This window comes from Elgaria multicarinata, chromosome 2 (genome assembly GCF_023053635.1).
Source record: "Elgaria multicarinata webbii isolate HBS135686 ecotype San Diego chromosome 2, rElgMul1.1.pri, whole genome shotgun sequence".
Taxonomy (NCBI): Eukaryota; Metazoa; Chordata; class Lepidosauria; order Squamata; family Anguidae; genus Elgaria; species Elgaria multicarinata.
The window spans coordinates 169696680-169768495 of NC_086172.1; the positions used below are offsets into that span (position 1 = coordinate 169696680).

Below are 71816 nucleotides of genomic sequence, written 5' to 3' on the forward strand. Positions count from 1 at the left end.
TGTTCCTGGCTGAATCAGGCCCCAGATTTAAGACAGGTTGGACAGCCCAGCCCTTCAAATAAAATATGCCTTCAAAATAGAGGACAATCTTCTGAAAAGGTGGGCACAGGGCCACCCCAAAGTGCAATGGTAGTGCCAGGCAGCTGCATCTAGCTACTCCTTTAATTTCCCACAATGCTTCAGGACAACACTGGGATGGAGGCATTGTGGGAAATTTAAAGATTGGCTGGATTTTATTTACCCTGTAGCATAATTAAGGGGTTCTCCTGCTTCTCCTCCTGTTCTCTACACACAAGGCACAATTTATTATTAGAAAGTAGTATTCTTAAAATGGTTCAAGGGCAATGATAAAATTCTAATTAGCTCAAATTTGGTATTTGCTGTGAAGAATTCTAGGGTCTCCCCTTCTTTCAGCCTAGCCTACCTCACAGGATTGTTGTGAAGATAAAATGGGGACAGGACCCAACAATGTCTGCTACCTTGAGCTCTTTGAAGGAGAGGTGGTACATAAACGCAATAAATACAATAATCTACGCTGAGTTTAAGTCCTATTGAATTCAGTGAGGCTTACTTCCCTGATAAATTTGCAAACTTCCTTGGTAAATTAGCCTAAGTACACTTCCCTGAGAGTAAGCCCCATATATCACAGTGGGCTTAGCCAGAGCTGGCCCAAGATATTTTGCTGCCTAAAACGCATAATACTCAAGGCCAGCGAAATTATCTTGGCACCTGAGGCAGAAAGTCCCACAAAAGCTGCTCCGCCTCTTTGATAGTATAACAATAATAAACAAAACAACAATCTGCTATCTTTTCATAGCACCTAAAATCAGTTGCCTGAGGCAGTCATGTTACTCTGCATAAGATTGTGCTATTAGACAGTAATTCTAGTCCTTGGCACCTCCAGGCTAATCCTGCCTTTCTGGTACCCATAAAACTAAAGATATTACAGGGCCATTCTGCAGAGCACCCTTTAAAGTTGTACTTAGGGTAGCTAGAGGCAAAAGATTCTAAGACACACTCCCCCCCCCATATAAACATTGTTAAAAACGGGGTGCGTCTTAGAATGGCGGGTGCGTTTATTATTTCTTAGAATCAAAGCTTTTTTTCTGTTGGTGGTACTGAAATTACTGTGTGTTTTACAATCGATGGCGTCTTCGAATCGAAGAAATACAGTAGTTGTGTAGAAGAGGGAATTTTAGCAGGTGTCGCTTACCATGCCACCCTAGTTGTACTTCCCAGAGGGATGTCTTATTTTTCTAAGCACCTGGATGGTACAGGTATCTAGGATACCAAGGGACCTATTGTAATTAATTTTGAGATTGAATCCCACAAGAGAAAATGGCAAAATCAGGTTTGCCCAGGAATCCTTGAATTCTCCCAGCAGCCTTGAGCTTAACAGTCCCCCTGTTTTATTTTTAACAGTACCTTGAATGAAATTAAGAAATTAAGCAGGAAAAGCCTTTCCTGAAATGGAAATAAAGGGGTAGAAAGAGCGTTGCCAGTTTAATAGCTGCATGGTAAGCTGTTGTTTAAAGAAACTGCAACCTGTAACCACATATTCTATTTATTTATTTATTACATTTCTATACCACCCAATAGTCGGAGCTCTCTGGGAGGTTCACAAAAATTAAAAACATTCAAAGTATAAAACAACAGTATAAAACCATAGTACAAAATACAATATAAAAGCTCAACCAGATAAAAACAGCAGCAATGCAAAATTACAAATTTTAAACACCAAGTCTTCACCTGGCGTCTAAAAGCATATAATGTAGGTGCCAAGCGAACCTCCTCAGGGAGCTCATTCCACAGCCGGGGTGCCACAGCAGAGAAGGCCCTCCTCCTGGTAGCCACCTGCCTCACTTCCTTTGGCAGGGGCTCGCGGAGAAGGACCCCGGAAGATGACCTTAGGGTCCGGGCAGGTACATATGGGAGGAGGTGTTCCTTCAGATAACCTGGCCTCAAACCGTTCTATTCACTGGCAAGGTTATTAGGCCCTTGGCTGGGCTTGTGTGCCATTAGCAGAAAAATATTCAAATGAAGCATTTATCCTCCTCCATGTTAGGTAAAGCTCCATCATCTACCTGTCAAAATAATAATGGCAGCTTTATTCTCAAATATGTCAAGAGTCAGGCAAAAGAAACAAGGTGTTTATTAAGCATTATTTATTATTATTTATTAAGCAGTAACATTCTTATGTTTCACAGCTCAACCTAAGCATTGCTTCAAGGAAGCGTTGCCATGGAGCTAAACAAACGGTCAGGAAAACCCCGCCCACAGGAATATTTTATTTAGGGAACTATTTTGCAGTTCCTCATAGAGACAGCAATAATAAAGCCTGTTGCCCGGAGTCGTAAATTCCTGGTTACTTTAGACCGGAAGTGAGAGTTGCCCATGGGGGGGGGGGAATGGGAAAATTCAGATTTTTAGCGAACCAGAGATTGGATAGTAGGATAGTCACTAAGAAACAGAGATTAGCAGAAAGGCAAGAGATCATGTCCATTTTAACTCAGGACCTATTTCGAGTGGTGGTGGTGGAAATGTGATATCTATCGCTACATGTCTGCATGCAAGTCAAGAGAGTGCAAAACTTCAGCATCCAATTGAGCTGGCATTTTAAATAGATTGATCTTTGCAGCCACTCAAGAGATATATCGTACATGGCAGTTTTGGTTGTGAATCCAAGCCAGTCTCAGCCCTAACTTGAACCAGCAACTTCACTGCAACCTGAGCCAGCAATGCAGTTGGGCTACCTTGCAGGGCTGTTATAAGCCCTCCCTCCCACAGAGCAATAGGTATGGTCAGGAAAGCCTTCCTTAGAGAGGCTTGGTGAAAACCATTGGGGGAAGCTCAACCCATAACCACTTCAGCTTTCCGGGTTTATTATTATAATATTTCATCGAAGTCTACCGAAAGAATTACAGCAGCTTTACCCTACGTGTCACTCTACTTTTTTTTATCTCTATAGGCAAGACAATCAGGGCGGACCGCCGATAGGGAAACCCCGCCCACAGAAGCGAGTCACGCCCGCTTATTTTATCCCTTATTGGCACCCACCTTAGGCCACGCCCCTCGACCGCTGTCTGTCCCCTTCCCACTCCTCCTCCTCCTCCTCCTCCTCCATCACGCTCAAGGAGCGCCTGGTACTTGTTTAAGCTCCTCCCCCGTCTTGGGAATCCACCCAATCGGGTTTTCTCCTGCTGCACAGGCCGGCACCTGCTGTTCGCCCCGCCCCTCCTCCTCCTCTGTAGCCTCGGTCAGAGGGGTTGACGGTTGGCGAGGAAGGTGCGCGAGGCGGAGCGGGTAGGGCGCCTTCATCCTCCCCCTCCGTGTGTTGTCGTTGGCTTCGCCTCAGCCTTGTGCGGCCCAAGTGTCTCTGAGGCCGGGGACCTCGGGCGCTTTTCCTCGGGGAAGGCAGGCAGGAAGGAAGGCATGGATGGGATGGACAGATAGATAGATGAGGAGGCGGAGTGAGAGGAAAGGAGGTGGACAGGTATCAGGTAGGCTGAACTGATAGCTGACAAGGCAGCATTTAAAGGCATTGTTGCAATGTATTGTTTATTGATGATGATGATGATGATTAAAAACCCGCCCTACATTTTTATCCTGCCCTTCCTTCAAATACCTCCGAATGATGTGCTTTATTTATCTCCCCTTCCCCCATTTTATCATTTACAACAGCCCTGTGAGGTAGGCTTGGCTGTGGGAGAATGGTTGACTCGCCTAGTGGTCTTTGTGGGGAGTGGGGATTTAAATGCTGAATACCTTACATGCAGTATCTCTTCTTTCTTTCCTCCCCTCCTTAATTTTTGAGTCACGTTTTGAATACTTTGGTTTGATGAGCCCTGCGATAGCCCTGTGAGGAAGGGCTGTGTGTGTGTCAGTGTTAAGCTCTCTCTGGATGGGAGCTTGATCCTAACGGGAATAGTATTTTTGTGCCTGGTCCTGTGCATGCTTTTGTGTAAGGCCAATGCTTGCCTCATTGAAGTGAGTCTTTCTTCATTTATGTTCATTTATGCCCAAGCAAGCATATGAGTTGTGTTGTGGGGAGCATTTTAACTGCCCTAGTCTAGATCAGAGTGGATTTGATTTAAATCACTACTCAGAAAGACTCGATTTAATCATGTGACTCCCCCCCCAAAGTGCACTCTTCCTCGCTATATTTTACACAACAGAGTTATATTATTATTATTATTATTATTATTATTATTATTATTATTATTTCCTGCCTTTTGCCCAATGCTGGGCCTCAAGGCGGCCTTACAAAGTTTAAAATATACATGGGGGGGGGAACAAAACCATAAACATCTAAAGTACACAACAAAATTATAAGACATTAACATAGATGGAGGGCCAGATTATTCTCCAAAGGCCTGCTGGAACAAAAAAGTTTTAGCCTGCTTCTGAAAGCCCATCAAGGAGGGAGCCAGCCTAGCTTCCCCAGGGAGCAGCCACCAAGAAGGCCCTCTCCCATGTTCCCATCAAGCATGCCTGTGAAGAAGGTGGGACTGAAAAGAAGGGCTTCTCCAGAAGATCTCAAAGCAGATGAAGGTTTCATTTTTAGAATAACAACTTTTCAGATTAGTTTTAATCTTAGCTTCTTGTGCAGATCTATTCCACTCCCAACAATCTAGTCATTGAATTTTTTGAAACTTAGTGCTTAAGAGGTAAGGGGTTGATTCTGTGTACATGGATTTGCAAAGGAACAATGGGATTGTGATCTCTGCAGACACAAATTCACAGTTTTGAGAACTGTAAAACGAAGCATCTGTGATAATATCTTCTAGATAGAAAAATTGCCCAATAATCTTACAAAAACCTCTGGAAGAGCATGACATTGTGAATGGATTAATGGTATTCATTTACCAAAAAAATTAAACATTGCATGAATATACAGCCTTATGCTACATAATTAAAAACTAATCGTTATTTCATGATGAATAACCTTTGGACTATAATGTATCTTAAACAGAAAACTATCTTTAGATAGATGTTTCCTCAAAAAGCATTTTATTATAAATAATCCGATTTAAATAAAAAAATCCATTTTTTTTAAAAAAGTTGATTTTTATCCACCCTCATCTAGATACTGTTCTATACGTTAAAATGGATTGCTAATAAGGCTTGATCAATTTAACAAGTACATGAGAGGTCACTTGTCTTAAGAACTGATATCAAATGGTGTTAGGATTGTTTTATTTATGATCATTTTAAAGGGCTTATATAAACTTCCAGCAAATGTTAATACCAAAAAAGAACAGGTTGCAGCCTTAGTGAGTACATCATACTGGCGATGTTTTGCTGCGCATTCTTGCAACTGCTGTATTTCTGGGCTGCCAATTCTGTTCTCCCAACAATTAAAACTCCATCACTGACAATAAAAACATTTCGACATTCTCTTCAAATGTTTAATGTCATTTGTTTTTCTCAAAAATGCTTAGGAAGTAACTTAATTCCTCCCATCTCTGCCTTTCCCCTTTCAATAATTCAAGGATTGGTTTTATTGAAACTTCTTTAACACATCCTCATAATATGGGGAAGTTAACAGCTTGCAGATAATTCAATATGTGTCTTTTCACCTGCTTTATCTCTTTGTGTAAAACTGAGATAGTAGTGACAGTGTGTGAAGTCAAATTAGAATGGGAGTGAAAGATGTGTTTTGTTTTTTAAAAAAGTTGTTTAAAAGAAAATGTTGCTTTAGAGACTCAAAGGATCAGACTTTGCATAATACCACCTTCCTAATCCTTAAATTGATATATACCAGGTGACATCAAGAAGACTGTATTCAGACCTTTTGACTGGTGGTGAAAGTTGGTATGCTCACACTAACTATTATTTTGGTACAGGACTGTGCACATCCACTCAGCATGCCCTACATTAATTCAGTATTATTAGTTCCTCCTCTGTAAATGTTAGAATAAGTGTTGCATCAAAATAGAATGTGTTGCTTCCAGCAGTTAAAGACAGTACAGGCTGGAAATCTTTCAAATTCCTAGGAGTCAGCACCAGTTTTTAAGAACTTTCCTGTGATTTTCCAGATCTGCACACTAAGCTTCCATTGAGCACATGAATCTGCCTTTTGTACCAAGTCAAATGAGCCTACTACTTGTCTGCTTGTACCGGCAAAGGCTGTCCAAGGTTTTTGGAGAGAGGTGGTCTCCGGACTTACTACTTCAAATTAGAGCTGAGAGAAAATGGCTCCCTGAGATCTGAAAATGACTCCCGTTTGTTGATAGTAAAACTGGAGTGTGGCGGAACCATTTTGTTGAATATTCTTGAGGAAGAGGAGAGATTTTCCATCAGTGTCCTGGAGCTCACCATTACCTGTGGCACAGTTTCTCTTTTTTCTAAAGGTTATTTTTGCTGGCACAGTCAGCAACTGGGTGGGAAACCTGGCTACCATTTTACATCCTCCATAATGCCCTGAATATTATGAGAGGTGTGCTGGAGAGAGAAGTGGTGGTTGCCACAAAAAAAGTAGGGAATTTAGCCAAATGTTCCCCTTTTCCCATGGGGTGGGAAATTTTGAGAAATGTTGGCTCGGTTCTACTTTAAATCCTTTTAACTAGAGATGCCAGAGATTGAAGCTAGCCCTGTTTGCATGCAACGTATGTGTTCTACCACTGAGTCCCTCCCCATAATTTGTCTGAAGAATTTTGAGGTGACTCAGAAGCTTGAACTGTGTAAGCAATTTAAGCTGATTCAGTAGGCTAGCACTGTGCTATCTACAATAGGCCATAAACACCCATTTGCGTAGGCTCATTGTCGTATCAAATTATTCCACAGATTCCATTCCAAATTATTTAGGGTGTGGTTGGAACAAGGCGACATCATCTGCTGATAACAATGTCCCATCTTTTGATTAATGCATGCAAGCTGAACTTGTAAAATAGTGGTTTGCAGTGGAATGTTGTTGTACTCATAATTGGCAAACCCCAAGAAAGGTTGGGGGAAGCAAGTGGAGTTCCTCAGGGAGAGGCCTTTTTTTCTCCCACTCAAAAGTATGCACTCTCCCTTTTTGTACCTAAGGTTTTCCAGCATATTTTCTCTTTGATGATGATGATGTGTGTGTGTGTGTGTGTATTGTCTTTCCTCACCTTTTCTTTCAGTTAGCAAAATTGCTGGGTTTGGGTAGCTATGGGCTCAGATTACTGGAAATGTTTTGTCATGTAAAAAAACAAATGGGAACTGAAAACCCAATTGTGCAAACATTAAAAAACGCATATGCCAAGGACCATACTGCTAAAGCCTCTAGTTCTGCAGATTGTGAACACCTTTTATCACTTACTAGTCCAGAGTAACCCCTTAAACAGTAGTTTAGGGGGTAGCTGACTGGCTCCAGAGGAATCTAGACTGTCAGCAAGGTACTTCCAAAACGGCCCCTTTGTCTGGGGGTGGCCAGCTTTGTAACAGTGTAAAACTATCATAAAGAGTCTTCCTGATGGGATTTATTTATTTATTACCTTTTTATACCGCCCAATAGCCGAAGCTCTCTGGGCGGTTCACAAAAATTAAAACCACAGTAAAACACCCAACAGGTTAAAACACAATTACGAAATACAGTAAAAAAATTGATTGATTTGGTGTGTATGGAAATACTCCTTTGGGCAGGAAAATGGCTTATATTTGACTGGGAGTAAGTTCCATTGAGCATTGTGAGACTTATTCATTAAACGTTTCCAGGAAGTTTACTGAATAATGCCTTTTTTGATTCTCTGCCTTATATAATATTGCCAGGATCTGATCATTTTTGTCTGACTCTTCTGCCAAGACTCTTGTTCATGCTTTGGTTATTTCTCCGCTGGACTATTGTAAACTTCTTTTGACTGGCCTTCCTTCTTCTCTCAACAGTTCGTTGGTTTCTATTCACCACTCTGCTGCTAAAATCATCTTCTTGGCTCATTGCTCTGATCATGTTACTCCACTTCTGAAATCTCTTCATTGGCTTACAATTTACCTCAGAATCCAATATAAGCTTCTCCTGTTGACTTTCAAAGCTTGTCACAGTCTAGCTCCTTCCTTTCCTTCTTCTCTCATTTCACATTATTGCTCCGCTTGTGCTCTTCGCTCATCAAATGCCATGTTTCTTACCCGCCCAAGGGTCTCTACTTCTCTTGCTCGGCTTTGTCCATTTTCTCTCACTGCCCCTTATGGCTGGAATGTAAGCCTATGTGGCAGCGTGTTGCTTTTTTATTCTTTTACTATGTACAGCACCATGTACATTGATGGTGCTATATAAATAAATATTATTTCTAAACTTCAGTTTGGAGGTTTGTATTCCAAAGATAAATAGAATAATCCTATGTATGTCTTCTCTGAAGTAAATCCTATTGAATTTAAGTGGACTCTCTTCCAGGTAAGTGTTTCTGGAATTGCAACCTCATGCTTCAATCCTAAATGTATTTACTATAGAATAGGCTGCATTGAAAGAGGGGTTTACTTAGAGTAGACATGTTTATCATTTTGGGGCATAACTCAAAAACTTTCAGTCTTTTTCTTAGGCTACTTTGATTTTGTTAGACATCTTACCTAATGGGAGGTTTATTTATTTTGTGTAGTACATATCTCTGGTGGATTCCTGCATTGAGCAGGGGCTGTTGGACTTGATGGCCTTATAGGCCCCTTCCAACTCTATGATTCTATGGCCCTCTTAAAGTGGATAAATTATTATTGTGCACAAATTCTGTAATAACTCCTAAAATATGTGGACTGAAATATATGTTTGATTTTTGTTGTTGAAAATTACCATTTCAAGTGGAGCACCCCCTCACCCACCCAAAGTGAGTTCAAAGAGTGTTAGGCAAGAGGCCAAGGGTTTTACTATCCAATAAAGCAGTACAAAAAAAAAATTCAATAGAAACAAGCTGGCTTTTTGGCTACATACATTATAGCTTGTTCTTAAATGTGATATTTATCACTGTCAAGTGTTAAAACTTGCTGTAATGCAAAGATTATTTGAATATATTGAACAGATCCAGAGTTTCTTCCAGATTTGCTTTTCTAAAATCCTATATAATGATGAATGGATATGTTAATAATAGAAGACATCAATGTTTTTTTTCCAGAAAGATTGCCATTAAAACTAAAATCATAGTAAATCTTAAGTACTGTGCCTTCCTTTTCCAACTTCAGCTTTGATCTCCCATGTGCAATTTCTTTGAGGTGTTTAAAAGATCCACAGATGCATGACCTTTTTTTACCTGAATAGTGAAAATTTTGGGAGAGGTCATTCACAGGACATATCTATACTGGCAAGCTTATATCAGTTTTAAATCATGTTTATCGATCATTTCCTGCCAAAGAATTCTGGGAATTATATTATTATTTATTGCATTTATGTCCCGCCTTTTTTCCTCCAAGGAACCCAAGGTGGTGTACATAATTCTCCTCCTCTCCATTTTATCTTCACAACAGCAACCCTGTGAGGTAGGTTGGTCTGAGAGTCTGTGACTGGCCCAAAATCATCCAGTGGGTTTCCATGGCCAAATAGGGACTAGAACCCAGATCTCCCAACTCCCAGTCCAACACTTTAGCCACTACACTACACTGGCTGAGATACTCAAAATTATGTTGATTAATCTTTCATGCCATGGAAAGATGATTAAGCAACTTCAGATCTGTAGTGCAAATATCTTCATAGTTCAATGGTTTGGATTGCACAGAATTAGCACCCACTCCTCTTGCGCATTCCAGTTAATTGGTTATGCCCTGGTTTGCAGTAAAGAATATCCTGGCCAGCAAATTAGAGATTGCATTTGCCCTTCAAACTAGGATCAAACACAAATCATAGTTTACCAGTTCAAATGTAATGGGAAGCAATGGTTTGCAGTGCACCAGGAAGTAATTATACAATGGTGGGGTGGAGCATTTTCACACCTTTAGCCCAGGATCCAAAGGAACTGCTTTAAACTAGTGTATACTCAGTCAGCACCTAGCCTCCCCCCATCTATAACCAATGGTTTTTGCAATGGACTTTGTTTCAAAACTGGTTTGCAATGTCATACAAGGGATTCTGTTTGAGATACTAAAGTACAAAAAACCCTTAGGCATGTGAAACTCATCGCACAGCTCCTGGTGGCCCTGGCCACAGTATGGAAAAATGTAGATGGTTGACCCTTTTAGGTTTCTGTTTCTTTAACTTGCGAGTTTTCACTGCATCACATTGGAATGTATTTGTCCAAGCATGAACATTTTTCTTGCCTAATAGCTTATCTTTTGTAAGCCTTACGCACAGTATTATCAGAGGTCTTTATTTATAACCCTTCTTTTGCAGACTGAAATCTGGATTGGAAGCAAGTTAAAACTGAAAACAAACAAACATTGCATTGATGATTTAGGGAGACGTTGAAGGACATGCTGCTTTGCTTAGCAACGTTATTGCAAGCTATTCAAGACACAATGAAGCACCCAATTATGTTTTTGAAACGTTAAGGTTTTTGTCTTTTACTCTCAGCCATGTTTTCTGTTGCTTTTTTGTTGGTCAATGTTCATGAATGAGTCCTCATTGTTGCAATAACAGAAAAATGCAGGGGCAGAATTTAGTGGAAATGCACAGTGCAGTGGAAGTTTCAAACCAGTCATTTTTGAAAGCTCTGTCAGCAGAGATGGGTGCCATCTCTTTCAGTGAAAATAGCGATGGAGCTGATGTGCATCACTTAAACGAGAATAGAAATCTTGATGAAAGCTTGGAAGTGGAAATGGTTCAGAAAAGCCTTCCTAGCAAGAGTGGTGATGAAAGAGTTTATGAAGCATTGCTGGAGGGCCCTCCTGACACAAGTGTAGTGGAATCCAACAGTACCTGGGGTGACTTTGAAGGTTTCAGTGAGGTCAAGCTGGAGGACTTAAGAAACAGCCCAACGTCTTTGGAGAAGTTACATGAAAAACAAAGGGATACAAATGTTGCAGAGTTTGACGACAGTCAGCCTACTACCTCATCCAGACAGTTCTTTTCCGAAACAAGTGAACACAATCGAAGAGAAACCTTTGGTAATGTTCCAATGAAGGTATGTTTTGATACTTTAAGAATAATCCACCCCCACCCTGTTTCTATTTCCTCCTGTTTAAAAATGCTGTCATACATGTTGCTGTTTCCATGGTGTCACAATTAAGTAATCTGTAACACGGAACTAATTATGCAATAAAGAATGGTAACTAGTTCTTTTTACTTTATTCTACAGCAAACATGGTGCGACTGAACACGACAGAGGGCAAAATCATTGTTCATGAAATTAGAACCGTTTTGTATTTCTTGGTATTAACTCTTGACTTGTTCAGGACTCAGTGACTTGGTTCGCACATTCATTTATTTATTATATTTATATACTGCCCCATAGCCGAAGCTCTCTGGGCAGTTTACAAAGATAAGTCAGGGTTCCTCCGAAACCCTGGCTTAATGTGTACAAGCAGTGTGCTTGTGCATGCTTGCCCTATCAATCCCGCTGCAAGTAGGAGTGGCTAAATAAACCACAGTCCTTCTGTTCATGGCTTGTTTAGTGTGGGGTGCAAACCTAGACTTCTGGTTTGTGTCTCTCCTGACAAGCCAGAGAAATAAACATTGGGTTGCTGGGTAATTTGTCTGGTGAGAGACAAACCAGAGGTCTGGGTTCATACATCACTCTAAGCAAATCAGACCAAAAGACCTGTTGTTTCTTTTGCTGCTTGCAGTTCCGATGGGAGCAAGCAGAGAACATTTGGGAGCATGCTGCTCATGAACGATAAGCCAGAGTAAAAGCCCTATCACATCTAGGTCGAAATGTGTGGCTCCCATCCCTTCTCTGTCGTAGGTCCCTGAAAACAGGAAGTAATTAGGCCCAGTAGGAGAGAGCAGCAGCTGGACTTTTTCTGGGGGTTTTGCAGCTCAACGAAGGCCAGGCAGATGACGTCATGTGAGCAATCTGTGAGTGCCCGGTAACGAGCACGCAGTAAAATGCTCGTCGGATGGAGCTTTTAGTGGTGGGTGAATCCTCTTGGTGTCTTGAGTTGCCAACTTACAGCAGCAAAGTAAACAATTTCTATTTTTTTTTAAAAAAAAAGGTGCATTTATTAACTATGGTAGAGACATTTTTAGAAGGGGCTACAGTTTGCATGGGAGGACCAGTCACTTGTGATATTGTGTTCTTGCCTAATCCACATGAGTAATCCTTGAGTAGATAAAGCAATGCTTTAATTTCAGTGGAGTTACTTAACACACATTAACTGTCATGCATGTGAGTAGATTCCTCTAGCTGTAACATCTGTCCTTGTGCCTTTACAACTCTTACAAATAGTCTCTGATTTCTATATTTCCTTTGGAAGTAGCATGTTCACACAGCCAAACAGATTACACTCTTTCCCAAACTACTCAACTCACCACTGGCTACTCTTTGTTCCCCTGGTAGCAGCAGTTGCTTCTCTAAACTCCTTTCTTTCTTTGCCCTCACAGGCCTCTACTTTGCTTGCCCATCCTGCTGTTTAATCCTATTGATTGTGGAGGCCCATATAATTTTGTTTTAAGCATCATGGCATCCATTGTCATGTCATCAATGAAGTCATGTGGGTTGCCACAGCCAATGGGATTAAATGGCATGAGGTCAAACACTGTGAGGTCGAGAAGGAATGTAGCGCCTAAATCCCAGCATTAAAAATATGCAAATATGTTTTAAAATGCTAAAAATGGGCATTTGGGGCATTTTAAAAATGCCTAAAAGCAAACACAAAAGTAGGTAAGTAGTTCTGATCCAGCCTTGGAGCAGTGTTGGTTGAGTACAAAGTACAATGTTCTAATTATTTTTCTTGTAGAACAACCAGAAGACGTTGGTATAAAAGGTAGAGACCTCCAAGATAGTGCAGGGAGTTGAGCAGGATGTTGAGAACAGAGGGTACAATTCGATTAGAATGTAACTATCTGATTTTCTTACAGCATGATAAATCTAGCTGAAAATATGTGGACCAGTAGTGTTACATAAAGATGGAGGGTGGGAGCTGCAAAATGATCTTGGATGGGTGGGTTCAGTGCACTAGAGTCTCATGGTACGAATTGGGGATCCACAGGACTGCTGAATCTCTGAAATGGAGAGGGTTGCTCAAAAAAGTGCAAAGGGCCCTGTTATAGCAAGTGTAAGCAGGAATAATTGCCTGTATCCCAATCAAGCTGTATGTTTTACCTCTGTATAAAGCACCTTAGCAGTTGCATCAATGAACTAGCATTTCTTTGCCTTCTCTAGGCTGTCTTCAGCACTGAAGGTATTATTAAACTCAGCTTTCCAGAAGTTCCTGCACCACAGTTCTTGGAGAAAATAAGCAGCTTGGAGCAATTGCTTGATACAAAAATGGAAGACGCAAACATTCCTGAATGTACAAAGAAACAACTTTGGTAATTGTTTAATTATTGTTTGAGTATGCATGGGTTTGAGTTGTGCTGGTTTCTGGCTTCTGAAGTTCTTGGAAAATGGAGCAGAAAATATACTCATCATTTTAGAGTTCTGGTAGCATGGAGTGATGGGAGGCCATATGATAAAGAAGGATCCCTCCTGCCTGCCTGCTTGCTTCCTATCTCTCTTCCTTCCTATTGTCTTATTTTTGTTGCAGTGGTAACTTTTCCCTGCTGACTGTGTTGATTTCCCAGCAGTTGCTTCTACTAGTCAAGGTCTTCTCCCTAATCCCTCATGAGAGCAACTTCTCTGGGAGGCTCCCCATTTATCTTAGTGTCAGCTGACCTGTCTTACCTGCTGTATGTGTATAATTATTGAAGCAATACCATTTCAAAGTATTTCCAAAATATACAATAATACAATCCAACTTTTACCTAATTACACCTAAATATCTATATGTCTCTCTTATTCAATATACAAACCATTTTTTTCTGAAGATAGGGTCGAAGTCCAGCTAGATGAAAGCTTGAGTAGTTATCGTAGTGCTTGCATTCTTTCCCCAAGTCCACCACTTTCACCCTCCCTCCCTTGAGAGGAAGAAAGTGTCGCATAATCTTAAAGTCTCCCATACCTTAGATAACTGTAGGCTGGTCGTGGAGCCAGGGCCCATCATCCAGATCCTGACAGTCTGGATTTTTGCCACAGCTAATTGGTAGAATGGTAAATTCAGCCAGCTGTATTAGTAGCATCCTCATGCATTTTATCTACAAGGTAGAATTCCATCACTATTCCCATGCTGCAGCAGCTGCTCAGGTTGCTGTAGCTGGAGTTACGCTTCATAGTCACTGGCTTAAATGGATTGCTGGATGAGCAAAGTTCACCATTGGGGACTTGCAACTGTGATGTGGCCTGATAATGGTTTGGCATTGTTTTAGAATAGCTCAGATATGGTATCTATTTGTGGGGGGGGATTAGGGCTTCAGTTTTGTATTTTCAATAGTCTTATCTGTGTTTGTACACTACATTGAGTATTGCATCTTGTAGAGAGGCAGGATATAAATGCTTTTAAACAAATAAACCAAACTTCAGATCCAGCTCAGTGGTGGAACTGACTTCAGAGGTTCACAGTCGCTTGGCTTCACTTCCCAGTCTGTAAAACAGGAACAATACTGAGGTTTCTTTGTTGGCCTGCGGGATGATGGAAGAGACACATGTTGAGACGTGGGGCATCAGCCTGTGCATTACTTGAGTTCACCTCTCTTCATGGGGTGTGACCCTTGATGGCTCTGGGCTGAATGTGTGAACTAACACCATTGAAAGCATTTTAAGTTGAACTGTAATTGCTCATTCACACATGCGAGTTACCAGCTGATGCTGCAGTCGTCAGGTGACTAACATGCATGTGTGAAGCAGCCCAAAGAAATATAACTCCTCAAATAGCTTTGAGGAGGCTATGCATCTTTATGTGGCATGTTGATTTAAGCTAATTAAAGATGGTATATGCCCTCATGTGGACAAATGCTACCACTCCCTGTATAAGAGAATGGGAAAGAGGCATCTGTTTCTGGAGCTTGCTGTGGTAATGTGAAGTTTTGTATATAGTCATACATGCACCAGTTTATTCCAGTCTTATGATAGGAACAGAAAGCTTTAGGTTCCTATTTTCAGTTATTGTTGAAAGAAACTTCTCTGGCAGGAAGGATTGTCTTATTAAAGACTTGGATAAACAGACTGCACCATGTTCTGCAAATTGACACCATAATTTTGATACCTAATAATTTTCTTCCACAGTAGGTACACTTGCTTGGCTACTGTGGGACAGCCTGTTGTATCTATCTTAGCAACAGTATTGATATGAATGGAAAGCGATCCTTGAAATATCTACTGGCTTAAAGGTAGCAAGGCCTTCTAGAAGCAGACAAATGTTAACTGCCTTTGCAGGAAAATACCTGTCTTGCCCTCCACCAGGAGTGTGGGGAGTTAGGGATATTTTCTAATGCACAATACACAAATATGTCCTCAGGCTGGAGATGTGTGCACACGATTTCTCAAGCCCACTTCTAGTGTATTGTTACTTGCTTAAAGAACAAGCATGAAAGAGTGCAAGGGCCTATATATGCTGCTAATTTATATTGGATTTATGCCACTTTGTTGTTGCTTTTCCCAGAGGCTGGTGGGATTATTTTGTGAGGATATATTTAAACCTTCACAAATTTCAGTTGTATTAGAGCTTGTTTATTCTTCACTTTACTAAGTCCCCACATACAACTTAAATTCACCTGCATATTGGCTGTGTGAACTATCTTACTGTTTTCTGTGAGGCTGCATTTGAAATGCAAGCAGGAAGAGTGGTTTACTGTGGAATATGTCTTTGGTGATCTTCATTTAATCTGAATTACATTTCCTTTTAAAGCACAGACTCTGCAAACTTATGGAAAACCCTTACTCACTCCAGTAACCCATCTGGTTTAAGATGTCTTTGGGATAAATCTCATTATCAGGAAAACCTTTTAGCTGTGCTTGGAATAGACACTCATCAAAAGGTACTCTTCAGAAACATTATCTAAAATATTATGGTATTTGTTTTTAATCTTTACAGTATTCTTTTAAGACAGTTGCATCCATGTTGCCAGAAGAAAAGCTGGCTTTTCCGTTAACTTAGGAATCCACAAATCCAGACTTGGCTTACTAGCCACACTGATCCCCCTTGTTTTGCATATACTACTGGACTGGGGCAGGGGCATTATTTCAATCACCCATTCATGCTCACATGTGTTATACTATAGGCCTCGAAATATAAAAATGATTGGTATGTATTAGTCTAGAAATGGTATGAACTTCATACCTTTACGAAAAAGTTTAGTGTTTGTCACTGTTTTTTACCATGTGCAGTTGGCTGCACATATGTGATATCACCTGCATCCATATATGAAAGTGATCGCCTTGTATTAGTCTCCAGCTAGTGTAAACATGGTGCTTTTTTTTAAAAAAAAGAAAAGTGCAAGATCAGTTGGCTGTGTTATGCACTATAAAGGATGGTGTTGGAATATTCACTTTCCTGTCCTTCAGATCGTTCTGTGTGTTCAAGCTAGAGAGATAACTTTTAAAATACAAAGCAAGAAGAGAAACTCCTACCAATCAAACCACGCTTGAATCCTATATAGGAAAACTTGGGCTAGCTTTTAATTTACCTTATTTTTTCCTTTTCTGAGATGCCAGCAAAACATATTTGGGCCTGCTCTCAGTTAAGCTGACACAAGGCCTCTATTTTTGGGGCCTCTGAACTACAGGTAATTAATGACCCCTCATCGTTTCACCTGTCTCTTTTGCTGGCTCACTCCCTTCATTCCCACTCTCTGCTTCTGCACGCTGCCCATGTAGTGGCCCACTCCTCCTTTTCTGGATTCCCAGTCCCATCTTCCATACTTGTCCATTCCACAGTCCTGCCCTTTCACCTGCTTGACCTGCCATAGTTGAGGGTCATCAGAAGGGCTCTGCTGAGTTTGTTGCTTATCCCTGCATGTTAGGAGCAATGGAGACCATTGCTTTTGCTGTTTCCAGTTCTCGCTTCCTAACAAGAGCTCTAAGTGTGCTTTATGTAATTCACCCAGAAAAATATAATAAAGTCTGTGTGCAGTGGGGGTTGGGGGACAGTATGGAATCTTTCCTTTTAAAATCACAAATCTGTATTATTAGCAGTGATTCTATATCACTGGTGGTTTCTGTGATGCGCTCAGGAAGTATGGGTTGGCTAGGCAGCTGCTCCTGTTGAGCCACCTTGGCTCTTTGTTAAATGAAGCCAGGATCCAAAAGCCACCCAGTTTACATGTTACGACTAATTATGGGTTAGTCATGGCTGCGCCTAAGCGAGTATGTTGCCTCCCATGTACAAGTCACTTCCGCTTTACATCTGGCTTTGCTAAACAATCCAAGAATGGCCCATGAGCATGTCATGACATGTGAACCCAGTAGGCTGGGTTATTTAGGGATAAACAACCCAGAATTTTAACCCATGGTTTGTTGTTGGGTTAAAATTCTGGGATTTTTAACCCTAAACAAGCAAGTGAGCTGTGGTTGTATGTCATGACAACAACCCAAGAATGGGGCACTCCTGAGCTGTTTACCAAAGCAGGAGTGGGCAGGAGCCAGCATGCTTGCTTGCACATGCTCACAAACAAACCATGGTTTGTTAACTCTGGCTTGTTTGATTGTTTGACTCTATGTGCTCAAGGCATTTCTGGATTTCTCTTCCTGCTGTACTCTAAAAAGCCACACCTGAAGGTCCGGGTTTCCAAAGTAGTGCACAAGGTGGCATAGGGGATGCAGCTATGGATGGGGGAGGAAGTCTATGACCCTCTAGACTACATAGTCCTCTGGACTGATCCAGCCAGACTCCTGTTATGTTCTTATGCACCCGGGGCTGTTATGGATTTGGCCCAAAAGACTTTGAAATATTACTGAACAAACAAAAAGTGTTAGGCAACCTTGTTGCTAAAATAAGGAGGAGTAAGTAAGTGTTCAGAACAAGTTTTCACACAACCGTTTTTAGAGTGCAGGCTGTATTTCTTAGGTTGAATTCTGGGTGCTATTTTTAAAAAAAACATGTTTTCTTTAGTGCAACATTTGCACTGGCTCAGATTTGAACAGCAGATGTAGGATGATCTTATTCCCCAAGCAATAAATGGAGGGGTGGTGAATGCAAAGTAAACTGTGTTCTATGTGCTCTTTTAAAAAGTCAAGGAGATTCATTCATCCATTCTTAACTTTTTATCCTGCTCTTTAAGGGGTGCTCTGGGTGGCATACAAGCTACCCCTCCCATTTTTACCCTTGGAGGAGAGAGAAATGAGAGACGAAGAATTAAGACATTTTATTTAAAGAAAAGGTTTATTGAAATGACAGTGGGACATTGCTGCAGCAGGAGAGGGTAACCTTTCTGCTGTTGGCTTGTGTTTCAGTAGTACCAGTGGGAAGAGTTTGGCTTTTAAAGAGAGTTAAGCATCTTCAAATTAGTGTGGTCAGTGGGGTGAATTGTTTCTCTTCAATAGTAGTGTCATGCACACTAACCAATACGTTCCCATATCATGCAACACTCATAACAACAGATGACATGCTAGTGACAACCCCACCCCACCCCAAAACCATTGTCTGTCTGAGTGCTTATATTGCATAGCAATACTCATCCCTCTGAAAATACACACCTAGATCCCACATAGTATATGAGTAACAACTGTGCATTTATTGTGCTATAACAAGCTGAGTATCTGGAAAGGGCAATGATTAAATCAGTTTATCTGGAAGAGGGAGCTGGCCAAAGTGGACATTACACTAAAAGTGGCTTTCACTGAAGCAGCGCTGTGTCTTGCTTCTCCTTTTTAACGTCTGGCAGAGCTTTCCCCGTGTCTCAACGTCGTGAGCTTCTGCATTTTCTCTGTTCCTGTTTCATAATATTAGCTGCCACTGGCAGGGGGTGGGGATATGCAGAATGTGCTGATGTCACAACATGGGCAAGTTCTTCTAGACATTTCGAAGTGGGAAGGAGAAGTTAAGACACACAGTTGCTGTCTTTGGCAGCTGCCATTGCTTCAGGATAACTTGTACTTCAGTCCCATTTCAGCATGCAGTATAGGAAAAGTGTTTGTAGAACCTGACTTACTTGGAAGTGCTTTATATGATTTCTGTTCACTAGGCCCTTCCAGAAGGCAAGGATGATATTTTGGAGAAACTCAATGCTACAGAAAATGTAGACTCCAGTGTTGACAAATTCAACATTGGCACGTGTAAAGGACTAATTCAAACCAAGGTAAGAATTGGAATGAAATCAGCTTATTAGTTTTTTTTTAACGTTCACATAATAATTTATTGTGTGCTGCAAATAAGTATTTGCAATCTGAAATGTAGACCACTTGCAATTAGCAGAAGTTGTATGTAGTCACTCACCTGTTGGCTTTTGCCTTTCCTATGCTGTGTATCATGAGATTTCCTTAGCTGAAGACTACACCAAACCTCCCATTAGTTATCTCATTTATATCACACCCTTCTTGTAAGGAGGTCCATATCCTTTCAACACCCATTGACTTTTCCAAAGCTCTCCAGGGAGCTACTGGTGGAGGTTCCAGCAAAAACTCAATGTAAAGATGTAATCTATATCCTAACAGTGAATTCATTCTCTAAGGCCCTGTTCAGACGACACGCTAAGCTACAGTGGTTAAGCATTTTGAGCTAAACATTATGACTTAGCATGTTGTTATATAACCACGGTTTAAACACGCTCACCATTTGCTGCAGAAGGGGTTGCGGCCTAACCATGGCTTAGCATGTTGTCTGAACAGGCTTTGAGTGTGGATCCTTATCTAGCCAAATGGCACCATCTAAACGGGAAAGGGAGGTATCAGCAGACTTGGAGAAACTCCAAGGTTTGCAATATTATAAAACACACACACACACACCTTCAAGAAAAAACTCTGGGGAGTCGAGGGAAAGCCCAAGAACAGCAAGCTCATTGGCCATAAAATGCTGGTTGACTGTTGGGAGAGAAAAATGGAAAACCTGGGGGCAGGGCAGGTGGAGGGAATAGAATGGAGTATCCTGAAAGAAGTATGGCTGGCTGGAATCCTAAACAGGAACACAACCCTCTGCAACATTTTGTTGCAGGTCCCACTTGTTTTAGTTCAGATGCAATGTCACATTGTTTTAAGGGTGAGATGGTGTGAACTTCCGATCATTCTGTTTAAAGGACGTAGGTAGCAGAATGGACAAGATAGTTATGCAAAAATGAGAGGCTGGACTAGCGCAATATATAGGTTAAGGTGCAGTCAGGTGCAATCTGCCATGATCTAGTCACGAGTGGGCAGAAAGTAGATATCCATATGTTTTGAACTTCAATTCCCAGCATTCCTGAACCATTGGTCTTGCTGGCAGGGGCTTCTGGGAGTTGAAGTCCAAAACAGCTAGAGTTCATCCCTGATCCTAGTGAACTGGGCCAGACAATCTTAGATACCTTTTTATCAGAACTAGGATGCTGTGCCTTGCTGAGCTCATTGACAGCCCTTTGAGAACAAAGAAGGGGCAGTTGCCTGTAATGCAGGATTACTACCTTGGAAGAAGGAAAAACAGTCAACAATACTGACAATATATAAAGAAATAACATGAAGGGAGTTTGAGCCAGAAAAAGTGCAGATTAAGTAATTGTGCCAAACTAGTCTTTCAAGACTCAATGAGTGAGTCAGAGATTTGGGTTGTACGTTACTGGAAAAGACAGAGGAGGATGACCTCAGGGCTCCTTGTCATTGCAGATTGAAGGCACATTTCTTGAAATGAAGGAAGGCAAATACAGTGTAAAGACACTTTGGGAATCTCCCAGCAAAGGAGCTTCACTTGTGTCTTTTTTGAATGGCAAACCTTGTGTCCTATTTTCAGTCTGAGCCTGGTGTGTACCTGCCTTTTTGAGGTAGTTGCACAGGACTGGCACCCATGTTCATCAATAGATAGCCAAAGTATTCCCTGTTCCAGTGTTTACTCTATGCTAAAGAATATTAACATTCTGCACCCAGAAAATCCAGAATCCTGTATAAGTAAGCTTCATAATGTTTGTGTTTTTTCGTTGTTTGGCTAGGCATGGGAGGCTCTGCAAGGCACTGAGAAATCAAGATTTCTCTAGCACTGGCAAATCTTGTTTCATTGCCCTTCTGAGTCTTCAGACTTAATTACACATTGCCCATGTATGTACAAGCATGTCTTCATGCTCATAAGAGCTAGAAGCTTTTGTTTTTTTCTTTTCAAAAACAAAAGTTGAGCTCAGGAGGTGAATTCTGCCTGCCCCCAAAATCCCATCTTGTGATTTTTCTGGCATTTCTGCACACACGCAGCCGTGCCCAAAGCCATAACTAGGCTTTGGCAGTTCCACTCACTATGGGTGAGTGTGGTGCTGCCCTCTGGCAAGCATCATGAGCTGCCAACCTTCCTCCCAGCTTGAAACTGGAAAGCTGGACAGTAGTTGAGCAACAATCCTCACTACCTACCCAGCTCTGAAATTGAGAGGGAGGCTGCAGAAGGCCAAGCCAACAAAAAACCAACCCTGCCAGCCTTTCCTCCTCTGACATTGGAAGGGTGGGGATGCCACTGCTTGAAGGCCCTCAAGGTGTCCTCAAGCAGCAACAGCAGCCAACCAGCCACAGTCCCTGCTGGCCATTTCTTGGACAAGGTCAGGGGAAGGATCGGTGCAGGTGCTTGCTCTGCAACAGCTCTTTACTCAGGAAAGGCCAGGGCAATGTTGTGGCTTGCCTTCAGACAGAGGCACCCAAGCTGGTGTGTTCTCTTGCCATGGTGATGGTGGAGCCTTACCAGGAGAGCTGGTAGTGGGCTATAGGCAACTTTTTTGACTTGGCCGGCAAGAGCAGTCAAAAGTTACCCCCCCCCTCCTGCCCATCATGATCACAATTCAGAATGGTGCTAAGATGGGAAAGCATCTTTAATTCGAGAGCAGGGTGTAATTTGGGCTGTTAAGAGCAGTATGACAATGGAACCAATTCCCTAGGGAGGTTGTGGCCTCTCCCACACTAGAGGCCTTCAAGAGGTAGCTGGACAAGCATCTGTCAGGTATGCTTTAAGGTAGATTCCTGCTAATGAGCAGGGGGTTGGACTCGATGGCCTTGTAGGACCCTTCCAACTCTACTGTTCTATGATTCTGTGAAATGTTTCAGATTCCAAACCTGCATCTTCTTTCCTACAACAGATTTGAACTGCTTCTGTTGGATGTGTGTGCTGATAATACTTTCCCTCTAGCTTGTCTATGATGCTCTTATGGAGCTGGGTTGCTTGCTTGAGCATAGCTCTAGTTTGTCAGGAATTCTTCACCACCCCAGTTGCTAGCTAGCCGCCACCTGCATTCTTGAAGGAAAACTGCCATTCTAGAACTTGTGGAAGGCAGAGAGGCTGCTTGCATGACATGACAGCCCGCCATGAGTTACTTAATGCATGGTGGGTCTGCAGCACGTGCAGCTGCCATTTTGAATATGCAACCCCCACTTGGAGGTGGTTGTGCAAATCTGGTGAGTGTGGGTTATGTGAGGATTAAACAACCCTTGCATAAGCCATGGTTTATTTCAGGGTTATGTGAGGGTTGTTTAACTCTCAACAACCCTTGCATAACCCACGTTCACTAGGTTTGTACAATAGGACAACCCCCAAGCAAAGGTTGGATATGCACCCTTGCACCCACAGGTGCCATGGCTTGTCAAGGGTTAAATGACCCATGATGACCCATGCCATGCCATCTGAACCTGGTCAAAGCCATGAAATGCACCAGTCAAATATCCTTGTTCGTACACAGATCCTGAGTCAGGGAGACAAATGGCTGAATTCACTCCAATCATAAATATGTTTTGTATGTTTGTGAGGTGGGTTGGAATCAGTCCTATACATTTAATAGATTTTGGTGATAAGGAAATGGATGAATTTACATCTTTTTCTGTATTGTAAGCGATAGCGGAACAGAATTGTGTAACTGAAAGGCACCTGAAGGGTTTGTCGCAGCCTGCACTCAGGGCTGTAACATTTAAATCAATCGGTGAAGGCATGCCTGGGTTGGGCTGCAGACCCATTACCAAGATGGAGAGAAAAAACCCTGAAGTATAGCTCAAAGTTGAGGATGCTCATGCAGACTTAATTTCTCTCTGTCTATATGGCATTTTTAGATATGGTAAAATCATATGAGTTTTACTAGAGCCAATCAGCAGCAGTATTAAAACAGAACAAGCAACGTTTTGAAGTGTGGGCTGCTGGCCCAGAGAGAAAGCAGGGGCAATATCTAACTATGCTTAAGCAATTGACGTGCCACTAGTGTAAGCAAACTCTAGTGCAACGCTAATAGTGTAAGCTGGTGCGACAGGTTTTCCAGAGAAACCCGTGGAGACAGCTTATGCAATTTGCATTGTGCTAGAGGTTATACAGAGTGTGTGCTTACACAGGCAACCCCAGGATTTGGCGTGAGGTGGCGAGGGGTCCATCACTGGGGACCTTGGAAGGGCTGGCAGGCATTACACACCCTATGAGTTCTGTGAGTAAATGAGAGAGGCCTCTGGCCCCCAAAGTGCATAGAAGAACTGACCCTGTCTAAAGGGCATTTGTCCCTCATATATAATGACTACACATGTCCTACGGCTATGTTTGGCTAATAAATACTAGTTGGGCAGCCAGAAACTTAAGTATCTTTAAACAAAGGGACCTAAGGAATGCTAATCTAGTTCTTCAGAACTGGCAAGAGAATGACTGGGGGGTGGGGTTAGGGAGGGTCCTGTGTTAAAAGTTTGTAGCAGACCCAGAAAAATTAAGCTGTAGAAACACATGTCTCTTAATGGTGCACTTGTCATCAAGCCAGGAAGTCTCTGTCAAACATGCATTTGTGGCCTGCTCCGTTTTCATAGAATCATAGAATAGCAGAGTTGGAAGGGGCCTACAAGGCCATCGAGTCCAACCCCCTGCTCAATGCAGGAATCCACCCTAATTTTGTTGCCGTGTGATGTGTAACTGGCGCTCACGTGGCTTTTTCCTTTGTCTTTTTTTGACACAGCTTTCTGTATCTCCTGATCTGAGACAGAACCACCTCTTTACTTATAACCTGTTCTTGAAGAAGACCCCATCCAGTGGGAATATGCAATATATCACGGTTCCACAAAAGAAGAGGATTTTTACTACGCAAAACCTAAGGATGAAAATGTTTAGCAGCAATATTTGCTAATGCAAATATTTATTTTGTTTTATCACTTTCTAAATAATAATAATACTGCATTACTAATTTTTAAGATGAGCAGTGCTTTTGGGGGAAGAAAACAAAAACTTCCATTTATTTCACTTCATTCTACAGCCTGGGAGATAGTTTGGTCATGACTCCACCAAGGGTTGGTGATAAACCATGAAGTTCTGTCTCATGGTAGACTAGCTAGGATGATGCTTTTACCGATGGAGGATGTGGTATGCCCTGCTAATTCGCTCCCACCATTACGAAACATCCTTGCAAGCATTTTTCAAACCCTTCTACCTGTACCCCAAATTAAAACACGTGTGTTGTGTTTGTGTGCCTTGTCACCTCTTTTTTTTTTCCCCTGGCTGCTTCTACGCAGGCATTGATATCTGGATATGTTAACCCTGCCTGTGCTACTGTTGATCTCGGCTCCCACTTTTGGGTCTTCACTAATTTTACTGGCTTATGAATTGGCTTTTTTGCTATCTTGAACATCTGCTACAGTTTTTGCTATCTTGGTTTGCATCTGACCTGCCCTTCAGTGCAACTCACATCTTGACTTGTCTCCTTATGGGGTTGGAGACAAATTCTAAGACAGGTTACTATTGGGCAGCATACCCTAAAGCAGTGGCTTGCAGACCTTTTCACTTCAGGAAACCCTTTTTGTATCACATGGCCTGCTGTTGAACCTTGGCATGCGGAGAACTCTGGGGAATACTGTTGCCACTGTTGAACTTTGTGGGCCTGGATACCCTTAAACACACGGAACCCTCTCCTGTAGCTCTACATTGCAGAGGAAGAGTGATTGTCATGTCATTCGGGAAAACTTGCTGGTATGAATTGCCTTGTCAAGGAATTTCCCCCATGGTTTGTTCTAGAGCAAAGGATTCCATCTAAATTAGGACGTTTTGCTCAAATGTAATGAACTAGCACCTTGCCATCTTTTAAACTTTAGGCATTCATGCCCCTACCCTGCTAGTACTCCTATATCGCTTTAACATCCCCCTTGCTTCTGTATATTCTCTCACTCCATGCCACATAAGATACATCCTAGCACCTTAAGTCTTGCAGTAGTTAACTCCTTTCTTTTAGCACTGCAGCTTTGGGGAGAAGCGATGAGCTTAAATTCTATCTCCATCTAACACCTTGGGATGTGGGGTGGATTGCTTACTTCTCCCACTTCCATTCTTTAACATTCTATCATTTAGAGAAGGCAAGTGGATAATCTTGCTCATGTTTTATATTTATATTAACTGTAATTTAAATTCTGAAGCTGCTTTAAGGCTGTGAAATCCTCTAAGGCCTTCTAGTCCACACCTACTGGTTTATTACTTGCATATGCTTGGGCTGGCCTGGATTTTGTCTTGCTGGCCAGTACAAGTGACGGGAGAAGCAAGGGTCTGTCTCAGCGGTGCAGTAAATAAATGCCAGAGTGAATGCAGCTGAATTTTCACTGAAGTGTGGTTAAGATCTGTGTGGATTGTGTTCTCAGTTTGGGAGTAAAATTTGTTTGGCACTATAGTCCATATAGGAGAAACTTTTATGTAATTACTTGTTTTAATAGCAAATGTTCAGTTCAACTTCCAGCTGCCTATGTATAGTAGCTGTTTAGCAATGGGTGGGCCAAAGTGTGTGATGAAAAAAGTTACAAGGCCTCCCATGTATCCACATGTGTGGAAGTGCCTGTAATCTTGACAAACCTGAAGTTTGAAAAATCCAGACCTTTTAGAGGACAGATAATAAAGAACTAACAAGTCTGCACTGATTTTTTTGTAACACTGCCTTTAATAAAATAGTAACAATATAGAGGTTTTGCTTTTAATTGCTTTCAAGTGAATCTATGGCAGCTGCTATAAAAACTACAATTTCAGACATCCTGCTGGTTTCAGTGGAATTTCTAGATACAAAGGAAGATGCTTTATATACCAGCTCAGACTTACTTGTTCATGTCCTGCCCACACCACACATATGTTCTTGACAAGCGACTTTCTGGGGTCTTCCCCATCATCTGCTATGTGATCCTTTTAACTGGAGATAGGAGGGATTGAACCTGGGCCTTCTCCATGCAAAGCATGTGCTCTACCACTGAGCTATGCCCCCATACCAAAACGGCTGGGAGATCATCTGGAGGCATGGGGTGGGGTGTTATCAGTATGCTGATGACACCCAAGTATATTTCTCTGTGCCTTTGATAACTGCGTCAGCTAAGGATAGTGTGCCTCCTCTGAATTAATATTTGGAGGCGGTAATGGGCTGGATGAGGAAAAACAAACTGAAGCTGAATACAGACAAGACGGAGATGCTTACAAGGGGCCCTGACCTGGGTTTGGAGGTATGTCAACCAGTTCTGGATGGGGCTACACTCCCCCTGAAAGACTGTTTGCAGCTTGGGGGTGCTCTTGCATCTAGCGTTCCAAATGACAGCCCAGATAGATGCGATGGCCAGGAGTGCCTACTATCAGCTTCGGCTGTTGTGCCAGCTGCACCCTTTCCTAGAGTTGGAAGACCTAAAGACGGTAGTGCATACACTGGTAACCTTGAGGCTTAACTTCTGCAATGCGCTGTACATAAGCCTACCATTGTACCTAGTTTGGAAACTTCAATTAATTCAAAATATGGCAGCCAGATTGGTCACCCCTAGAACATCTAGGGGTGAGCATATTACCCCAACATTAAAATTATTCCACTGGCTGCCAATTAGTTTCCAGGTGAAGTATAAAGTGCTGGTCATTGCCTTTGAAGCCCTACATGATTTAGGTTCAGGTTACCTGCAGGATTGCCTTCTCCCATACAATCCGCTCCACACACTCAGGTTCTCTGGGGAGAACTTACTTCAGTCAGCCAAAACTAGGCTGACAACTGCTACCCAGAGGACCTTCTGTCTCCCCCAGACTCTGGAATGGCCCGACAGAGGAGATTCCTCAACTTAACACTGAGTTTATGACAGCTATAAAAACTAGCCTCTTCTGGCAGGCCTACCAGATGAATTTTAAACCAAGGATTTTAAGATGTCCTGATATTTTAATATTGTATTGTTTTATATGCTCTTTTCATTAATTTTATGTATTTGATTTAGATTGCATTGTTGTACTAATGTTGTTCTCTGCCTCGATCCAAAGGGAGAGGCAGGTAAGATTTTTTTTTATCTCATCTCAGTTTTAGTGCACTACACCGCCTTTAGGAACTCTTGGGGGAGAATAAAGGAGACCGAAGATTTGCTATTGCCAGATCAGGATCCCTATATGTTGAAAGTCTGTCTACTTAAGTTCTTGACAGTATTTAAGGAGAAGAAATTTGTTATAGTTTTATCCCAAAGACATGTAGTGGCTACTATACGTTTGGGCTGGGGACTGACAAGTTTTTACTTACCATATGCCTTCCCTCTCTGTTCATCACCGACTTGGTATCCTTCTTTCAGCCTCCTTGTTTTTGGGCTCACTGCCCCTTCGTTTCCCCACCTCTGAAGGCCTCTTCCTAGTCCCCAGACACACAAAAGTACCTGTGTAAGGTTTTAATCCAGGCAAATTGCAACTCTCCCTTGTCTCAAAAGCTGGACTGCAAATATCCTGGCAGTGTGGCCGCCTGGGAAGAAGGAATGTTCATGAATATTTGATGCCATCACAGCAACTCAGCCATTTGGTGCTAGAAGATTTGCAGAGAAGCAGCAGAGATAGTGCTTAATCTTTTTCCAGTTAGCCAAGTCCAAGTCTTCCCATTAGTTGTAGCTGCATACTTTGATGTTCTGAATTTGTTTAGTGCACCTCTAGAACTCGGTGGGAAAGACCAGCTCAGAGCAATTTGGTACAGAAAAAAAGATAAGTAGGGAGCGGGATAAGTAACCCTCTCTCCAAAACCACTTTCCTTTACAAAAAGCAATTGGCAGAGCTTCTATAACGGCATTGTCTGTAACATGTCCTTAGGCTTTCAAGGCTTGGTGGACATTCTGCCAGTTGCTAGACATTTCCTGCTCAGAAGGAGAACCACCTTAACTGCTCACAGAAAGATACTAAAATATGCTAAGTAGTGGAAAGGTTCAAACGTTGGAAGAAAAGATGATCTTGTGAGTAAATAACTTGCCAGTAAGGTTAAATCTTTAACGCATTTGATGTGCACAGAAGGAAACCTCTTTATATGGTAAGTGGAACACTTCCCCCATTAGTTGAAAGCCAATACACATACTGATCTCACCACTATGTGGCTGAAGATTTTTCATTTTTCCTGTTATAACATTAGCAAGCTCTAGGAAATATCCCTTTCTTTGCTCAGTTTTCCTAGCAGCAATTGACAGAATTGACCACTACTTGACAGCTACCCTTGTTGCAGTAAGAGCTAGGAACATGGAGAGGCAAGAGTAATAGATACGGTAGCTCTTGGCATTTCTAAGCATGTGGAAACATCAGATGCGATTATGACAAATTATCAAAGTTGATCAGAAAGCAATATACAAGAGTCACAGCTTTCAGATAAGATGGAGGAAATGAGAGGTCACACTGAAGGCCTCTGCATCATCACAAGGTAAGATGCAGAATATGACTCCTTTATCACCTACTTTTTACTTTTCAGAACTTCCCAGATATCTTAAGGCAGGGCGGGAGGGAGATGACTTTTGCCAAATGCTAGGGGTAGGAAGATGGTAATGACAAGATCAGGGAGGAATCTACCCCAGAGCAGCTTGACCCCTTCAAGCCAATATGTTAGCCACACTTGCATTATATGATTAGAACACTGAATGCAATTTGAATATTTGGAGCATGCAAATACATTTAATTTAAGAACTACGTCTGTAGATAAGAACAGGTTAGATTGAAATATTTATTATCACAGGAATTTAAAAAATATTCTTTTAACCACAAATCTGCTTCATCACAGTGCAGAAGGCCCTTACCATTTTCAAGATTCATGTTTTACATACAAAGAAGCATTTATGCACAATCTGTGTACATTCTTTCTACTTAATCCCTTTTTGCCAAAGTGTCTGCTGTATTTTAGATCCCATTGCGAACTTTATGCATAAAAAAAAAATACATTTCAATTGCCAAACTGGACTGGACCAATAAAAGGGGATTGCTTTTAAAATAGTTGTAGGATCTGACTCAGTCATGAGTAGAGTTGGGAAGATGGCAGAAAACCAGTATTAAATAAATGAAAACAGTCCCAGGTTTATAACCAAAGATTGAATGCATTTTGCCCCTTTTCAATATTAAACATATAAGGTTGTTTCTTTTTTTTAATTCCACTGAAACTTGGTGGATGCCCCTTGAACAGTCAAATGAAAGCATTAAAGGAAATGGGTAGCAAGCAAGATTGATGTATGACAGCATGCAATAGCATCTGCCACATCTGAACAATTTTCTCTACGTATGTGTGGAATCACTTCTCTTGTCTATGCTAGAGGCATACTGTGAGGTTGGTTGCTTCGGTGGTAGCAACCAAATTCATCCTCTAGGTTGTCATCTTTCATCCCAAAATGCATTGCTGTTGAGTCAGCCTGGCCCCAGAATAAATACTCTAGTACAGCAGATGCATAGCCACTGTCACAGCACTGCTATGGTGGAAGAGGACAGGAGAAGTAATTAATCCAGCAAGTGTGGTTAGATTGGTAGAAGCAAAGAGCGACTGATGTACAGTACACACTGCTGCTTTGCGTAGCAGCATGGGGAAAAGAGCTAAATCTGAGAACAGGGAACATTCCTGCAGTAATAAGCTCTTTGAGTCAGGCTCAGGCTCAAATGGGTCCTCAGCATGGTGCCAACTTTTGCTCCTACCACCACCAATCCCCCATGTTCTCTAGGCAGGCACTAACAGCCCTCCCACATTAGTGCTAGTGTCACCACATAGTGCCTTGTCCCTGCCACTGCTCAGACTTGCCCTTCCTGCAGCTCTCTAGCGCAGTTATTGGAGGCAGATGGCTGCTTGGCTTCAAGTGGCGCCATACCACTGGCACCTTTTACTGCCCGAAATGCCATGCCATAGAACATCCAATGTAGCACGGCTACATCAGGTGCCCCACGATGCATTATAGTACAAGGGGTGGCTAAACATCACCAACTGGGTCCAATAGGAAACACACCAGCACTACAAGATGAAACAGAGGGGAGAAACAAGTGCTAATGCTGCTGCCACTTAGTACCACAGTAGCCACTCAATCGACAGCAGCATCTACTGCAGAGGGCAGGTAGAGCCTGCCTGGGTCCTGCCAGAGCAGGTCAAGACTGTCTGGAGGAGCTTTCAATCCCAACCTCCAGATGCTCTAAGTTGGGTATACCCACCTCTGAATCTGCTTGAACTACAGTAGCACACTCAGAAAATTAGCCAATGTCCATGCTATATTTCTTTTGAGAAAAAAGACCTCATACACCTCCACAGGCTTACTTTATCAATATGATCAGTGTTTTCAGAGAGGGGGAGATCTTCTAATATTTTCTTCTACTTTGTGAGACTTTTATTTTTGAACCCATGACAAGAGGATGAAATATTTTGCTTTCAATATTAAAAAAAAATCCCAGTCCTCATTGAGGCACTACCTATTCTTAGGAGGTATGATGAACAGAGGGGTTTGGCAAAATTGAGGTGGATGCAGACCTCTCTGCTAACTTATGGAAAAACAAACTTTTGCAGCAAATGAGTATCTCCTACCCCCTTCATACATGTGCTGCTACACATATTGCCCATTTGTCAGATGACTGCTTTGTTCAGCCTCTTTCACTCAAGCAGATATACTGGACCCCTCTGCCATGCTAGGAGGCTGGCGCATTACATTCTGGGAAAATAAAAGATAGCAACCACACAGCTCCAATAGGAAGCCTGATAGGTGGAGATGCTGCCACCTGGCAGCAGCAATGCAGGTAGGGCTTACTCAGTGGCACCCAACATAGGGTAGGGAAAATACTTGAACATGCAGGGCACTGTCACCAAGACTGTCTGAGGTTGTGAGAAACGCAGTTTCTGCAAATTGCAGTGGGATCGCTGCCAGGTGGATTCCTAAATCTCAGGTGGGGGTGGGTGGGGGTGATTCTAAGTTTTGCTCAGTTCCAACTGAGTATTAGCACTTCATGTGAGGAAAGAGTAAAAATAGCCAAGAGATACAATCCATGGTGAGCATCTTCAATGAAGTAGGATTGCCCCCTGCAACGACAGGGAATTGTGCAAGATCAGAGCTGTGCTCTTAGACAAGTTCCATTCAACTTGCACAGGGCTTAAGCACAGTTGCAAGCAGACTGAGTGTAGAGTACACTTCAGATACTCTGCTGTCTCGATTTTTTGCCTGCCATTTGGATTCAATGCATTCCTTATAGAACAGGGTGTGCAAAAATGTTCTGTTTAAGTGATATATTGCACATAAAATTTAAAAGTGTGTTGCAAATATACAATGTTCTCCAAAGAACTAAAATAGTTCTACCTGTACAGTAAATACTAAATTTAAAAAACCCATATTACCCCAAAATCGATGCACATAATACTGACAAAGTTTTTAAATTGGACAATATACATATAAATTACATTTGTAAATATGAACAATTAAATACCATAAAATTTTACCAGCTAAATTGCTGACAAGTTTCTTGCTTATACCACCACAAATACCATCCAAGAAAACAAAGATCTACAGTGTTAGACAAAGCACTGGAAAGAGTTAAAGCATTTCTGCTTATAGAGGTAGTGCCAGCCACATCCAACCAGAAATTCATCTCCAAACTAGGATAGAACAATTTAGTAAAATGTAAAAAGACTATAAAATTTACAAAAATAAATAGTTTCAAATGCTTTACAAAATGCAAGGGATTTTGCTGCAAAGCATCTTGATGAGCCTTCAACAAATGGGAAGAGATCGCTAGTTCTTTAAATATCTTTAAAATATATCTGCACTGACTGAGGCTGCAGAATCCAAGTATGCAACTCCAGTGAATGGTAACACAGAATGTAGTTCAATATTAAAAATAGAATTTTTAGACTTCAGAAGCTGTTTTCCCCTCTTATGAAAATTGCTGCCATGTCAATTCTTCAGGCAGATTAAAAATTGCACACTAAAAAAGTGAGTTTTCTGGGAATAAGAAGGTTGTGCAAGAGACACATTCCTCACATACACCCTAGAAGGACTAAAAAAATTGCACAATTGATTTAATAAATATTCCATTTTATATTTGACAGCCTGCCACTGTTTTTTGAGGGGTGGGTGGGTTATATATGACTTCCAGAGAAGTTTTGAGAACCACTCACAGATATTCTGATATAACACTTTGCAGCTTGCTCCCTCCTCTCTCTGTAGCTTTATCTTCAAACCAGCATTGTGTGGCAGCCTGGGGGAAAAAATCTTTGGGTTTTTTAAAAAAAGTGTCAAGACCCTACAAGGATCTCCATGATATGGTCCAAATCACTGAGATCACTTCTACAGATCGGGATGTTGCTTGTTGAGGAAGAATTGCAGGAAGGGAAAGTTTTCAAGATCTCTTCTGTGGTTGTCACAGGCGATGCTCTTGAAGGTGTTAGTGAGGGGCAGTCAAAGTCTGAATCATACATTGAAGTGTCAATATCTTCAAAGATGTCATCAATAGCCAAGTCTTTCAAGTAACTCGTTGAGTTTGAGATTTCAAAGGAACCAAACGCGCATTCCACTCCCTTCAAGTCCTGTCTGTCATCTTCTAACCGAAGACCTGGAGTTTCAGAAGACTTGAACTGATCATCTCCAGATGCAGCTAGGCAAGTAGGGGGACTCACATCCTCCATGAAGTCCAAATCTTTCAGAATAGAGGAAATGGCTGAGGACATGTCATTATCTGAAACCATCAGTAAACTGTTTTCCATTGGGCCTTCCACAGGTCGTGGTTCATAACTATTTAATTCCTGCTGATTAATGCCTGGAAAAAGGTGTGAAGGCATTCCAAACAAATCCAGCCCCAGGTAACTAGAAGAACTGGTGCTGAAACCACCACACATATTGAGCTGCTGGCTAGTTTCTTGCCTCATCTCCTCCTGGATTTGCCTGACTGTGTTGGCAATAAGGACAGAGCGGTGCAAGTTTGGTTCCACCAGCATCTTGTATGTCTGTAGTTTGGCAAGGCAGACATTGAGCACCAGCTGCCTCTTGAGCTGATATGGCACGTTGCGACTGGAATCAAAGGCACTTGACACACCAGCCATGTTCTCTTCATAATCATTCAGCTTGCGTTTCAGACCTCTCCCCAACATGAACCTGAAATAGAAAATAAACCAATAAGATTGCTAAACTGCAATAACATGGTCAACTAACTACTTAAAACGAAGAACTCAGAAATGCACAGCTTCAATAAGGGTGCTGTGTAATGTACCTTCAGATTAGATTTTAACTGCCCACTGTATTTGGGAACAGGAAGGAATCTGACCCAGACTGGCCAGCAACTCTGGAGGGAAAGGAGTGAAGGCATTCCAAATGATTAAAACATGGGGAAAGGTTGTGAAGGTATTCCAGATGAATCCATAGCTATGTGGTTGAAAGAGTGGTCAGGGCTTACCATATGTCACAATTCCAGAAGACTGCAGAAAAACTTTTGAATCGGACTTCCCAAGAATCCAGGTTATAATTTTAAACTATCCCTGATAAGAACATAAGAGCCATGCTGGATCAGACCAAGGGTTCACCTTGTCCAACATTCTGTTCACACAGGAAACTTACAAGCACGACATGAGTGCAGCAGCACCAACCCATTCCACCCATGTTCCCCAGCAACTGGTATACTGCCCATGACACTTGAGGTAGCATTTAGCTATCAGGACTAGTACCCATTGATAGCCTTTTCCTCCAGGAATTTGTCTAGCAGCCCTTTACAGCCATCCAAATTGGTGGCCATCACATCTTGTAGTAGTGAATTCCATAGTTTATGCACTTTGTGAAAAGGTCTTTCCTTTTGTCTGACCTGAATTTCCCACCAATCAGCTCCATTGGATTACTCCGGTTTCTAATATTATGAGTGTGGAGGGGGAAGTCTCCCTGTCTACATTCTCCACACAATGCATAATTTTGTACACCTCTATCATCTCTCCCCTTACTCGCCTTTCCCCCCCAGCTGCTGTAAACTTCCCTCATAGGGGAGTTGCTCCAGCTGCTTGAGTGTTTTAATTGCCCTTTTCTGAACTTTTTCCAGCTGTACAATATCTTTTTAAAGGCGCGGTGACCAGGACTGTAGACAGTATTTGCAGTGTGGTCACTATTTTCCCAATGGAGGTATGTATATACCATTTATTCTCTGATATTTTCAAAGACATGCTTGCATGTGAGCAATGTCGAATAAAATCCCAGTAGCCGTGTTACTGAATAGGATCCTCACTGGTTAGACATAGAGATCCTTACTTCTTCCCATTATTAGCAGAGCAAAAATTGCATATATGAAGTATGCATATTTGCTTAATTTCCTTAATTTATACAAGCTGCAGATTTTTTTTTTAAAAAAGTAACTAGCAGAACTTTGTGATTTCAATGGCAATGTTCAGTGACTATTCTTTCCCCCTCCTGTCACCCGTCTCCCGAAATAGTGTATAAAACTTTGATTGAAATTTCAATATTCACTTCCTGCCATTTGAACTAAAAACTGGTTTGAGTGTTGAAGGGGAAGCTGGGCCCTTCAAAGAAGTCTTTTGATGTTGACCCTCCTCCCTCCCCACCTAACTTCGAAGGTGAACTTTGATTCGTGACGCATGCAGAATGTAGCTCTTGGATAAGCTATTGAAGACTTGCTACAACACTCTTATACAGGAAAGGAACTGCAGTGCTTACAGCAGTGGCTGATCAAAGTCCACCGTCTAACAAGGTGTGTGCACACTACCCACTGCCGCAGCTAAATTTCTCAGAGCAGTTTCCCCTTCAACAGCTGCTCCCACAGGACCTTCATAATGCCAAGTTTCAGAAGACATTTGGGGATCTGGTACAACAGTTTTTAAAAAGAAAATGGTAGAAAATAGCAGATGCAGGACTTTCCCTTTAAACAGTTCTCATGCCTGATCCTCAAACACTTTAGTTGTGGGAAAATGTGGGGGTTCTAGACAGATAGCTGGTGATGAAAAAGCATCCCCAAAGCTAGCACCAACATGCAGATCACTGAGTGTTATGATCACATATAGACACACTTGGTTATGGCTGTTGGGTACACAAAGCTAACATCAGGTTCCAAATTTAACTTGGATCAACTGTGCTGATAGAAGTGGACTTCCCCACTCCCTCCTTCCCATGGCAGCCCCTCCAGCCCCCTAAGAAGTCCACACATTTAAGTTATTCTCATTTGCCAATTGCTCATTTATAAACGTAGAATGAGCTTTCATACAGGTGACATAGTCTATTCATGGAACTCAACAGGCCCTGCTGAATGGGGTAAGCTGTGGGGTTGTGGGATCCCCCCATATTGGGCAGAGGGATTTTCCACAAGCAATGACTTTTCTCTTGAGGAAAGCAGATCCTAGACACAGCCCAAAGTTTCTTGTGGAATCTTAAATGCAGTGGCCTTCATTATGAAAAAGTGATAGGACAGGACAGGCTCTTTATAAGTATTGTGAATAGGCTATATCATCACCTGTTATAAAAGCTCATTCCACATATGTAAATGAGTAATTGGCAAATGAGAATAGTTTAAGACATAATGGGCATGTCCCTTTAAAAATTCCAGATCTATCAACTCATTTCCCAAAGACAGAGCCACCAGGCTGGCAGCATCCCTCAAATTACAAAAGTTCTGCTTAACAAGGAGTGAAGAGCAACATCTCTTCAGTATAGCACCTTTTAATTCCATTTCCCTGGGATGAAAAAATGTTAATAGTCCAGCCTCCAATCAGAGGTAAAAATTCCTTCCATCAGTCAATCTTATCACTGTCCCCCACACAACACATTAGAGAGATAAATGGGGGGGGGGCTGTTTTGACTATAAAATAGTCTTCTACTGGACAACTGTGACAACCCTTGCAGTTTGCATATAAGTTTTGATCTGAGCATTACAATTGCTCAATGCAGTCTACGTAGAGATTACTTCTGGTTATTTTCTTTTATAATTAATGCATTTCTTTCTGATCTCGTCTCTTAATTTTAATAAATGCTTCTTAATTGATAACTGGGGTTCAGCTGAATACCTTGATCACCCAAGGAATAGTTTCCCACATGCTTGTTTTACCCTATACTAATCTAAGGTAAGATAAGGAGAAATGGGCTGGTTCACCCAACTGGCAGTGTCTCCTCTCCCAAATTAACCACTCAACACGAAAGGAGGAGTATGGGAACCAGCCCACCTTGAAGGATTGTTGTATGACCTTCACAACAACCTTATCCATGCATCATGCTTTTATACAGTGCTAAGAAACTTTTGTACAGTGCTTCGTAAATAATAATGCCTAAGTGGTGCTCAAAACCTCCAAAAGTTGATGCATGGGCTCAAGAAAAAGGCTCATGACTTTCCCATGTTGATACAGGGAAACCAATGTGACCAAACCAAAACTAAGAGGCTTAAGAATTAAATAGAAATCTGCATTATTACAGAGACGGGTGAAATCTGGGTCTCACAGATCTACTTTTGGCAAGCAACAGTTCAAAGTTCCTCCAACCACTTCAACACAACATTTTTGTAGTGTTAGGAATACATAAATTTGAGCCCACGAGACAGATTCAGTGCAGATCTTAAATATGCAGACCCCGCACATTAGAGAGGGCCTCCCAACTTCCCTTTCGTCTCAGCACCGGGCACAGCCAGCAGCTGCTCAGCTGACTGCGGCAGTTGCCAGCTCCACACTACAGTTCGGTGCAGGCAGAGCGAAGCAGAAGACTTTTATACTGTTAGTTTTACTCTACCCTGTGCCTGTTTGGTGCATTCTCTTCCCCTTCTTATTGTTTTATTATGATTTTATTAGAATGTAAGCCTATGAGGCAGGGTTTTGCTATGTTATTGTTTTACTTTGTACAGCACCATGTACATTGATGGTGCTATATAAATAATAATAATAATAATAATAATAATAATAATAAGAAGAAGAAGAAGAAGAAGAAGAAGAACGTATGAAGATTTGTCTATGGCTGAGTGGTGCAACAGCCATTGCTACCCCTTCTCCAAACACGCATCCACCCAGACATTTTAGCACTGCTGCTAACTGCTGTGGATAGATCTCCTTGCCCCTCCAGATATATGCAAAAAATAAGCAAACGCAGAAACACTTGACAGAATTTCTTTAGAGTTTGGATTGTTTTGCCCAGCTAAGAAGGCAAGAGGAAAGCGCCCCACCCCAGACAGAAGCCCAGCCCTACTAGCTCCACCAATGTCTAAGGGAGCCCAGATGTGGCACTGATGTATTACCCTGACTTTCCATGAAGGCAGAAGCATTGCATAAAGAATCACAAAAACATACTGAAACAGTGAATCCTGACCATCCTGATTGCATAATGGCCCATTTGCAGCAGGCATGAAGACTAGTATGTGTTAACTAGTCACATACTGGTACAGACACACTGGGAGAGTTAGTGAGCATGTCTCGTAACATGTTAGCCACAAGTGTTGCACGACAAATTAATTGTGTGAAATGGTTATTACAGATCATTCCAAGTGAACACAGAATACATTAATAGATGGAACTCATCAAGCGATTGGCTCTTCACTTCACAGCTAAAACTGTGAACAGACGCAGTTAATGTTCTCAGCACTGCAGTGACAGGAAATATTCCAAACTGCTAGAAGTGTTAATATTAACCCTCCAACCCACCCTGAAGCAGCAGGAATGCAATTCCTGAGCCACCATCCTGAAAGGAGTCACATCAGCCAAGCGGTAGTGGAGAAGCAGCTGCCTCTGCAAGACGCAAGGACCAGGATGACTGTTCATGCAGAAGAAAGCAGTTAGGCAAAAGCTTCCCATTGCTTTTGGGCAGGACTCATTCTCTCCTGCGTTTTCGTAAAGTCTTTCAATGACAACCAAGACTGTTAAGCTGCTTCGCTACTCTATTTTCCAAGCAAAGTTAGGACTGATTAAAGATGTGCACATGGGTCATTCGGCCCGCAGCTAATCAGTTAACTTCGGTAACCAATTAAATTTAAAATCAGCATCTTGCAAGACTTCCGTGAAGTTGCCTTTTTGAGAATACTGAGAAGGGAAATGGGAGCATTATCTTCAATTGCCCATGGCTCTGTTTAAAGCCAATTCTCAGCCTGAAAAGTAAATTACTATTTCTGAACTTTTAATACAAACTGGAACTAAAAGCCTAACTTGTTTGGCATGCTGGGTCATGGGGGCAGACCCCTTGTTTCTTGGTACTACAAGGTGTAAAAGGCTTCTTGTAATTGTTTGTATTCAATCAGTTCCAACAGCACCCAGAATAGGCCAAGTTTTTGACAAGTATTCCTTGTGAGTATGAATAGCCATTTCAGATTATTTTCCAATGTTACTTTTCCAAAGTATTTGTAAAGAATTTTTTGTATCAGTGCCTAAAGTCTTCTTCCAGATTCCGTAGTGCTCACTGCTTCTATTAACAGAAGGGTGAATGATATTATCCCCACAATAAAGTCCAAACAACCAACGACACAAAGAAAATCCCCACAGATCAAGAAGAATGAGCACAGGATGGGTGCAAACACAGGTTCTCGATGACTGCTCAATTGAAACATGCAGAGTCTGGCGTGAGAGAGCGTGCGACTAACTAACAAGAGCCCAAAGAATGACTTGAGAGCCCACGATGGAGGTTTAAATGTTGAAGCAGACTGCTCCCAAGCAGAACCTGGATAAAATAAGCAACTCAATTGGGTACAACAGTGGTGGGTAACATGTGACCTTCCAGATGTTTTGGCCTACAACTCCCATAATTCCTCACAATTGAATTCGGTGCTGGATGCTGGAAAAGAAATTCTGCTTCCTGTTCTTGCACCTTATACAACCCCTCAAGTCTCTTTGATGTTGGTGGCATCGTAGATGGAGTTTTCCAGGAATTTTTTATCACTGTCAGCAAAGCTGGTAACATTGGAATTGCAACAGGTCTATATTCAATCTTACTCATAATCCTCCTCCTTCACGTCCTGCTTCTCGCTCTTGTCGCGACTTGCAATCTATCAATTATGAGGCTTTTTCTCAGTCTCTAGCCTCCTCTCTTCCTGCTGTCTTTTCGGCTGTCTCCTTGGACTCTGCTGTCTCCTTCTTTAATTCCTCCTTAACTTCAACTCTTGATAATCTTGCTCCATCTACAACTTGGACAGTTCGCCCTTCTCAACCCCAACCGTGGCTCACCTCTTTCCTCCGCTACCTTCGCTCTTGTTCCCGGGCAGCTGAGCGCCTTTGGCGTAAGACCAGGGACTGGGCGGACTTTGTCCATTACAAATTTGTACTCTCCTCTTTCTCCTCTGCCATTTCACTGGCCAAACAGCAGTATTACTCAATGTTGATCCAGTCAAATGCTATGCATCCTCAGCGGCTCTTTGCGTCCTTCAATTCTCTTCTGAAGCCTAATCCACCATCTCTTCTCGCCTCTCTGTCTGCTAATAACTTTGCCTCTTTTTTCAATGCTAAAATCCAAACTATTCGCTCTGATCTGGACAGCTCTGCTCCTCTTCCAGTTCCTGTTCCTCATCTGTCAGTTCCTCCTGCAAATTTCTCTACGTTTCCTTCGGTCTCAGCTGATGAACTGTCTACAATACTGCGCTCCTCGAAGCCTTCCACTTGTTCTCGTGATCCGATTCCTTCCCACGTCTTTATTAATCTTACTCCCGCTATCCTCTCTTCCTTGCTTCATATTATTAATCTTTCTCTGTCCTCTGGTTCATTTTCTTCTGCTTTTAAACATGCTACAGTCTCTCCTATTCTCAAGAAACCTACTCTTGATAGGCTAGCTCTGTCTAACTACCGACCTGTCTCTTTGTTGCCTTTTGTTTCAAAGATCCTGGAGCGTGTGGTCTACTCTCGTTGTCTTGACTTTCTTTCTAGTAACTCTGCTCTGGATCCTTTTCAATCTGGATTCCGTCCTTTGCATTCCACTGAAACAGCCCTTACTAAGATCACCAATGATCTTCTTACTGCCAAGTCTAAAGGCCTTTATTCCGTTCTTATTCTTCTTGATCTAACTGCAGCCTTTGACACGGTTGATCATGATCTTCTCTTAGATTTCCTTCATGACCTTGGACTTTGCGGCTCTGTCTATAACTGGTTTGCCTCCTATCTAGCGGGTCGCTCTTTCAGCGTGTTGGCTAATGGCAGCTCGTCTTCCTCTTTTCCCCTTTCAGTAGGGGTTCCGCCCTGTGCCTGTTTACCCTACCCTGTGCCTGTTTGCATTCTCTTCCCCTCCTTATTGTTTTACCATGATTTAATGTAAGCCTAAGTGGCAGGGTCTTGCTATTTACTGTTTTACTGTTTTACTCTGTACAGCACCATGTACATTGATGGTGCTATAAAAATTAATAATAATAATAATAATAATAATAGTAATAGTAATAATAATAATAATAATAATACGCTTCCGATGTTACAGCATCAAACACTGGGTCTTGAACTGGGGCAGCCGTTTGTTGCGTGGTCAATCCCAATGATTGTGCCATCCTCAAGATTTGATCGGCAAACTGGCTCAAATCCTCGGATGGAGAAATTGTTTCCTGCATTTCCACGTGTGCATCTGGTGACGGCATGGCAAGATGACCCGATGATGTCGATGTTGAGTCAGACAAATATCCCTCTGACACAGGGGACTTATCTGGAATCATTTGTCTATCCTGATGTTCCGTTTGTACTGTAGGTTGAATCAACTCCCGCAAAACTGTTTCAGACTGAGGAACCCTGTTAGTTTCCTGCCGAATAGGCACTTCAGACTCTCTCGGTATCAAGGAGTTCCTTGGTACACTGGCTGCAGTATCGATAACCAACTGTGTTGGCGGTACCGAAACACTCCGCGGAAGAGGTGGTGGTACTAAAAAATGAGCCTCCTCCTGTGGGGGTCTGGAAATCGTTGCCGATGGCACTCTTTGTCAGTCGTCATATCGAGGCCGACTGTAATGATAATACTCTCTTGGAGCATCATATCTTCCCCACTCCGATCGGTACGGAGAATAGGGATGTCGCCATTCATACTGTCTATCTCCATAATGAGGTGATCTTGAATGTTCCCTGTGCGGGTAATATGACATAGAATGAGACCTCCTTGAGGACACCGAAAAAATTGAATCTGGCGATCCTCTATGTCTTTCTCTACTGTCCCGCTCACATAACAACTGCTGTGACCTGTAGTCATGTGAGGAGATATCTCTGAAATCTCCTTCACTTGTAGAGGTTCCCTGACTTCGCCCAATTTGATCAACTTGAGGCAACATAGTTGGAACTGGTGACCTCAACAACGGTATTCTAGGCATCGATACCGAGGGCGTATACTGCCTATCATAATGCATAACCTTGGCATCGACCGCCTGTAAGGCAGGTCCTTCGGTATCGACCACTCCTGTCGATATGGAAATCGGCCGTAAAATTGCTCGATCATCACAAGTGACCACCAATCCTTGACTTTCATCTGTTTCTATTTCCTTCGGGTTTTTGGACACACACTTTTTCTTTTTCTTAGGCTCCTTGCCAGATCCTCCAGATCTTTTAGACGTCTTAGCCTTTTTTGTAATCTTTTTCGCCGCTGACACAGTCAGAGAATGGCCTGGCGTAAGCGGATTGCCTTCCATTATGCTCATTTGCTCTGGGGAGTTCCCCCTCATTAAATCAGATCTGTGCGTGACTGGATCTTCCTGAGGCGCGGATTCACTAGCCATTTGCTTAGTGCTATTACCGATCGCCTCCAACGCCTGTTTCCACAGAATTGCCTTAACCCGCTCGGATCTGTGACAGCGTGTTTGCCTCGGAAACGCCTGGCAATTTGAGCAAGACTCTACTTTATGCCCTTCCCCTAAACACAGGAGGCAAAGAGTATGCTTATCTGAAGGAGGCAACTTACTGCCACAACTTGTACACTTTCTAAATGGCTCTCTAAGAGCCATACGCCTCTAAAGGGGCGATCGGATGATCGCAATAAGAAAATAATTGAAATAGCAGATAAAGATAGAAGGAACTTAAATAAAATTAGAAAAGTTTGAATAAAACGCTGAACTATATACAATATACTGTTTTTAATAACCAGAAGCTTCTCTCAAGAGGTCACCACTATGGTGGTTGAAGAGAGACTGAAGGGAAGGCGGGGACCGTTGGTGTATGGACACTTGGTTGTTTGGGAGGGGTCCCCACCTAAAACGCCGTTAGCTTTAGAAGTTTCCTGGACACGGTCTTTGAGCAGGCACAGAGCCCATAGGTGTGATGCACAGAGACCACGATGAAGAAGCCACAAATTGCTCACCCCTGCTATACAGCATTAGAGGAGAAATTAATTTGGTTCAAATTTTAATGTGAACATACCTAACTTGTACTTCCTGAGCCAATACACAAACCAAAATACAGTTAAACTTTGATATTCACATTTCTCCAAGTTTTGGAATGAATTTCTCACTCCAAAACTGTGTAAAAGAAATACCTGTGTTAGGAAAATTGTGCCCAAACATGCACATATTAGTGAAAATAATTTACAAAAAAAATTAAAGAAAATTGCTTGCAAAACTGGTTTATGCAAGCCTAACCCTGCGTACGATTAGGTTGAAAGCGAAATTGCTGTTAGCAAATATTTGTCTTATCTGACACTGTAACTGTTGTATTGTTTCTGTTTAAAGGCATACCAGGTTAATAAAATTTAAGGGGCAAACTCACTCAGTTTTAACAGGCTCCGTTGGAATTTTATGTGGGCCTCAATGACATTACAACATTGTAAGAGCCTACTCTGTCCACCTAGCTGATGAAGCAAAAATATTACAACAACCATTCAGCATTTTTATATAGTGCTTTACTCTGAGTGTTCCATCTCACATCCACAACAATTCTGTAAATCTGTATTATCCAGATTCTGTAGCTGGAGGAACTGAGGCTGAAATATTTGCATAAGATCACCCAGGAAACTCAAGCAGGAGGTGAATTTGAACCTGGAATGTTTATTTCATCGCTTAATCTCTAGATCAAAGGGCATGCTACTGGATAATAGTAGTTTTATGACTCAATCATAATTTTCTTCTTTTTTTAAAAAAAAACACCTAGTTTTAGGTTTTATAATAGTCAACCAAATTGCTGGTGAGGTAAACATAAGACTGACACTAAATGTAGTGGCAATAAGAACTCAGCATAGGCCAGTGTGTTGGGCTTTTTTTTTTATCCTGGCCTATGCTGCAGGAAAATCATCAAAATACAGGATACTATTTCTATGTTTTGTTCCTTTCGAGACTCTGTGCTCTGCTGCACTCCGAAGTTGTTTACCAGAGCTAAAGAGGAAACAGCCCTTCTGAAGTAGGAGTCAGCAGTGTAAAACAGTTTCACAGTAGGACTCCTTTCCAGTTAGTCATCAACAAACAATTAACGATCTCTTCGTTTACAGGAGATGTTTGTCTGAAGCGTAAGGTGGCTTTGGTATACAAAAGAACTAATCATAAACATCCCATTTTTCTGTTTAAACGCAACAAAAACTAAGGTGCAAATCACTAAAAGGCAGCACTAATGACAGGAATTTAAGAACAAATTAAAACTAATTTTAACAAAAGTAACTAGTGATGACACCAACATTTGTTGGAACCTAATCTGATATAGGGATTTGTCCAGCTTGAAAGTATAACAAATAAAGGTAATTTTGCTGAGTTGTTCTCTGGCTCGGAATGCAAAATGAGAGTCTACATCTGTGAAATAAGTGAGTTTTTGACTGTCCCTGAAAATTCCATCTATTTTTGTCCCAGTCACTAATACCAGTTCCAAGGAACCGTGCAAGCAGCTACTGGCACAAGACACAACTGAGGGAATCTTCCTTTGGAGACCTCAAAATCAATCTTTGCCTGTTGCAGTGTCTAGGATCTGGACAAATTGATGACATTTTGAAGAGCTGTTGAAGACTCACCAAAAGATGGAAGTGTTTTTTGAAAATAAAACAAAAGTGAAAGCAAAAGTTAAGATCCACCACCACCATTACAAGACAGGCGCGAATTTTTGGAAAGCAGGGAAAGTTTTAAAAACTTTCTAAGAAAACTCAGAATTACAGAGCTATTTCCAAACTAAACTGAGGGGAGCTCAGCTACTATTACTTTTAACCAACTCCACCTGGTCAGAAGGCTTTCAGTCTCCAATGAAGAGAGGCAACCATCAACCATGCCTTAGGGACCTACTCAAGGCTAAGCTATGCAATGTGCTCTGCCATTGCTTACAAGGAACTTCAGGTCTGCAGTCATCCCTACAAAAAAAAGTAAATGCTATTTTGGGTTGCATTAATAGAAGTTTAACTTCCAAATCGCACAAGGTACTGGTTCCTCTCTATTCGGCACTGGTTAGGCCTCATCTTAAGTATTGTGTTCAATTCTGGGCACACTTCAAAAAGGATGCAGACAAGTTGGAGAGGGTTCAGAGGAGGGCAGTGAAAATGATCAGGGGTCTGGAAAAAAGCCTTATGAGGAGAGACTGAAAGAACTGGGCATGTTGAGCCTTGAGAAGAGAAGACTGAGGGAAGACATGATAGCACTCTTCAAGTACTTGAAAGGTCACACAGGGCCCAAAGATGCCTCCTGCGGCTGGACGTGCAACGTCCAACCATGGGAAAAATCCATCTGCTGATATTGAGGCGGGGGGACGCACAAGGAGCCGAGCTGCTACTGTGACAAGCAGGATGGATTCTTCGCCGGCAGAAGCCTCTTGTCACGTGACATGTGAGGAGACTGCTCCAGTGCTTCATCCTTCTGCGATTATGTGGGTGGCCGTTCCTTCGCACCCACCTACCACAGAAGGAGCAAACTCCAGAGCAGTCTCCTCGCATGTCATGCAAAGAGAGGCTTCTGCCGGCAAAGGATGCATCAAGGCCCCCGACACCTGTCCCTCCACACCAGGTGCAGTGAGATCCGGCAGGCAAGTCGCCTCCAATGACAGGAGAGGCAGCACGCCCATTGCCGAGTGTGGCCGTCGCCAGAGAAAGAAGTGCCGACGGAGCCATCTCTCCTCTTGACAAGAGCTGGGATTAATCTGCGGCCGTCGCTTGGCAACAGGCACGCCATGTCTCCGCAGAGTGCACTGCTCCTCCCCACAGAATGGCAGTGCCCCGGTAAGGTAAGCGGTAACCAGCACCGCCATTCGATGAGGAGGACCGGGGGTGGGGGGATGACAACTCAACAGAGTAGAAACTGTTCACTCCTCAGAACAGCACTTCTGTGTCGCTCAAGGTCACCCTGGAAATCGGGTGAGTTTAAGTATGTTGAAGACATCTCTGATATTTATAGTTATACTTCTTCGATTGTAAGACGCACACTAACTTCAGTACCACCAACAGGGAAAAAAAACCCTAAGACATGCCTGCAATTCTAAGACGCACCCCATTTTTAAAGATGTTTATATGGGGGGAAAAGTGTGTCTTAGAATTGAAGAAATACGGTACTTTTTATAATGCTAAGAAAGGACTGGAGCAGACTTAATAAGGGTAATCTTTAAACAGCAATTACATTCTTCCTCAACATGCCCTCTCTGGTGCCAATTTTTTCTGTTCACTTAAAACGTAATTAAGCATTATATTGGCACTGACATGAACTGTGGTTAATGCTAATCAGGATCCCTGCTTAACCAGAAATTGCTTACATGTGATCAGTATTTTAAGGCTTAGGAAATGTATTACATACTTAAGACAAGAGGAATCAAACAAACTTTCTTTCAAGCAGTTTAAGAGAACAGAAATAAATAAGCAGAAGACTTTGATGATGGTCCTTAGCTGAAGCTAAGCAGGACTGAATCTGTTCAGGGCCTGGGTGGGAGGTCATTGGGGGATTGTATGTATGTCATTAATATTGTGCTTCTAGCAATCTGAAAATTTATTTGGATTTAATATATTAATTATGCAGTTAAAAAGCAGATTACAGTGCAAGGTAACTTGCTGTCCTTGAAGTCATCTGGTTGCAAACCTCTGCTATGCATGTCTACTCAGGCCTATTGAGCTCAATGAGATGTACTCCCGGATAAGTGTGCATAGGATTGCAAACTTAGAGCATCCCTATATACCAATTATGCAGTGGAGAGGAAGGAAGGCAGAGATATGTCAGTGGCGCAACTGCCATATTTGATAACTGCTCAGCTTGAAAGGGAGGGAAGAAAAGCAAAGAAAATAATGTAATGGGGTGAAAACATACCACTCCCCTTTGTGTCCCTGAAAACACTGCTAAAGCCCACCAATCAGGGGTTGTGCCAGTGATGCCACCCACTCAAAGAAGCCAATGAACTCACAGTGACAAGGACAGGCCCCCAGCATATATCCCTGCATCACAACACATACCATGACGCCATAGTGTTATCAGTCTAGCAGCCTCTGTGGCACAGCTAACGACATCTCCATTATTGCCAGTCCCAGGCACCCCTACAGGCAGGAATTCAAATCCTCTTATGCTGCTTACGACTGTTTTGGAGCACAATGCATACAAAGGGAAGGATGTCCAGCCCACAAAACACAGCACCCACATGGTTCCCTGGGTAGGCCTGCAGAGAGTACACATGGTCCTCGTGGAACAAGGATTTAAACCCATCTCAGGGGGAGAGAAAGACCCTTTTGCTAAGGACCCAAAAGAAAGGGCCAGAACATGCAAGGGCAGACACAGACACACTGACCACAGCAACTTCCAGGCTCACTCCATGAAGGCAGAGTGCTGAGAAGCAGAAGGGAATTTAAGCTCCACCAGGAGGAGGAGGGGGGCGGGATGGAGAGAAACGGCCAAACGCATCTTTTGCATGCCCGACCAAAAACAGTTGCATCGTAGGCAAACTAGAGGGAGCTCCCAGTACTCAAACCCATACTGTAAGCACACACAGAGCAGTTTGCTAGCCACTCAGCCACAGTAAGCAGACAACAGGGGTATCATGGGGTATTTCTCTTTCCTCCTGCCTCAAGACTCAAAACCCAGTTATAGATGCCACAAGGAACAGCTCACGTTTTACATGCAGGGTGTTCCATTTTCGCATCTACAATACAACCCTACACTATGAAAGAATGAGGGGTAGGGCATACACTCAGGCACACCTGGGACAGTTCTCCCCTCCCCTCCACCAACTGAATGCCTCGTACACCCTGGCAGCAGCACCTACCGCACTTGTGCCCGAGAGATCTGTCCCTCACTGTTAGACAAACCTGAAGAATTAGGCACTGGACGGGCCACTGCCTCTGACTCCATCGACTCCCTGCTCACACCACAAAGAGTCCAATCCAGAGGCCAAATGAAGCCAGATCATTGCAGGGTGGTGGAAAGGGAGCCCTATCCCTCATTCCCAAGCAACAAACAAACAACACACAGCAAAGTTATAGTCTTTATTGATACAGGTGTTCCTGAAAGGGAAAGATGGGTGGGGGCTGCAGGGCTCCTGTGTCATGGACAGTTGCTCGGCAGAGAGCAAGGCAGAGGAGTAGTCCCTTATGGCATCAGCTCCATAGTAAGTACATCTTTACCTGCTGCATAACTGTCAGGAAGCTTGCAAGGGTGCAGGAGCCTGCTTGGAATAGGTTAACAACCCAATGATAAACATCCTGGTCACTGTTGCTAGTCATGGGGTGGGTCTCCCTCATGGCCTGTATGGAAGAGGGTGTGGGATGGATCGTGTGCCTGTGAAGAGCAAGGGCAGACAGAGTAATGAGCAATTGTCAGCAGCAGAAACACATATTTCCTGAACTTGGATGCAGACTAGCAGTTTGTGAGGAAGTGTGAGAGAAGCCACCTGAATATCCTACCAGTGCTCATGCCTCAGTCTTGCCCCCATGGGGGAAATGGCAACTGAAGTGACTGTAAGCATATACGCCTCGCTCCCCTTGAAGTTGTAGTGGAACCGTGCCTGTGTGGTGACAAGTTTGTTCTACTCTATTCATCCGGACTGTAATCCTGTAAGACAAAAGTACACAGGAGTGTTTCGACAACAGTGGCAATGGTTGGAGTGCCTGGCATTTGCCAGCAGAGAACTTACCGGCATGTGGGAATGAGTGCCTCCCTGTTTACAGGGGACACTACTCCCCACAGTGTTAGAAGAATTCAGTTCAGATAGGACAGTACTCACATATAGTAAATGGGGTGGGGAAGACATAGGAGACAGATTCAGCAATGTGGCTAAAGTGTTGGACTGAGAGTCGGGAGTTCCAGGTTCTAGTCCCCACTCAGCCATGGAAACCCATTGGGTGACTTTGGGCCACTCACAGACTCTCAGTCCAACCCACCTCACAGGGTTGATGTTGTGAGGAAAACATGGAAAGGAGGAGGATTATGTATGCCGCCTTGGGTTCTTTGGAGGAAAAAAGGCGGGATATAAATGCAATAAATAAATGAAATATTTTGTAGCATGGTTACCCTTGCTTACCTGTGTGGGGTATTCTGTCCTGGTCCCCCCAGTCAGAGTGGTGGTTACTATTGGCTGTTTGGATCTGGAGCCCCAAGGTGAGGTACCTGTAAGAATTCTAAGCAAAGAAATTATAGCAATGTGCTCAAGTTTCCCTGCGCATTCTGAAGACCACTGCGCATTCTGAAGCTGTTTTACTCCAAGTGCTCCTTTTCTATGCTATAGCGCTTTTTGTGGAATAAAACATCTCTTTTGCATACCCCATCGTTTGTTTGTTTTTGCATCTTTTGTGGGTTTTCCTATTTTGTTGCATCCGAAGTGTCCTTTCACTTGTGAGCTCTCTAGCAGAAATGTATAATATGGGGCTGGAGAGATAACTCCATGCCTCACACCCTATCATCTGGGTAGTGGTTTCCCCGTGTGGGGTTTATATACTAGTCAGCTGGTATGCTGCAGCTGGTTGTTGTGTTATACCATATCCTATGCTCTGCCATGCCAATGTGGGTAGGATGGTTGTTGATCAGGGGTCTGAAAACAAAGCCCTACGAGGAGAGACTGAAAGAATTGGGTGTGTTTAGCTTTCTCTTCTGAAGGTTGAGGGGAGACACGATAGCACTCTTCAAGTACTTGAAAGGTTGCCATAGAGGAGGGTCAGGATCACTTCTTGATTATCCCAGAATGCAGGACACAGAATAATGGGCTCAAGTTAAAGGAAGCCAGATTCCGGCTGGACATCTGGAAAAACTTCCTGACTGTAAGAGCAGTACAACAATGGAACCAATTACCTTGGGAGGCTGTGGACTCTACCACCCTAGAAGCATTTAAGATGCAGCTGGACAGCCATCTGTCAGGGATGCTTTAAGGTGGATTCCTACATTGAGAAGGGGGTTGGACTCAATGGCCTTATCGGCTCCTTCTAGCTCAACTATTCTATGACTGCATGATAGAGAGTATTTTTTTAAGTTCCACATATCAGATACAGGGCTGGTGTAAATTTTCACTGTTGGTGGACGTGGTCTGAGCGAGAACAGAAAATAGCCTAGAACTACCAAGCAGTTGGTAGCCAGTGTTTTTTGTTTCTTTGTTATTGTATGAAAAGTTCCCAAGCACAGACAAGTCTTTAGGCAATACTACACTGTAAAATACAGTGATGCTTAGTTCTATGTAACCTACTTTTTTAAAAATTCAATCAAGTCTGCTCATTCCAAAGTTAATGCCTAAAGGAGAATTTTTGCATTGTTATTACGCCGTAAGACCTAGCAATCTGAATAGTGAAATATGTTGGGGAAAGCTAATGGTCTCTTGCATCTTAGTTTATATTCATGTTGGAGAAACTCTTTAAAGTGCCAGAGCTTCAGAGTGGGCTTCTCCCACCTTCTCCTGACTCACACTGGTGTATGAAGGAATTAAAGAGGGGGAAATGGTACTTTTCTGGGGCCATTAGCAGGAGATGTTATTTTTAGGGAAAAGAGTAGCATGTTAAGTTTCTACTGTCTATTCCAATATCTGAGCAAGCTTTCAATCTTCAAGGACAGAAGCCCTGTGATGTTATCATTAAATAAAAGAAACGACATTAAATAAAAAGAATTAAAAACCTTACCCTTAAAAATACAAAGAATGTGTTCAGGCCGGAATAGTCCAGATATGGTACAGAAAGGTCTCATCCAAAACAGTGGTTAAGCACAGCTCTGATAACAGCCGGAGTAAATCCTTTTCAGTCAAGAGATGCAGCTTCAGGGAAGAATAAGACAAACATTTCATTACTTTGACACTGTTTTATAAAGGATAATCAGATCAGCAATTTTGGACATTTTGATTATTGTTTTATGGATTTTTGTACATCCTTGCAAATAACTATTCATGAGTTGCTGCCCACCCCTTGCTCTAAAATGGCAAGGCTTTATAGAGTTCTCCAGAACTCTTCTTCAGGCTGGATATCAAGCAGAACCGGGGCGGGGGGGGGGAGAGAAGAGGAGAGAGAGAGAGAGAGAGATGGGCATGATGTTGATACAGACTTTGGGGCTTAACATCATGCCTAACTCTTCCATCCCCTCGTTGCTTAACATCCAGTCTTAAGTAGAATTCTACTTAAGACTGTCAAAGAAGAAGGGGCAATATTCACTGCAGAATCATTTGCTACCAGACCCACACCTCAATTTCCAGAAAACCCCCCACTAATGGCACAGTTTACATCTATATTCAGGCTGCACATAAATGGGCTTGGGTTTCTAGTAAACACTGTAATAGTCAATCCAAGGTAGACGAACAGTGATAATAACTTCCTTGTGCATGGACTACCCCCCATCCCCCACCCCCCAAAAGGCATGAAGAGCCATGTATACAACTGAACCCAAAATACTACAAAATTTTGAGAGTTGTATGGGCAAAGCTTTCTGATTTTATTCTTCTTTGCTTTTCTGAACTGTTCTTAGTTATATATCTTAAGTGGGGTTTTTTAATTGGATAGAACTTTTATAAATAAAACAAATATCACAAGTCAGTCCTATAACTGTCAAGACTGTTGTAAATAGATATTACTGATCATGTCTACTACTAACAAGTTGGCGAGAGATATAAATGATTAAGATCAGATCAAAGCCTAGCTCTTTATAGAACATTCAGGAAGGCTTCAGATCATGGCACAGATATAAAGCACTTTAGTGTTAGCTGCAATTAGTGTATTCTTTTAAAAGGAGCATTAATGCAGTTAAGTGTTCATAAATTCTGAAATAAGGTACCAGAGCCATGAGAGATCCCCCTCCCTTTGCATTGCATTTCCTATAAGAGTAGGACACAAGGGAGCCAGGCCTCCATATAGTGCGCAGAAAAAGAAAGCAGACAGAACTTCCTGGAAGCTGCTGCCTGCACCTCCCACAGTAGCAAGAGGGGAGCTTGCAAAAACATTTTTGCTCTCTGGATGGTGAAAAGTTACTCTCCTCCTCTCTCTTCACTCAGCAGCTATTTATAACAAAACAGACAACCTCATCCCAATTCTGCTCCAAGGTGCCAACCAGCCTCCAATGAGCAATACTATACCCCAGACCTCTCTCATGTGCCCAAACACCACCCTCACAAATTCACTGCACTCTTTTTCAGACTGCCTCATTTCCTAAGTGGGAATCATACTCATTCAAAACTCCATTTACAGCAAGCTTCTCCCCAAATCCTTCATCCACCACTATGGTGACTTGATTTCATCCCTGCAACCCATCTCAGCACATTAAGAAAATCATTTTTAAATTCCTCACAAGATAGTTTGCAGCAGATGCTGAGCCCCTATTAACAGCCAGCCACACCCTCCTCTCAAGCCCTGCCTAACCCATGTGTTCCATTCCCACCATACAATGACTTCTCTGTTTCTGCCTTCCAAAAGAACCCCCTTATTCCAAGCAGCTCTTGGGAGATCCTCAAATCCTCTGTCCCAAGCAGCCATCTCCCTATACGTTTTGCATTCCTCACAGATGCCTAATCCTGAGCTAACTTGCTCCTTCTTACATCCAATCAAGAACCTCTTACCACTGGATACCTTCTCATGCCAAATGACATCGTCAATCGGGATTTCTCACTGTCCTTTACTGAACAGGCCTTCCAAACGTTGCTCCTTCCCAAGTCTCCTCATATGCCTCCAATCTTCTAACCTTGAATCTGTTCTACACCTCTTTTCTAACCATGCAGTTTCTATTTCACACCTCCTCCTATATATACGCACACACCAAGTTCTGTTTCTTTCAACAAGCTCCACCCTAACTTAATCCCTCTGTCTAAATCTAGCTCCTACTTCAACTGCAATTTCCAGTATTTTCTCCTTCTCACATACAGGCATTAACTGGAACCAATAACCAAGTTTAACTTCTTGTCTATACTCATCTACTAAATGTCCCTCACTTGACATCCAGCTCTATTCAATTTCTCCTTAGCCAGTCTTCCATAATGAAACAGCATCCCATTCACCCTATGCTTGTGTGATCAACTCTTCAGAATTGCAATAATATTAAGGATTCCTAGATGTTGAGAAGGCTACCAGTTATGCAACTCATTATTCCCAGTATTTAGTTTCCACTCAGCTCCTCTCCGTGTAGCTTTTCTAACTGACCAGTTTCATCTGCAGTTTACTCTAATAATCTATACTCACTTTCCCTTCCACACTATCCATCATATCCACCCCAGACCCATCATGTTAGCCTCTAAAACCCTCCCATTAATAGCACTCATACCCAGATCCACTTTACCCCCAAACACACACACACACCTTTGTTTACTTTGTCCTACTAGTCTCCATTACCCACCCTCTAGTATCCTCTTATCACTTGTTGGTAACTCAGGTCAAATTATCCCCTAAACCAAAAAACAATGAATCTTACCTTTTGCCTCAATGACCAGGCCTACATCTTCAGACCATTCCCTATTAGACTTGTCTAATACTCCCACCCTCAGCCATTAACCCCACCCATTCCCCCTACCTTGTAGCTACTGTCATCCAAGGCAGGTAACCACCATATCTAATCTCCAAAACCAAATTCCAGTTGCTTACCCAATTCTTCTCTCCAATATTTCCTTTCCTTCTCAGCCAGCTTCCTTCACCCTAGCTTCTTTCAAAGTGAATTCCTGTTGTACTCAATGGCCTTATAGGCCCCTTCCAACTATACTATTCTATGATTCTATGAACTCCCCTCCTCAATCTGCACAAGTAATCATGCCAAGACTGATTTTGCAATCTACTCTTATATTCCGGCTGGACATCAAGAAAAACTTCCTGACGGTAGGAGCAGTACGACAATGGAATCAGTTACCTAGGGAGGACATGGGCTCTCCCATACTGGAGGCATTCAAGAGGCAGCTGGACAGCCATCTGTCAGGAATGCTTTAAGGTGGATTCCCGCATTGAGCAGGGGGTTGGACTCGATGGCCTTATAGGCCCCTTCCACCAAACCCAGACAAGCCTCAAAACAATATCCATTCCATTCTCCACTCCCTTCCATTCTTGTATACCTTTTATACATTTGATTTTTACCTCACTTTTCCAACAAGCAAATGGTGCTCAAAGCAGCTAACTATTATAGGAAACAGTTAAAAATAAAACCTTGATTAAAACTGTAATACATTAAAAACAATTAAAAACCACACAGCAGTAACAAAATAAACAGCACCCGACAAACAGATCAGGTTACATCCAAAAGGTTTGCTTGAATAAAAACATCTTTGCCTGACAACAGAAGTAACCAACCTAGGCTCCACCAACAGGGAGTTCCACAGCCTGGGAGCTGCCACTGAGAAGGCCCTCTATCACATCCCCACCAAACATGAAGGTACCCGTACTGAAAGAAGGGCTTCCCCTGAAGCCCTTAAAACCTAGGAAGGTTGCATGCAAGAAGGTGGTCTTTCTGGTAGCCTGCTCCCAAGCCGTACAGGGCTTTCTAGGTCATAACCAGCACTTTGAATTGTACCCAGAAACAGGCTGGTAGCCAGTGAAGCTGTTGTAACAAGGGCATCATCTGCTCCTCGTAGCCGGGCCTGGTCAATAACCTGGCTGCAGCATTCTGGACCAGCTGAAGTTCCCCAACAGCTTTCAAAGGCAGCACCAGGTAGAGCGTGTCACAGTAGCCCAAACAGAACGCAATTAAGGCAAGGGCAATCAGATCAGACATCTCCAAGAACGGGCGCAGGGTTGAGTCCAGGATGCCCAGCAGCAACCTAGGAGCCCAAGTCTTCACGGGAACTGTAACTTCATCCAGCACAGGTTGAGTCCCTATCTGCCTCTCAACTAACCAGGAGCACCTCTGTCTTGTCTGGATTAATCTTCCATTTGTGTGCTTCTTACACAACTACAGCCCAAATCTATGCATCTTTACTCCGATATAAGTGAGGTTTGCAGCAAAGTCAGGGTGCAAACTCTTACCCCACGTCCAACAGTATTCGTACTCCAGCCGGCCTCCTAAGTACACCTCAAACCTCTGATCAGCCCTCATATCCATGTACCACCCTGAACCCCAACCTCCTTCTAATACTCGTCGTCACCCCCCATTCGTATAACCCCAAACCCAGGTCCTTCCATTATACCTGCTCTACCTTCCTCTCATCAGCCCTTAGCCTGGAGATGTCGACTGATAACCCCAAGAGTCAGCTCCCCACCAGGCTACCTCCCACCCCTTCTGCCAAGACCTCTCTCAGCCCCACACCTACCGTGGCTCCCTCATAGTTTGAGGCGCGGGTGAGTTTACTATCTCAGCCCCCCCCCCGTAACACCCACCCACCCAGCAAGCCTCGCAGAGCCCTACATCGACCCAGATCCCCCGCCGGCTAAGCCTCCCCATATTCCCTCCCACTCGTGTAGGTTCCACCACCACCTCCGCCCAGACCCCCTGCCCCTCCTCAGCCACCCCACCACCACCCCCGCCGGCCCCAAATATTGCGGTTTCGACCCTCTCGGCTTCACCACCACCGCCTCGTACCCCAGTGCCCAACGTCCCCCACTCCAGCCCCTCACTCACCCAACGCCTCAGCGAAGTGCCCACACCCCGCCGCCGCCCTGCCCCCGTCGACCCTTCCACCCCCTCCCGTGCGGCGTTTCCTTTTCACCTCAGCCGGAGACTCGCTCACCTGCTCGGGCTTCAGACAGAGGCGAGTAACCGGCCGGACGCCTCCCGTCCTCCCCTGGCCGCTGGGCTGCGCGGCGCTGGCTCCCAACCCAGCCAGCCGGGCTCCCTTGGAGGGGCTGGGACGGAGAACTGCTTGCGTGCTGAGGGGAGAAGGGAGGGGAGGCGGGAAGGCGGAGGAGGGAGAGGAGGAGGCAGCGAGCGAGCGCCACCCACCCGTCCACCGCCGCCGGATCCCGGCGACGACAACAAGAGCCGTTGCTCCTCCTCCTCGCACGCGCGGCAGTTGCCACAGAGCGGGGAGGGGGCGCGCGCGCGCTTGTCCACCTCTCCTTCCCCTCCTGCCTCTCGCTATTGGTCAGCCGCGCCCCACCCTGCCCAGCAACCGATTTCTTACTGGCTCCCTGGCTCGCGGGGACCGTTTCGCCCCACCCTCCTATAAGAAAGCAGCCCTGAGGCAGCGGGGGCGGAGCTCCCACTGGGCCGCCGTCCAATGAGAGGCTCGCCCGCTACTTCCTCCACTTCCCCCGCCTTTTCTTAGCTCAGCAGGGGCTTCTTCCAGAACGCCTCTTCCTCGGGGTGGGAGGGGCCTCCGGGCAGAGGGCTTTTCGTCGTCTTCCTCTTAGTGCAGCACCAGGGTGCTGGGTGCGCGCTCCCAGAGCGAAGCTCCGTTGGGTTCAATGAGGTTTATTCCCTAGGAAGGCTCTCTGAGATCACAGCTGGAGCCTGTGCATGTTTACTTAGGGGTAAGCCCCAGTTTCCCCAAGGAAACCTACTCTCCAAGACTGCAGTGCATTCCTGCTAGATCTTAAGCGCTTTTACTCCGGAGTAAACCCCAGTTTATTCAAGGAGGAGGATTTTCCCCAAGACTGCAAAGCATAGCAGCTGGATCTTATGCATGTTTATTCTGGAATGAACTCCAGGGTTGTTGTTTTTCCAAGGAAACCTAACTCTTCAAGACTGCAGTGCCTTCCTGTTGGGTCACATGCGTATTTACTCCAGAGTAAGCCCCAGTTTATTCAGTAAGGGCACAACATGAACTGGCTGGGAGTTATAGGAGCTTTTTCCTGTCGAAACATCATCATCATCATCATCATTATTATTATAATATTTGTATCCCGCCTTTTGCCCAATGTTGGGCCTCAAGGCGGCCTTACAAAGTTTAAAACATACATGGGGGGACGGGACATCCATTGGATTGCACCCTAAACTGCATAGCATTGAAGTTGGATCTTACTCATGTTTACTCAGAGTAAGCCCTAGTTTATTCAACATCACATTGCAGCTGGATCTTGTGCATGTTTACTTGGAAGTAAGCGCCAGTTTCTTCAACGAAGCTCCAAGGCTGCATAACATGCTGGCTGGGACATGCTGGGAGTTGTAGGACTTCTTTTCTGTCTAAACATACACAGGATTATGCCCTAAGCAGATGAGTCTTTCCCCCTTTGTTGCTCCTGCTACATCCTCTGGGGAGATGTGCCTGCTTGATTTTTGTTTGTTGCACAGGAGCAGCGGTGGTGAGGGCTAAAGGACTGGCAATGCTAGAAAGAGCAGGTCTCTTTTCTCTCCAGCTGGAAAAAAAAATGGATTCCTATCATGCAAGTTGTACCAACCTTGTTTGTTCTACACAGTCACCTTTGCGTGTTTGTAGCATGGACCTCTGGGTTGAGCTCAAGTTGGTAGTGCATGTAATCAGGAGTCATGTGTGCTCTGGGTGCCTACACAGGACATGTCCACCTGGTATGCTAGGTACCTTTGCCTTGCTTCTCTGAGATTGTTGCTTTAGGCCTGCTATTGTGGAAATGACACAACATCAAAATGCCTGCACCCCAAGCCACTGGCTACCATTTGCTAGAACCTTAACATGCCAGAACAGCTGCCAAAAGATAAGCGTCAGGAGCACCCATATTAGCACATCTCTGTTAATCTTTTGCTTTCCAGAAGCAGGGCTCCACAATTCTGCCTCAGTGCCTGCCCTTAAGACTACACATTATCAAATCAGAGTGTCCATACCATGTTGTTGTTGTTTTTAAAAAAGACATGTATCCTGCTTTTCTTTGAAGAATGATAAAAACAACTCTAAAAAACAGTAAACAGACAATAAAACAACAGCACATAACAAGGATCATAGTCCTATCAAGGTGTCGGAAAGAATCCATAAAAGACAAATCAGGGGAACCACCCCCAATACTAGATGGCAGTTAGCTTCCCCACAAAGCCTCCCTTTTTTTTTTTAATTTGACCAGAAACTAGATGACATTTAATGATGAGGCCAGATGAAACACATGTTGGTGTCATATAGAAAAAGAACCTTCCCTTTACGGGAGTTTTCTCTAATCTGACGCCCTCCAGATGTTTTGGACTTCAACTCCTATCAGCCCCATTCAGTGTGGCTAATGGTCAGGAATGTTGGAAATTGCAATTCAAAACATCTGGAGGGCACCAGGTTGGGGAAGGCAGGTGTCATTTGTATATATGGGGAACCTGGTGAAATTCCCTTTTCAATACAACTGTTAAAGATACAGGAGCCCTGTCCTCCTTTTCATATGGTCACCCTACCCATGTCAAGAAATCCATTTTCCTTCTGTGTCTCAGCTGCCCTTGAAGTTCCATTGCACGAGGTTGAGCCCACACATATTCGTCGGGACATCTGTGTGTGTTATCTCCTCCTGTCTGTGGCTTCAAGGCCATGGCATCACTCTCACTAATTGGGCTGAATGAGTTCAGCTGAGTATTTGTGGGAACTTTCTGCCCCCACCCCTGACCCAGAAAGCCTGAGAAGATTGTTTCAGTTAGCTTGTGGTTGGCGAATAAGAATAATCTCAGCCCATTGGTTTAGGGCAGTGGAGACTGGTGGCTCCGATGACAGTGGGGCAGTGAATACACTCTGGGTTTCAGAACTAGTCAGAACTCTAAAGGAGCTATCCAAGGTGTGAAGCTCTTTTAGAGTTCTGACTGAAACCCAGGGCAAATTCACAGCCCCACTGACTTTGGAGTCACCAGCCTCCACTGGCTTGGGGGTATAAAACTAGGAGGGCTATGCCCACCTGTTGTCTTTGTCCGCTTTTGTTTGTCCCTTTCCCTTGATTGTTTGGGATTGCTGGTTCTGAGATTTTATTCTATTGAGGACCCGTGCCCTGGTACGTTCAGACAGGACTGGTCAGCTTTGTTATTTGGCCTTGTAAGTACTGTATCTGGTCAAGAGGGCAGGGCTCCTGCAGCTTTAACTGTTGGGATGAAGAGGGAATTCCAACGGGTGCTGCATGCATTTCTCTTAAAAAGAAACCCCCCACATCCTGCAGGGCATAAATGCCATATTTGGCAAATATTGCACAAATTGACAAATTTGTCACTCCCCCCCCCCCCTTAAGCAGTTTGACCGTGTCCATTCGCATGACTCTATTGCACCGGCCTCCCCTGAAAACGCTTTCACAATCAAAAGATGTTGGCACAAATGGTGAGGCTGGGCAAAATGGTATGTGCACTTTTGAAATTGTCTGTAGAGAGACCAATTCAAGTCAATAATTAAACAATATGATGACTCAGAATAAATCACTGCTAAGCAACAGTCTTTCTGCATTTACGTGCATGCAGGAAACAGCTCAAGACTAACCTTTTGTATGATTTTTTAAAACCCTCCAAGGAGCTTTAAGATCCAGTTTTATAATACAACTAGCAGAATCAAGTTTTTCCTGCGCTGTACCACAGCAGGCTGCTGGTGTTTGTATGGGGCTGAAACAACCAGCCCCATTCCTTTTCTATTAACAGGATTGCAACCTTCCCCCAAGAGTCCGAGCATGCAATTTAGAAAAGGGTTTGGTGCTCAGCTCTGCTGACTGGTGCTGTATGTTATATGCAAACTCATGTACTAAAAGCCTGAGAGGTTGCAAAACAGCTGTGGAGGGGGGCAATTCGGAGTAGAACAGCAACGTGCCAGTTTTCTGCTCAAAACCATCCAGCAAAGCCACAGCCTTCTCCAACCTGCTGCCTTCTAAATGTGTTTGACTGCAATTCCCATCATTCTCAACCAGCATGGCCATTAATGATTTCTTTCTTTCTTTCTTTCTTTCTTTCTTTCTTGATTGATTGATTGATTGATTGATTGCATTACTATACCACCCAATAGCCAAAGCTCTCTGGGCGGTTCACAAAAAAATCATGGGAGATGCAGTCCAACACATCTAGAGGACATTAAGTTGAGGAAGCGAGTTCTGCCAGTTTTCAAGCACACTTTGAGAGTGTCAGTAGACAAGGGTGATCCAGTGGATATTGTTTACTTGGGACTTCCAAAAGGCTTTTGACAAAGGGCTCATCTACACCAAGCAGGATGTTGCACTATGAAAGTGGTATATAAAAGGCAGGAGCCACACCAAGCAGGATATAGCAGTATGAAAGTGGTATATGGTATATGTCAATGGGCCCCAACAGTTTTCAGTGCACTTCAATACCACTATAAAGCAGTAGTGTGGCAACTGCCTTTTATATACCACTTTCATACCACTTTCATAGTGGAATGTCCTGCCTGGTGTAGATGAGGCCAAAGTCCCACATCAAAAACTCCTGAGCAGGCTTAGTGGTCATAAAATAAGAGGAGAGGATCAGTAACCAGTTAAAGAACAGAAAGCAGAGAGTAGGAATAACTGGTAAATTTCCCCAAATGGAGGGATAGAATCATAGAATAGTAGAGTTGGAAGGGGCCTACAAGGTCATCGAGTCCAACCCCCCGCTCAATGCAGGAATCCACCCTAAAGCATCCCTGACAGATGGTTGTCCAGCTGTCTCTTGAATGCCTCTAGTGTGGGAGAGCCCACAACCTCACTAGGTAACTGGTTCCATTGTTGTACTGCTCTAATTGTCAGGTAGTTTTTCCTGATGTCCATCTGGAATCTGGCTTCCTTTAACTTGAGCCCATTATTCCGTGTCCTGCCCTCCTCTGTGTGAAGAGTGCTATCATGTCTCCCCTCGATCTTCTATTCTCCAGGCTAAACATGCCCAGTTCTTTCAGTCTCTTTCCACAGGGCTTTGTTTCCAGACCCCTGATCATCCTGGTTGCCCTCCTCTGAACACGCTCCAGCTTGTCTGTGTCCTTCTGGAAGTGTGGTGCCCAGAACTGGACACAGTACTCAAGATGAGGCCTAACCAGGGCTGAATAGAGAGGGACCAGTACCTCACGTGATTTGGAAGCTATACTATTAATGCAGCCCAAAGTAGCATTTGCCTTTCTTGCAGCCACATTGCACTATTGGCTCATGTTCAGCTTGTGATCTACAACAATTCCAAGATCCTTCTCATTTGTAGTATTGCTGAGCCAAGTATCCCCGATCTTATAACTGTGCATTTGGTTTCTATTTCCTAGATGTAGAACTTGGCATTTATCCCTACTAAATTTCATTCTGTTGTTTTCAGCCCAGCACTCCAGCCTATAAAATCTCTTTGAAGTTTGTTGCTGTCTTCCAGGGTATTAGTGATCCCATCCAATTTTGTAAACAGTGATGTAAACAGTGAAGTCCCACAGGGATCTGTATTGGGACCACTGCTTTTCAGTGTATTCATAAATGATCTGGAATTAGGCATGGGCAATGAGGTGGCCAAGTTTGTTGATGGCACCAAATTATTTAACGTGCTTAAATCAAAAAGGGGATTATGAGAAGCACCAAAAGGATCTCTCCAAACTGGGAGAGTGGGCATCTAAATGGCAAATGTGGTTCAATGTAAGCAAGTGTAAAGTGATGCACGCTGGATCAAAAAATCCCAAATTCAAGAATGACTTGATGGGATCTGAACTAGCAGTGACTGACCAAGAAAGTGATTTTGGGGTTGTGATGGACAACTCAATGAAAATGTCAACCCAGTGTGTGGCTGCTGTGAAAAAGGCTAATTACATGTTAGGTATCATTAGAAAAGGAATTCAAAATAAAACGGCCAAGATCTTATTGCTTTTATGCAAATCTATGGTGCAGCCATACTTAGAATGCTATATACAGTTTTGGGCACTGCACCTAAAAAGAGATATTGCAGCGTTGGAAAAAGTGCAGAAAAGGGCAACTAAAATAATCAAGGGGCTGGAGCAACTCCCCCATGAGGAACGGTTACAACAGCTGGGCTTATTTGGCTTGGGGAAAAGGGGGAGATGTGATAGAGGTGTACAAAATTATGCATGGTGTTGAGAAAGTGGATAGGGAGACACTTCCCTCCCCCTCTCATAATACTAGAACCAGGGGTCATCCCATGAAGCTGATTGGTGGGAGATTTAGGACAGATAAAAGGAAGGACCTCTACACACAGCACATAGTTGAACTATGGAATTCACTTCCACAAGATGTAGTGATGGCCACCAATTTGGATGGCTTTAAAAGGGGGTTGGATATATTCCTGAAAGAGAAGGCTATCAAAGGCTACTAGTCCTGATGGCCATATGCTACCTCCAGTATCATGGGCAGTATGCCTATGTATACCAGTTGCTGGGGAACAGGGTTTCCTGTGGGCAGCTGGTTGACCACTGCATAAACAGAACGTTGGACAAGATGGACCCTTGACCTGATCCAGCCTGGCTCTTATGTTCCTACGAAGTTGGAATGGTCCAATACAGGAAGACGGGTGGGATATAAATATCAAAAACTATTATTTGTACAACCCTGCAAAATAATAACCCACAAGAGGGGCCATAGCTTGATTTTTAGAGCACATGCTTTGCATGCAGAAAGTCTCAAAATTCAATTAGTGGTATCTCCGGTTAGAAGATCTCAGGCAGGCGGTAATGGGAAAGACCCGTTTGGGATCCCGATGAGCCAATTTCTTTCAGTTTAGATAATAATACTAGGCTAAAAGGAGAAAGTGTAACTTGGTCGTATAAGGCAGATTCCTATGTTCCCCACTCAGCCGACCTACTGATTTCAGTATGAGTGATTTATTGATGCACTTAACACTCCCATTGAAATAAGTGAGACTTCATGTAACTTTAACTGGACCAGGCTCACCTGTACCAGACACACAGCTTAGTTTGGTGCTATCTATTCCCAAATGGCCTCACCCCTTCCCCCAGGTTACCAATCATTTGGCACTTTCTCAATTTATGAGCATCGCCTGCCCCTGTTCTAAAAGATTGGATGGCTCTCCTAAGGCTTAGTTACTGGTACTAAGAGCTTTAAGGTAATATATGCTGGTAATATATATCCGGGCCCAATTCAAAGTGCTGGTATTAACATTCAAAACCCTAAACAGCTTGGGGCCAGGTTATCTGAAGGAACGCCTCCTCCAATATGTACTTGCCTGGACCCTAAGGTCATCTTTAGGGGTCCTTCTCCATGAACCCTTGTCAAAGGAAGTGAGGCAGGTGGCTACCAGGAGGAGGGCCTTCTCTGCTGTGGCACCTCGGCTGTGGAATGAGCTCCCTAGAGAGGTTCGCCTGGCATCTATGTTGTACTCTTTTCTACGCCAGGTGAAGACCTTTTTATTTTCACAGTGTTTCAGCAATTTACTATCCTATTTTTTTTAACTGCTATTTTAAAATTGTATTGAAATATGTATTTTAAATCTCTGTACTGCTTGGTTTTTATTCTGGTTGTACTTTTGTATTGTGGTCTAAGTCTCCATATTTTATACTTAGCTGTACATTTTAGCTTTAATTCTTGTGAACCACCCAGAAAGCTTCAGCAATTGGATGGAATAGAAATGAAATAAAATGAAATAAATATATGGAATTTGGCCATTGGGCTGAAAAAGCTTCAGCAGTAAACTATCAGCATCAACTAACCCCCAGAGCACTAGCAAACTCAATATAGGTAAACTTACACACACCCCTGATGCCTCCCAGCAAATAAATAAATAAATAAATTTATACCTACAAACCTATCTAACATGTGTTAAAAATTCTTACTACATTCACAATAGCAGCTGTAATGTGTGCACACAGACGCTTTGACCCCTCAGCCCTGACTCTGCAAAAATGAGCAAGCGAAGTGAAGGAGCATGAGATGTCACAGCAGAAGCAGGCGTGAAACAGTGCCAAAATACAGGGCTAGTAGCCGAGACAATGGCCACGTTTTAGTTTCTCACCAGCCCAATGCTATAATGCGACAGGTCTAGGCTGTGCTCTGATCTCACTGCTGGGGTCACAAAGAACATAAGGGTCCCCACAAGAAGCATTTTGGACGCACTGCTCAGACTGTATTGGAGGAAACATGTCACTGGTAGAATGACTCTTGAACCGCACTGCTTTCTCCCTCTTCCCCCCCCCACCCCCGCTGCCCATCTGCTGCATGAATTTAAACAGAAGGGTGCTGGTGTCAACTTAGACGAAAGCCTGCCATGTTGACTTTTTCTCTCTGCAACGCAGGAGCAGTTTTATACAGCATAGAGCTTAAGAGGCAGCTAGAAGTACCAACGCTGTCACCCAATTCAAGAAAGAGGTCTTGGGATTGTGGTGGACAGCTCGATGAAAATGTCCACCCAGTATGTGGCCGCTATAAAGAAGGCAAACTGCATGTTAGGCATTATAAGAAAAGGAATTGAGAATAAAACAGCCAGTATCCTACTGCCCTTATACAAATCTATGGTGCGACCACACTTAGAATACCGTGTACAGTTCTGGTCACACCTAAAAAAGGACATTATGGAGCTGGGAAAAGTGCAGAAAAGGGCAACTAAGATGATTAAAGGGCTGGAGCATCACCCCTATGAGGGAAGGTTACATCAACTGGGATTGTATAGCTTGGAAAAAAGGAGGCTAAGGGGAGACTTGATAGAGGTGTACAAAATTATGCACGGTATGGAGAATTTGGATATGGAGAAATTTTTCTCCCTCACTCAAAATACTAGAACCTGTGAAGCCATGCCATGAAGCTAATTGGTGGGAGATCCAGGACAAATAAAAGGAAGCACTTCCTCACACAGCGCAGAGTTAAATTATGGAACTCAGTACCGCAAGATGTAGTGACGGCCACTAATTTGGATGGCTTTAAAAAGGGGTTGGATAAATTAGAGGCGAAGGCTATTAATGGCTACTAGTCCTGATGGTTGTGTGCAATCTCCAGTATTCGAGGCAGTAAGCCTGTGTGCACCAGTTGCTGGGGAACATGGGTGGGAGGGTGCTGTTGCACTCATGTCCTACTTGTTGGTCGTTGGCCGATGGCTGGTTGGCCACTGTGTGAACAGAGTGCTGGACTAGATGGACCCATGGTCTGATCCAGCAGGGCAATTTTTATGTTCTCTTGTTGTGAGTTTTAAAATCAAAAGATTACATTTTTATAGATTTGCATACAAATGGTTGTGCTCCCTCCAAAAAAGCACTTAAAAAAAGAAAGCAGATGTACACACGTCATAACAGGCCTGTTTTAGAAAAGGCATGCCCTCTCTAAAACAAAAACACAAACACCCTTGCAAGATGCTTTTGGCTGCTTTCCACTCTTGTTGGTAAATACCTTAATTAGGGTGACCTTATGGAAAGTGGGACAGGGCTCCTGTACCTTTAACAGTGGTATTGAAAAGGGAATTTCAGCAGGTGTCATTTGTACGCATGCAGCACCTGGTGAAATTCCCTCTTCAGCACAACAGTTCAAGCTGCAGGAGCCCTGCCCTCATGACCAGCTACAAGTGGGCCAGCCAGTTTGATCGGTCTGGCATTCATCAGCTCCTACTCATACTCTACATTCCTATGTCAACCTGCTCCAGTAGTCTTGTTTAGGAGTCATTGAATTCATTTGGGAGACTCCCCATGCCTTGTATCAGCCTTCCCCAACTAGTGCCCTCTAGATGTTTTGGTTTTAGCCCCCATCAGCCCCAGCAATCAATGCTAGAAATTGTTGTCCAAAACATTCGGAGGTTGGGGATGACTGCTTTACATTCTTGTCATCAGGAACGTAGTAGTCTGTGTGCAGCCTGCCTGGGACTGCGACATAACTTAAGCCCCACTGGATTGTACTGTAAGGTTGGCATACAGCATGTGACCTGTACCTTCCAGATTGTGCAGACCTACTCTACAGCAACTTCCACATAGGTTTCTACAGAAACTTTCAACCCAGCGTTCTTCTGTCCCTCCTTGAATTTGGAAAACGTTTTAACAGCACACTATTTCAGATTTCCATAGGGGCTGGGGAGATTTCTCTTAAAAATACTGAGCAGAAGGCACTCAAATTTTCGTAACACATTGGCCCTGCTCAGATGATACACTAAGCCAGTGTTAAGTATTTTGAGCTAAACATTATGGCGTAGTGTGTCATGTGAACCATTCCTAACCATGGTGGCTACATAACCGTGATTTAAACATGCTTGCTAACCATTTGCTGCAAAAGGGTTAGCAGCCTAGCCATGGTTTAGCGTGTTCTCTGAACAAGCCCACTGGAACAAGCTACAGGGCAGCAAAACGACATCCCAAGACATTTGCAGCGCAAAAGGACAGCAATCTGTCACACCAAATTAGACACATACATTCCAAACTTAAACAGAATTACTCAAGAAATATTATGAATCAATTCAATGGGACATGTACTAGTGAGCATGTTTAGGATTGCAGCCTTAGCTTCTATATCTGGAAGATAGATGTCAAGCATGTCCAACAGCCATGTAATTAATATGTCATGTAATTAATATGTCTCACTTTAATATTCTACTGGATTTTCCATAAATCCTGTTTGTCTTTGTAATAAGGAAGGAGTTACAACATTTGTACCCTAACAATGTTGCAATAAGTCATTAATTTTCCAATTTCACACAACCATTCAACTAGTATCACATGAAGGCATTTCATGAGTCCAGTTCTTACAAGCTAACCATCTGCACAGAACTGATCAGGATTGAAAAGAAGATCTACCAAGAGCACAGTTGTCACTTCATATTCAACTTTAATATAAAAAGACATTAATCACTTTCAAATGCATTAGAAAGATCCCCTTACAAACTGCATGGTCTGGCACAAAATTGAGTTACAGAAATAGGCATCTCTACCTGCCAAGACTGGAAAACATACAATGCTGTCTTCAAATCAGCTGCTTCAAAAGCACTTAAATTATTAAGGCCACAATCATGAAACCACTTTCTTGTATGGAGCCCCATTAACCTCAGGAGGGGCGAGTTATGCAAAGTTGTTTCAGGTTGCAACCTAAACTAAGACAAAGACATTTAGCTATACATACACAAGACAAGGATCTTTATGCTTTGAAGAGTTGTTCTGGTTGTGCATGGTGCACATCCTTACTGGCATCAAGGGTGTGTGTTAACTCCCTTCGCACAAAGATAAACTGCCGCATCTATGACCCTCTGCCAGGAGATAAGGCGTCCAATGTTTTGAGATGTGTGTGAGTATAGTATCGCAACTGGAGAAGTCAGAATGAGTTTTTAAAAGGAACATATCCAATTCTGATCAATGCAAACTGATGCAAAATAGCTAAAATTGCTTGTCAGATGGCAGACATACCCCCATAACGGTAATGTGAGAATATGGACTTTTGTCAAGAGGATTCATAGCTCTTTTCCTTTTTCCCACCATGCAGTTATGTTCTTTTGTATCACCAGTTTACCAAGGCAAGTATTGGGCAATTTTATTGCAAATGTTTTCCCATATGATGCACCTTCTCACCAGAAACTGCTTTTAGCAATTAAGACAAGCTTTTTCTTCAATACTAACCTGCTGTTAATGACTCAACTGACCGCACATTCACACCTTGGTTTGAGTGGAGCATTTTAAGTTTGGAGAACACTCTTGAAAGGCCTCTGTAACAGTCTTGTAGTAATTAGTGCAAGGTAGGGGAGTGCTCCCCCCACCTCCCAAACACAGAATTAAGTGGGATGGTAGACTTCAGCCAAATCATTCACTTGATGACACATACATATAAATACTTATAAATAACACCCACATAATTTATGCTTGAAGGTAACAAAAACATGGCTCGAACTGAAGTGTAAATGCATCAACACCTTCTGTAGCCCAACAAGAGCTCCTCCTCAGATTTTCCTGTCAAGAGCAACTCTACTCTTAACACAGTACTTCAAGACTGAATGCTGACAACTGCTCCTACTTTAATGTTATATATTTAAACACTTTTACTGAGCTACGTAAGGGAGGCCCCACGGTAAGAAAAAAAAAATCCCTTTTTCAAAGTGATTAAAAAAATACAACTGCAAATATTTCCAGGTACTAAATAAGCAGTTGGCAGAAGATTTGTAGCAAAAATATATCTTCAGAAAATAGCTGAAAGATTCTGAACACTGATAAACACTTTTTAAAAACTAGAACTATATTTTAAAAAACAGAAAATAAGAATGACAGAAAAAGCTAGCTAGGATAATGGGAACCACTGCTTTAAAGCTCTTTATGAGCTTGTGTGGTAAATAAATGCAGAGACATCAGTGAAGTATTTACTTGCAATGAAGGAGTCAGGAAACCAAGCCTTTGGTCCTTAAACCATAACTTCAAAGGTAGTCCCATGAAAGTCAACTGATAAAAACAGCAGGAGCAAATGCCAGGGGGTTTGCTGAAAAGGTCTCAGCCTAGACGGTATAGGTTTTGATTTAAGCTGAGGACTTTGTATGTTGAGGATTGGAGTCTATTTAGCACTTGCACCTTGCAGGGAGAAACGCGATGGTCAAGGGAGGAAGAATTCTGCTACACAATTTTATATCCCTTAATGCTACAAGGGATTAGCAAATCATTTATTTTTGGTAGCTGTTGAGCCCCAAGAAGGGGAAGATGTATGGGCAAAACATGGAGGAATATGTGATTCATCTTATGCACCCAGGGGGCTTTTCACATGCCAAGCCACTAATGAAACACCTGGGGGGTTCCAAAGCAGTTTGTGACATGGCATAGGGGCCGGATAATGTTGGGGTGGGTGGGGGTGGAATGGAAGAACTGCTGGGCTCATGGTAACTCAAAGGCATACCTATAATACCACACTGAATTGTGGGCATTGAAAATACGTACTTACAGTTCAAACACTACAAATTGCAGGTTAATTTCATACATTAACACAACTTTGCAAATTGAAGTGCTTTTTTTTTTTTTGGAAGATTCATGTGCAGCTTTGAGAGGACAAGCTATTTGGAAGTTTTACTACTCAAGATCTGGCTTCTTCAAAGGATGTCTCCTTCACCCTTTGTCTCAAGATTCAACCAGAATCTCCACAAAATGGTCAAGCTCATTAAGGTCAGATTTACAGTTAGAGTTAGAATTTGCAGTTGCTTGAGGAAATGTTTCAAGTACATCACAGTGTCCCAATTTGGTACCGCCCATCATTCCCGTTAATACTGTATCAAGATTGTAATAGGAACTGTCAACTTCTGAAAACAGCTCTTCCACAGAGTCGGGAGTTTTTGTTTCTAAGGTTTCAAATATTTGATCTAATGACTTATGGAAGTTTCCTCTATTTTCTGGAGAGCTCTCCATCTCCCACACGTTACCCTGCAGGTTTCTGGGAGCCTGTAGCGGAGCAGGTCTTAAGATTTCTGCACTCTCTTGTGACTGTGTGTCCTCAAAGTCTTTTGAGTAGCCACTATAACCTTGAACAAGCTTTTCTTCAGCTTGCTCCTTGGAAGAACGACAGAGGATATCTGTTGACACCAGACGGTCCAGAGAGGTTGGTCCAGTACTCTGTGCATTTATCATCTGCCAAGTTCCATCCTGGGTCATTTCCTCTTGGATCTGCCGAACCGTATTGGCTATAAGCACTGAACGATACAGATTAGGTTCAACAAGCATGTGGCAGAGCTGAAGTTTAACCAAAGACATGTCTAGCAGTGACTGGCGTTGAAGGTTGTATGAAGGGATAGCTTTAAAGCCAGCTAAAGTTCCTTCAATATCTTCCTCTCCATCAATACATTTCCTCTTCAGTCCGCGTACAAACATTGTGTCCTGTTGAAAATAGAGTTAAGATAGCATTAGAAAATGAATTCATCGGCTGTCTTCTGAAAAGCGTTTGCATTTTAAATCAAAGCAGCTTCATTACATAACTGAAATTAGGAAGTCATTCTTTGCTTTGAAAATGGAACTCAGAATTTGACGCAAGTAATATTAAAGGCACTGGAAATTAAAACAAACTAGCTTTTCACAAGTTAGCAATTTTGCAGACTATTAAAAAAGAAGAAGCTTGAGACAGGTCATTTTCAAATGTGATGTTTGAACACATCTAACACTAGATCAATACAGCATAGCTACCATCTTAATGGGGTAGCTTCAGCACAGCCACTCCATTCCAGGGCAATTGCCCTGGGAGTAGTGAATAACTGTACTGAATTATTTAACTACAAGGTGCGTTCAGACATCATGGCACCAGTCAAATGCACTGCATTAGAGGGTGGAAAACACAAGCTGATTCTGTGCTCCGTTTTGTAGATTACAGAAAGAATTGGAATGTAACAAACCCACTTGGCAACAGAACAAAGGTGAGAAGGTCTTATTCTGGCTAGCAAGAATGCTCAGGGAAGGAAGCTGCATTACAGCAGCTAAATTAGGCTGACAGAAAAATCTGGAGTAGATTTTTGGGATGACCTCTTTTCTCCCACTGCCCGAGAGGGAAGCAAATGGTTCCTGAAGTACCTTTCACCTCAGCTATTAGGGATCAGGCAAGAATCAGCACCTTGAGTTGTGGCCAAAGGAACACATCAGTCGCTAGATAATGCTTTTCTCTGCAACGTTGCAATGGACAGACCAACCAAAGCTAGCAAAAGGCAGTCCTGGCCAGATGCCACCTTGGCATCTAGATCCATACCCATGTCTAGGAGCCTCCTCAAGTGTCAAAACCTGCTTCTTTCTGGAGCGGAATACCCAATACTTTTAGATTAACTGTGCTGCTCAACATAAATATCTCCATCCTGCCTGGATTGAGCTTCAGTTTATTCACCCATACAGGGATCATCTCGGATCAGTATTTATGTGACTGAGGTGCATAATAATACAAAGTCTTTGCCAAAGTCTCTGTGGCTGTTCACAATGGGGGAGGAGGAGGAGCTTAAAGAGTCATTTGCCTGTGCCTCAGTTCACACAAGGAAAAGCAGCTGCGGTACAAAAGGGGGAGGAGGTCCTTGGGACTGAAGGCTATGGTGGAAGCCAGATCAAAAGCTGTCAGGACAACAGTTATTTATCTCCACCAGACTGCTACTAAAATGGTATGATTTCCAATCTGAATTTATTTATTACATTTTTATACTGCCCAATAGTTCATGTTCATAGTACACACCAGTAATATTACACATAGTACACAACACTAGTAATATTCAATTACAATGGTATTTATTATGGGGCCTATTCCTTAATGGAGAATGACTCAATTAAAATAAATATAGGCCCAACTCCTTTTCCTCAGTGAAACATCATGGGAAATTAAGAATGCTAGCAAGCATTATAGCATTACACGAGTTCTACATCAATGTAAAATGCTTTTCTCATATGTTGAGAGGTGTTCAACTGCAGCTTTCTTACTGATCAGCTCACATATTTACATATGTATGTTGAGCACATACAAGTTCACAGGGAGACTAGTCTTGATCTGAGGCAGTAAGCCTGTGTGCACCAGTTGCTGGGGAACATGGGTGGGAGGGTGCTGTTGCACCATGTCCTGCTTTGTTGGTCCCTGGTCAACAGCTGGTTGGCCACTGTGTGAACCGTGTGCTGGACTAGATGGACCCTTGGTCTGATCCAGCAGGGCTCTTCTTATGTGCTTATGACCACATTTAATACCATTTGTGTGGCTCATGCCAATTAAGGTGACAAAAAGATGTCAAAAAACATAAGAATCTGCCTTATACTGAGTCAGACCATTGGTACATCTAGCTCGATATTGTCTACAACAGTGGTCTTCAACCAGTGGGTTTCAACTCAAAAATGGTTCACAATATTATTTATTTATTTATTGCATTTTTATACCGCCCAACAGCCGAAGCTCCCTGGGCGGTTCACAAAAACTAAAACCATTCAAAGTATAAAACACAGTATAAAAACATGATATAAAATACACATTAAAAACTGATTAAAAACATACCATACATAATTAAAACATCTTTAAAACATCCTGAAAACATTAGTCCAGATGGAATGTGGCAAAGCTGTTGCCACCCTGTTGGGCAATGGTGAAAGTGGACCCCATGTTGCAGATTGAGCATCCGATGTGGCCCGCAGGTCTGGACCAGTTGAAGTCTACTGGTCTACACGAACTGGCAGTGGCTCTCCAGGGTTACAGACACAAGTCTTTCCCTCCCCTAACTACAGACATCAGGGACTGAACCTGGGACCTTCAGCACACAAAGCACATGCTCTACTACTAATATAGCCCCCAATCACCAGGAAACAAGTAATTGTGCAAACACTTTATCCCTCCTGTTGGATGTGGCGAGAAACAATACAGGAAGAGGGAAAAAAAACTACTGGGGTGGATGGGTGGGGAACCCAACCTAAGCTCTGATGCATCACTTTGGAATCTCTTCTTTTTCACAGCCATCTAAAAGATGAATTTGCCACAAGCCAAGCAGTGTCCAGTTTGGCCTTGGCTCAGGCCACTTGCTTTTCCCTGTGGTGGCTGCTCTAGGCAGCGACCCACCCACAAGGAGAAACCTATCACAGTATCATTGCAAAACTATTCTCACAGTCACCATCATGGGTTAAACATGTTTTCACATCTATACACACATGCATTGGAAAAGGGGGAAGGGATCTAGACAATGAAAGGCTAATTAAGAGGGTTAAACTGCACTCTTACATGTGTGTTTCAAAATCCAAATGTTCCAATGCAAAATTCTCAACCCTCCAAAGTATGGTTCGGCTATTCATGCCCAAACCTCAGGCTCAT

At 43.0% G+C, this 71816-nt stretch overlaps 3 protein-coding genes across 9 annotated transcripts in view; 1 reads left to right on the forward strand and 2 right to left on the reverse strand.

Moving 5' to 3' along the window:
- The first annotated feature begins 3131 nt into the window (after nt 1–3131).
- Nucleotides 3132–25882, forward strand: CLBA1 (clathrin binding box of aftiphilin containing 1). Of its 2 annotated transcripts, none has more exons than XM_063118123.1 (6): nt 3132–3303; nt 10274–11003; nt 13203–13351; nt 15763–15892; nt 19037–19150; nt 23918–25882. In XM_063118123.1, exons 2-6 carry the CDS (start codon nt 10494–10496, stop codon nt 24083–24085), a joined length of 1071 nt encoding a protein of 356 aa, XP_062974193.1. In that variant the 5' UTR covers nt 3132–3303; nt 10274–10493; the 3' UTR covers nt 24086–25882. The 2 variants fall into 2 exon arrangements, with proteins under 2 accessions (XP_062974193.1, XP_062974194.1); XM_063118124.1 differs by lacking the exon at nt 3132–3303 and adding an exon at nt 9366–9426.
- A 3004-nt stretch (nt 25883–28886) lies between these two features.
- On the reverse strand, nt 28887–55271 carry LOC134393179 (SERTA domain-containing protein 2-like). Of its 4 annotated transcripts, none has more exons than XM_063118157.1 (6): nt 55049–55271; nt 50052–50182; nt 48473–48558; nt 47856–48003; nt 47577–47730; nt 28887–33278 (listed from the first exon to the last, which is right to left on the reverse strand). In XM_063118157.1, the coding sequence occupies exon 6, from the start codon at nt 33272–33274 to the stop codon at nt 32423–32425; it is 852 nt and encodes a 283-aa protein (XP_062974227.1). In that variant the 5' UTR covers nt 33275–33278; nt 47577–47730; nt 47856–48003; nt 48473–48558; nt 50052–50182; nt 55049–55271; the 3' UTR covers nt 28887–32422. The 4 variants fall into 4 exon arrangements, 3 of the variants coding, with proteins under 3 accessions (XP_062974227.1, XP_062974226.1, XP_062974228.1); XM_063118156.1 differs by having other exon boundaries at nt 48473–48569; XR_010025083.1 differs by lacking the exon at nt 28887–33278 and having other exon boundaries at nt 47424–47730; nt 48473–48569.
- Nucleotides 55272–65874: 10603 nt separating this feature from the next.
- Nucleotides 65875–71816, reverse strand: part of CDCA4 (cell division cycle associated 4) — a 12852-nt gene continuing 6910 nt past the window's right edge. For all 3 annotated transcript variants that reach the window (XM_063118127.1, XM_063118128.1, XM_063118126.1), the window contains one exon: nt 65875–68887. In XM_063118127.1, the coding sequence (XP_062974197.1) occupies nt 68138–68887 (750 nt within the window). In that variant the 3' untranslated portion in view covers nt 65875–68137. The remainder of the gene's footprint in view (nt 68888–71816) is intronic.

Excerpts from the sequence above, each read along its gene's own strand:
- CLBA1 (XM_063118123.1), top strand. The coding sequence starts at position 10,494 with ATGAGTCCTCATTGTTGCAATAACAGAAAAATGCAGGGGCAGAATTTA. Across the intron at positions 15,893-19,036 it reads GAATAGACACTCATCAAAAG|GCCCTTCCAGAAGGCAAGGA; the intron begins GTACTCTTCAGA and ends TCTGTTCACTAG. Across the intron at positions 19,151-23,917 it reads AAGGACTAATTCAAACCAAG|CTTTCTGTATCTCCTGATCT; the intron begins GTAAGAATTGGA and ends TTTTTGACACAG.
- LOC134393179 (XM_063118158.1), bottom strand. The coding sequence starts at position 33,274 with ATGTTGGGGAGAGGTCTGAAACGCAAGCTGAATGATTATGAAGAGAAC.